Raw genomic sequence first — 72,089 nt, 5'->3', positions numbered from 1 at the left:
AGAAAGAACATCAGTCCATGTGTTGTCCCTACTATTTTGGCACCAAATAAAGGAGGAACATAGAGATTATACACAGATTCTAGAACCATAAACAAGATAACAATCCAATATAGGTTTCCCATACTAAGGATTGAGGAATTAATAGATTGCCTAGGAGGGGCTAAGTACTACACCAAGATAGACCTCAAGAGTGGTTATGATTAGAAAAAAATAAAAGATGGAGATGAATGGAAGACAAATTTTAAAACCACTAAAGGACTCTATGAATGGCTAGTTATGCATTTTGGCCTCTCCAATGCTCCAAGTACATTCATGAGGCTCATGAATGAGGTGTTGAAAGAATTCAAAAGTAAGTTTGTGGTAGTCTACTTAGATGATATATTAGTTTTTAGCATGAGTAAAGAGGAACACTTAGAGAATATCAAAATGATAATGTCTAAGTTGAAAGAAGAACACTTAACCATCAATCTAGACAAGTGTGATTTCATGAAGTAGGAACTAGTCTATTTAGGCTTTGTTCTATCTCAACGAGATCTTAAAATGGACAAAGACAAAGTTATAGTGATATTGAGTTGGCCAACTCCCAAAAATTCCAGTGAAGTGAGGAGTTTCCATGGCCTAGCTTAATACTATAGAAAGTTCATCAGGAACTTCAGTGGGATATGTGCTCCCATGATGGATACTATCAAAGGTGGAATAAAGAACAAGTTTGTGTGGACAAAACCCAAAAACAAGGGATCTAAGACATTGAAGAAAGAGGTAGCTACTAAGCCTATCCTAAAGTTACCTATTTTTAATGAACCTTTTGTTGTAGAATGTGATGCTAGTAATATACTAGTGGGAGGAGTCTTAAGTCAAAGCAATAGACCAGTGGTTTTCTTTACTGAAAAGTTAAATACAGAAAAATAAAAGTATTCTTCCTATGGTTTGGAACTCTATGCACTTATTCAATCCCTCAAAAGGTGGAGGCATTATATCTTGCCCAAAGAGTTTGTAGTGTTCACTGATAACCAAGCTTTGAGTTTTCTCAACTCCCAAGACAAACTAAGTCATAGACATGTCAAGTGGGTGGAGTATTTAGAGTCTTATACCTTCACCATAAAGCACAAGAAGGGGAAACTCAATAAAGTAGCTGATGCTTTGAGGAGAAGGTTGCTCATTGTCCAAGAAATCCAAGTATGGAGCACAGGGTTGGATAATTTCAAAGAACTCTACCAAACTAATGAAGATTTTTTAGTAGCATACAAGGTGTGTCAAGAGAACCTAAATCACTTTCATGGTGATTTTGTAGACTTACATTACATAATGGATTACTCTTCAAAGGTGGGTAGCTATGTGTGCCAAAAGGTTCCATGATTGAGAACCTCATTCAAGAAAAATATAATGGAAGTTTAAGTTGCCATTTTAGCTTGAATAAGACCTTGGGAATGGTTCAAAGGTACTACTATTGGCCTAAAATGAAAAGAGATGTTAGAGCTTATGTTGAGAAATGCATCATATGTCCAAGAGCGAAGGGGACTTTGACAAATGCAGGAATTTATCAGCCTCTCCCAATACCAAGCAGACCATGGGAATGTGTAAGATGGATTTTATGGATGGTTTACCTAGAAAAAAGAGTGGTTTTGATAGAATCTATGTGGTAGTGGATAGATTTAGCAAAATGAGTCATTTTATTCCATGTAAGGTCACTCATGATGCAAGTCACATTGCTTACTTGTTTTTCAAAGAAGTTGTCAAGATTCATGGTTTGCCAACTAGCATTGTCTCTGATAGGGATAGCAAATTTATGGGACATTTTTTAAGGTCATTATGGCAAAGACTAGGTACCAATCTATCTTTTAGTTTAGCCTACCATCCTCAAACTGATGGCTAGACTAAAGTGGTCAACAAGACACTTGGAAACTTGTTAAGATGCTTAACCAAGGCTCGTATGGTTTGACATGGGATTTAATCCTCCACCAAGTAGAGTTTTCTTATTATGATAACATTAATAAAACTATGGGGAAGATTCCCTTTGAGATTGTATATGGGATACATCCTAGGGGTGTATGTGAATTGAGAAACCTAGATGGTCAAGTACCTAATAGTGGTTATGCTGAAGATTTTAGTCAATCCATGAATGAAGTAAATGAGCAAGTAAAACAATCACTCATTGATAATACCAAGAAGATCAAGGACAAAGCTGACCTCAAAAAGAGACAAGTACAGTTTGGTGTAGGGGACTTGGTCATGGTTCACCTAAACAAAGCAAGAATGGAAAATGAAACCTCAACAAAGATGCAAATGAGAAGAATTGGACAATGTCCTATACTAGCCAAGTATGGGTAGAATTCTTATAAGGTTGGGCTTCAAGATGATCTAGCTATTTCTCCCATTTCTAATGTAGTAGACTTAGATATAAAGGGCCTCGTACTAGGGTGGATCAACATGTGGAGTAATCTCAAAAGGATGCTCAAGTGGAAACTTTACCCCCAAGCCCAAGGTTCAAGTAGAGAGGATATTAGACTCTCAACTTCATACCAAGACCAAACATGGCACATACAAAGAATGCCCTCTCAAATGGCAAGGAAAACAAGACTTAGAGGCTACATGGATCCCTGAGAATTAGTTCAAGCTTCAGGATATAGATCTCCACCTTTTGTCTCTAGAAAGGACTTAGCTTCTTTGGTGGGAAGTATGGTGCAGGGGCACCTTAAAACATATAGCCCTTACAATTTTCAATTTTTTTGTGTTATGCTCCAAGAGAGCCTTTGTAAATAGAATAAGGGTCTAAGGACCTAGGTGTATTAACTAGGGTATGGGAAGATATTAAATTCCCTTAGAAGAGTCATTAAATGACCATAGAATCAAGGAATTCCTTACCATAGAGAAATAAATAACTTAAAGTATAGGCCTCTAGCCTAAGGAATGGTTCCTAGCATGGAAATTCTAAGGGATGGCCAAACTAGCAAGTAAGAAGTGTTAAAAATTGCAAGGAAGAAAAATTGTAAAAGTTTTTATGCAAGAAATATTGCAATTTTGAAAAAAAATGCTGATTTTCATTTCCAAACATGAAGGAGGAAAATGAAAGCCCTCATATGAAGGAGAAAGACCTAGGAGGACATATAAATACTTTCCAAACCCTAAAGTTGGCAAAAGTTACATGTTATTGTATGTATAACATGTTGTAGCATATTTTTTGATTTCGAAAAGGCTAAAATAGAGTGTGGAAGGCTTTTGAATTTTATTTTGTGTGATGTACTAGTTGGAATTGTAGTTAATTTTTACTAGAACTTTTTTTTTTTCAATAAGTTTTATTTGATTGTGTTTTGTTTCATTGTTTGTAAAATCTTTTCTTTCTAGCTAGTTTGTTGTCCTATTCTAGATAGTTTGCATTGGGAATGATATAACTCAATATCCCATAGTAGGAACCATATGGCCTCTTGGGGATAGTGAATGTACATAATTTAATACATCTTGTAAAAGGAAAGGGACCTCAAAATCCTAGCAAGCATTTTCAAGCTCTTTCCCTAGGCAAGCTAGAGCATGTTCAACTAGGTAATAAAGAGGTTATAGAGCTTATTGTTTGTAGGTTTGTGGAGATTTCTTGAAAAGTGAATAGTGAGGCTGAAAGGGAGTGAGAGGAGGTCCTTTGGGTGGAAGTAAAAGGTACCACCAATCCATTAAGACAACTAACAAAGCCAAACAACACATTGCCCTTGAAAACCCTCAAAAACCCTCAAATTCAACAAAGGTATTGTACAATAGTTCTGGGGTCTAAAAACTAGAAAATTTGAAAGTACTCATGAAATTAATAAAGGTTTGTGAAGAAATTTTGGAAGGCTTAGTGGAAGAAATTGAAGAAAATCCCTATTTTGCAGGAACAAGAGGGCTAATTGGGGCTCTTTTTTGTAGCCTTGTTTTGAAGGGAAAGTGTGAAATTGGTAAGAGGTCCAACCTTAGTGAGTTGTTTTGGAATGAAAAAAGAGTGTATTTCAAGGATTTTTATCTCCTCTATGACCCTGTATGTTGGATGTGTAGAATGTTCAAAAAGACCTAGTTTAGTTGGAAGACCTTGAGTACTCTCCATCTAGTATGAGAGCTTGGTATATGGCCAGAAGTGAAGTTTGATCAAGATAGTGGAGTGGGGTTTATGATTGTGGGATGTTTTCTTAAAAGGGATCCTATTAGTCCATTTGGTGTTCTAACAAGATGCCTTAAGTCTTAGAGGTAGACAAGAAGCATGAACTTGTGATTGGTTCATCCCTACTCTCCCTATCATCAACCTTATACAACCTTTACTTATGAGCATGATAAAAAATCACCTCCTATAGAATATTTACATGATATGTACACTACATGATATAATTTGATAACCAAACAAGGTTATAAAGGTTATTAAGTATCCAGTTCATATACCCTCTAAACCATATTTTCATGGTGTTGGTTGTTTCAAATCTCAAGTTAAGGTAGGTGATGTTAATCATCATCCTTCTCTTCATAAAATCATTCCTAAACCTACTTTGGATAACTCTAATATTCATTGAGAAGTGGCTAAACATGTTTATATTGAATTAATGAATTCCAAAAAAATTCTTTAAACCTATACCAAAAGATTCCTTATCCACATATAAATGTCCTTTTCATGAACGAGCTACTTTAGGAATTATATCTCACTCTCATGTAGTTTTATAATTCCTTCATAATTTAGATATAGGGGATTCCCCTTGTTCTGATATATTATATATTTTTTCTCCTCTTATGTCTAGATTGGGGGGCAAGAGGTGTATTTTCATCTAGTCTCCTTAGATCTATTAGGTCTTTTATTTGGCTTATTCGCTATTCTTTCTTCCTATTTTCTATCATGTTGTGTTTAAGATATCTTTTCTAAGACTTCTTTTTTGTAAAGATGTCCCTTGTTTGCCTCCCTAGGGGACAATGTTCTTTATTCTTTCTCTTTTTCCGTGGAATTACTCTCCTTAGCTTAGTGGTACTTATTTATATTGCAATATTATTTCTTCATATTGATAGATATTTTGACTATGGATAATATTTTCATATAAGATGTTGTTGTCCTAGGTCATCACCTCTTCTCTATGTTCTAAATTATGTTCTTTATAAAGTCTTACCCTTTTTTGGCGTTAAATTTATTTTCCTCATTCCGAAGATTCATCTTCCTCTTATTTATAGGGGCTTGGTGATTGAATTTTTTTCCTATTTGATTTATCTTTGAAAGATGATGTTTTATCTAAAAGCATTCCTCTATGGTGGGGGTCTTTTTTATAAAATCTCTTTTTTTTAGGATACTTTTTCAAAAGTGACATATCCTTTTCATGATTATCTATCCTCTTGGATTCAGGGGTCAATATTCCTGATTAGGAATATGCCATACATTATTCTTAAACAAGACATCTTATTGCCTTGTGAAGTAGGTATCATCTTCCTCTTCCTTATCATGTCTCATAGACAGCCACGATAAGGAGGGGGGCATATATAGGGTCTCCCTTGTACTATAGATTTTTATTTATATGCTAAATCTTGGAGGGTAACACACATAAGTTTCTAAATCTTGAAGAGACGCACATTTTATATGGTAGGTCTCGGAGAGTAATGTACACATAAGCTGCTAAATCTTGAAGAGACACACATTTTTCAATTTGTATAGGCTAAATCCTCTAATGGTAGCACACATAAGTTGCTAAATCGTAAAGAGATACACATTACTAAGTCCTCTAAAGGTGATGCACATAAGTTGATAAGTCCTAAAGAGACTCGCATTTTTCAATTTTTATATGCTAAATCCTTTGAAGGTAATGCACATAAGTTGCTAAATCTTGAAGAGATACACATTTTTCAAATTTTCAATATGATAAATCTTCTTAAGGTAACACACATAAGTTGCTAAATCGCTAGGAGTCACACATTTCATATTTATAGTGATACAAGAAGGTATATCTATGGATATTCTAGAAGCCATCAGTAAAAACATTATAATCGCAAGCAAATTTTTTGGGTGAACTATCAGGTTTGTCTACCTGTTGGGCTCTTCCTCTCCTTTGGTGATTCATGGTAAGGTGGGTATCTTACTGGGTGAGGTAATCACTTCTTTTCTTTCTTTTCTCTTTCATGCTATTAGGACTAGATCATAAAGCTATGTTATTTATAGTGTTTCTCTTGTCTTTCTTATGTAATCACTTATGTTTTTATGATAGTTTGCAAATATGATATTAGTATGAGAAATATTTGTTAGCAAAGTTTTTTCTACTAGTTGATTTGGGTTTTTTTGTACTAACCCTTTTTCTTTTATGTTTTTTAATTTTCTTTCACACCCTTATGTGTGTATGTTGAGTTAGAATGCTTAGCCTAGGGGCTTGTGTCCTTAGTTAACTATTATTTGATCTTGTTATGAATCCACTTGGATCTCTTCTTTCTCTTCTTTACCAAGAGCTTGCATTGATTTCATACTCTTGCCAAAGTGGGGGCTAAATGTATTGTCTTAAAATGGAAGCACTTCCATGTTAAGAGTGTTTAGCCATCAAAGTGGCTTGGGGTCATGTCAACTACCTTGAATGGGTTTTTGCATGGATTTGGTAGTTTTCCCCTTATTTTTATCCTCCTCCTCCTCCTCCTCTTCCTCTCTCTCTCTCTCTCTCTCTCTCTCTCTCTCTCTCTCTCTCTCTCTCTCTCTCTCTCTCTCTCTCTCTCTCTCTCTCTACAACCTATTTTTGACAAATTTCTCTATGAAACTGAGGACTTTAAATTTTTGGGTCAAGGAAAATCATCTAGTTCAAGGTCAACCTTGACCCTAACCTAGGTCAAGCCTAACCTTGACCTTAACCTAGGATAGGGTCGACCTTGTCCCTGATGCCAAGTCCATTTTTCAATATTTGGGAGTTTTAGGACATTGAATTTCAGAAACTTTTGTTTTCCTACTTCCCAATCAGTTGTTTCAGGTTTTGAAATGGTTGACTCTTAAATTACATTTAATCTTGGTCCATTTCTAAGGGTTAGGGTTAATTGGGATTTAATGCTCCCATGTCAACCTTCTCTAGGAGTTTGTGTCCTAAATCTCTATATAAGGAAGCCTTCTTCCCTAATTTGGACATTTACAATCTATCCATAACCCATAAGAATATCCACAATATATGAGAGAAGTTATTATAATCTTTTTATAAAGATTATATATGATCCATTATCAAGCATCCATTTTCAAGTGAGAAAGCCTTCTATTATTCAATCATTGAAGTTTTCCATTGAAGATCAAGGAATGAAGCATTCAAGCCTTTGAAGGGATTTGGTTCAAGCATTAAAGATTCATCATTCAAAACCCTAGATCTATCCATTATGGTGATGTGATTTTCCTTCAAGATCCTTTTTCCATCTTTAAGATTTCTTCATTCTTCTATCAAGGTGGATTCCAAGCATACAATCATGGAGGTTTTTATTTATATATACTAATGTTATGTTCAAGCTTTCATATCAATATACTTGTTTACATTTCAAATACAATTGAATATCTATTGGCTATAATAGCTTCATTATTAGATTTATTTCTACTACTTGCTAGCATTCCTTATATCAATTCCATTATTAAGGTTGATTCCAAACCGATGTTTGACCAAGGCAAACATATCATCCAAACAAAAAAACCATTTTTCTTGCAGATACAAGTTTGGAAGAGAAAATTAAAGAGAAAATTTGGATACCCTTTTTGTTGAACTTATGGGATCCATAAACAAAATTTTTTTTAGAGCACTATAGGTCAAGGTCAACTTTCGGGGTACAATTGTGCCTCAAGGTAAGATTGTGCCCCACTATTAGGGTCAAGGTTGATATCCCGTCAAAAGGACAATTTTTTTTTGGGTTTTCTCCACGTCAACATTTCTCATCTGGAATAGGTTGCAAAGATCCTTGCAACTATATAGAAACACCAGAAAGCAATATTTTCTAGAATTATTCTACTTCAAGGTTAGTATTTTATCTTTATCTATTTCATGATTTAAGCACATACTTCTCAAATAGGAAGACTATGAGACCTCATTTCTACTTATTTTTCATTACATGATCCATTTGTGCATTGATAACTTTCTTGTGCTTAATCAATTTGGATCATTTCTATTGGAAATTATTATTGAGGGTAGGACCTATTTTCACCCTATTCAAGAGATATTTGGAAAGGACTAAACTATATAAACCAAGAGATCTGGATTCAGCTGAATACTACATGAAAAAAATGAAGAAAACAAGCACTCAACTAAAGCATGAATGCGCACTTTTATGAATGAATGACATACATTTCTTACTCTATCAAACAGAACTCATATTTTCATCCTCTTTTGTTTCAATTAATCTTGAATATGCAGATTGACTATTTTGTTTTAAAAAAGTAAGGAATACTATACATTCTACCACTACTTTATTTCTAATAAGAAAGTTGTAATAGTTTCTAGGGAAAGAAATTATAATTTTGATAGTTTAGGAAGCTAGTTTAGGAATTATGTGTGGATTTCATAGTTGTAAGAAAATGGTTAATTTCAAACTTATCATAGAAGCTTCGATAATGAGAGAAATCATTTTGGACCTTATTCAAGTATTAATCTATAAAAAAATTCACTGATAAAAGAATTCACTGTATTCACACATAATCCATCTCATATCTTAGATCTCATTAATTTGTAATGGTGAAATGAAATCTATTTAAGAATAACATCCATGAATACATAAATTCATAACACAATGATTTTGGTAACCCATAAATAGTTCAAGATGAAGGTAAAACTGGGGTGGTGATGAAACTCACAAATATTTACTACTACAACAATAAATGTTTCTTGTTAGGGCTACAATTCGATCATATTTGATGATCTGCCCTATGAGGGGTTTGATCTATTAAAAGATTTTAAGACTGTTAGGTCTTACCTTGATTAAAGAATTTTGAACTTACAATAAAGTAAGAACCCCAATAGGAGATTTAAAATAAGGTATGTTAGAACCACTTTGTTAAGATATTTTCCCTTAATCTATCAAAACTATTTGAGTACTTGATCCTTCAATTTTCTCTGAAATTTGTTTACGAATATCCTCTCTTTAATATCTCAATCTAATCTCCTTATTTGGTATCCCTATTTTGTCCTTTAGTGCTAGGTTTCTTTGTTTGACCTCTTTTCAAACATAGCCTTCCTTGTTATTTTCTTAGCCTATTCACTACTTTACTTCTTCTTCTTGCTCCCACACTCACTCGCTATATTGATTTATAGTTTGAACCATTATTAAATAGAGAATTGTAGAAAGTTCTAGATCATAATCAATAATCCATATTTAATCCTTTTTCAATTTTGTCATTCTAAAGTTTTGATTGGTTAATCTACTTTTTTTGGGATTAATGCCAACTTATAAAACATGTAATATTTTTCTTAACTATCTCTACAATCTTTAAATGTTATGTAGAAGTTGGCTAAAATGATTTACAAAAGTATTTGTGCAATTACAAACTCATATGTCAAAATTAGTTCACTTGACACTTGAATGTTCTAATTCTCGGTCATAAATAACTTTAATGGTGTCACTTGACATCTATATACTCAACATATACTAATTCACTAGGCATTAACTAACTTTCCAAATGATCGGTCATTACTATGTTACTTAGATTTTATGATGACCCATCCTCATCTAGGGTGCTTGGCAACCTCTAACTTTCTTGGCATATGATAAAATATAAACAAGTCCTTTGTATCTATGCCTTCTTTAGGTTCTTAGCCACAGTGATGACTATCCAACACTACCTTGGAAATGAATAAGTGTTGGACACTTATAGGTAACTTGGGCTTAGAGATCAAAAAAGTCTTTTACTATATGTAGAAAGTTAAAACATAGGTCTTGCATTTTATCTATTCAATTCTCTCAAGATTCTTTGTTCATCTTGTTCTAACTCAAGTTCAAAATTCAATTTCATTATCTCTTCTTCCTCATCTCTAACATCTTCAAGATGCACATTGATGAGCATCAATTAATGCTTTTTTTTTAATTCTTATTTTCAACAACCAAAAAGACATCTTTTGAAGTTAATGCGTGTAAATAATAGGAATTATATGCATTTGTACTTAGGTTATTGATTTTTAGAGTTAATTTCGAACTAATGGATTAATGTTTATATTCAATTGATAAATGTATATTTATCCTTCGTCAATTTGAATTGGATATGTGAATCTATGAAATTATTATACATTTTATCATGTCAAAGATTCTCGCAGATTTTTAGGTAGAGATATTTGGAAAGGATTGAACTATATACACCAATAGTTCCAATCAACTAAAAATTGCATGAAAAAATTGAAGAAAACAACCAATCAACTAGAGTATGAATGTATACTTTTATGAATGACTAGCATAGATTTGATGGACTTATTCTACCAAATAGAACTCATAGTTCTATACTCTTTTATTTCTATCAATCTTGAACATGTAGATTGACTATTTTGTTTTTTTGAAATAAGGAATACTATATTTTCCACTACTACTCCATTTTGAATATACAAGTTGTAATAGTGTCTGGGGAATTAGTTGAAGGTTTGATAGTTTAGGAAGATAATTTAGGAATTGTGTTAGTATTTCATATTCGTAAGAAAAGGGTTAATTTTAGACTTAGAATAGAAGCTTTGATAACGGGAGAAATCATTTTGGACCTTATTCATGTTTCAGATGCATTGGAAATGTAAATAATTTTATTCAAATGGATCATGACGATAAGGTAGATTGTGTTACCATATTGTAGAGAGTTTATTATCCTTTTTAATAAAAATTATTCCTTTACTTTACTAAGCATAAAATGTGTTAAAACAAAAATACAGTTGGAATGGATAATGTTCTTTGGATAAAGATATGGTAGAGTTGTTAAATATCATAAATTTTTTTTCCAAATATGGTTTAGATATGATTTTGTGCAATTGTAACTAACTTATAAAAATTGAACTACTCGGCACTCAAATACTCTGATGCTCAGTCATGTATAAAACTTCATGATGTTATTTGGCTTTTATAAGTACATTTTCTCAGCACTTGGTAACCTATCAGTATGTTGGGTCTTCATTATCTTGCTTGGGTCTTACTTTTTCTCAGCTCATACTATATTTCCAAGCTTGTATATCTATTCAGTCTCTACTAAATACTTGGCAATCACTATCTTTCTCAGTAAAAGCATTGTATGCTTGACCTTTACTAGATAACTTAGTCTCAATGATAACCTTGTAATCTTTCCTATTAAATGACTAAGTGTTTGGACACTAATAGACAACTTAGGCTTAGAGATCAACAATCTCCCCCTTTGACATTAGGGGCAAAAACACTTCGTCATGAAATTATTTTGTTCAAATTCCCCTCTTGAGGCCAAAATTTAATGAACTATACAATTTGATATGTGATTATATTCTACACATTATTTCATATATCCTTCTTTTATTTCTTAACTCTCCATTTCTCATTATTTCATTCCCCCTTTTATTATTTCTTATCCTTATCCCCCTTGTTTTTGTCACTGATGGAACTGGGATCTATTGGGGTTAAATGATATTTATCAAAGAATTGTTCATCATTTTTCACAATATTAGCATAGTCTGTATTTCATCTTTCTTGTACCTGTTCCAAAATCTAAAATTGAATCTCTAGCTTAGAAGCTAGGTCAATAAATCCTACAATGTGTGAAAAATTTGTCTCTTTCTTCAAAATATCTCTAGCAACATAGATTACGTTATGAATTATTTCTATATCTGGCAATAATTGAAGTTGAATCAATGTCAATGTTTGCTTTATTTCTGTATCTCAAGCAATGAGTTCAGGTAACCTCTTTTGAACGAATGTTAGTTCAATGTATGAGGATGAGCTTGAACTTGCATTATTTCCCAATGTGATAACATTATCTTCAATTCCTACATGCAATAGCTCTAATGATTGTGTAGTATTTTTTGTAAAGAAATCTATATCACACAATTTCAAATATAAAGAATTGATAGTTTTCAAAATTGTTTCCAATTGTGTAATAGATGTAGGAATCTTAGCTAGTCTCTATACAAGGCCATGTGAGAATTTGTGTAATACTTTATGCTCCATTCTTCTTTTAGACCATTGTAACAACTTTTCATTTGTTTTTATATCATTTTTCTAAATTATATCAACTACATACACTAGCTGGTCCAAAATTGTATGTTGATTATTTACATTTGTAACTCCAAATACATTTGTAAAAATATCTTTGACAATATGTAATACATGTCTTCTCTTTTTCTCTCTTCTCATCCATTCTTCTTTTTCCTTATGACTCAACAAGATTTGTAATTCTTGAATTTTCTCTAATGTGAGACTATTCAAGTCATACTTAGGTAATGTATTTACCTTGTCAAGATTCACTAGCTCATCAGTTTCATCCTCTACATTAGTCACATCTTGAGATCTTGAGGGTGTATTGCTTGCCAGTGATAAGTGCAATTGTTTCCCCTTTTCACTAGATCTCATCTTTCACTACTGCAATGGTGTAGAAATCACCTATTACAATGTTGTTACTTGTGTAGGCTTTATATCCTTTCCACTTGGCAATTGAATAAGAACTTGCGTAGCCTCTTTCTCTTTCTAGTTCATTTCAACTTCTACCAATTTTGTACATAATCTTTATCAAAAATTACATTCTCTTGAAAATTTGGCATACAAGTCATTGGTGTATACATAATTAATGCCTTACCAAGTTGCTTGACACTTGTAGCTTGTGTAACTCATTGATGGTAACATCATTAATCTTCTTGATTTCAAGCTTTGGATATTCAACTATCTATAACAAAATTGGATTATCATAGAGTTTTCTTGAGTCCTTTATTAAACCTTGAATTTCTTCTTTAGTCAATATATTAGGATTAGGTGGAGGGGTATCCATGTCATCTTCAAGTGTTATAGTGTCTTTTTTTCATACCCACTAGTAAGTTTCTATATCTCCTCTAATAACTTGTCCATTTCTTTCATATATTCTTCTTCAAATTCAATAGCATCTTGGCCTTCCCTCATCTCTATTGCTAAAATAAGGAATCCAAATTATTCTTTCAATACTCTAATACTATCTTGCTCAACTTTATGAGCTTTATTTTTCAAAACTTTATATGCCCTATCCCTCAGCATAAAATTCTTGACAAAATATTTAAGGGCTATAGACATGTGTGTCTTCGCTAAATCTAGCATAACTTGTGCCAATGGTGTCTCTCTTATTTTATTTTTAGTGGATAGTTACCATTTCCAGTTAGCATCCACTATTTTGTACAAACCCACTAGAAATCTAATTCCCAATTCTAGGAGTGTACACCCGAACTTGATCATCATGTTAATCAATGTGCCTTCAAGCTTAACTTGATCATCAATATTCAAAGAATCATACTAAATGTCAACGATGTTTTTAGATTCTACTATTTTTTTACATACCTAATCCATAGTCATTGGAGGGAGTCTATTCACTACTTGTAGTTTTCTAGTCTCATCAGACTCGATCTTTTCTTCATCTTTCTCCTCCTCTTGTGTAATGATCAATTTCTTCTTTAGCTTGACTTGTTCTTCTACATGCTTCCTCTTCTTTGATGAACTTCCTATTATTAGCTTAGTAGGAGGTTGTGCTAACCTTTCTAGTCATGAACACCTTTCCCTTTGGCCTCTATGGTGTCACCATTTCTTGTATGTCTTTCTCAAGGACTGCCTTCACCTTAGGTTCAACTATTACAACTTTATTCTATGTAGTAGCCTTTGGCTTCACAACTACAGGCTCTTTGCCTTTTCCTTCCTTGGGTTTTGAGGGTTTTCTAGACCCTTATCCTTCTTCCTTCTTAATAGCCTCAACAAGCTTTATTTTTCTTTAATTTCTTGCCTTGGGTGTGCCAGATTTTGTAGTCATTTGAACAATAAACATTTTCAAACGTGTCAAACTTCTTGGCACTAGCATTTATCTCTTCTATTAAGAGTGTAGTGATTGCTATAGTCACATCATCTACATTTACCTCATAGAGCATTGGCCTTAGCCATGCTACCCTTGGTAACACTGCTTGTGCATACACAAAGTTTGTGTCCACTATGAAACATATTTCATCATAATATTTGTCTACAACTAATTTTGGAATTCTCATTTTTTTCTTCATTTTAACTTTCAATTCTTCGAAATAATTGTCCATTACTACCTCAAAATTCTCTCCCAACCTATCTATTAGGTCACTAATCTACTCCATAAAAGTCCTATTCATATCCCATCCAATCCCTCCAATGGTAGGAAAATAATTATTTACATATAAAAATATGTAAATTAATAACAAACCAAACTTACAAGAGGTGTTCTTTGCTTTTCTCACTGCTTCTAGGCTCTCTTTGAATTGGTGAGATGTAGCTCAGCAAGATTGTAAGAGTGATCTTTCTCTACAATTTGTAGTCCAAGTCTATTGCTACATAAGGTATACAATGAAGTCTCCTCAATTGATAGAACTTGTGTGTAATCACACAAACAAAAAATTCAATTAATGGATTCTCAATGCTATCTATTGACATTTCATTACTATTCCACTTTGTCTTGGTAAGATTTTCAATCTCATTCTTTGTCCTACTTCTTATGCCCTTTGGTTGATCCAAACTAGGGTGCTCAATTACACTTCAAATGATTGCCTTTTTTTAATCTTGATTGGCCCACCTTCCAACAAAACTTTCATGTCATGAACTTGGTTGAATACAATTTTCATTCCATTAGCACATAGCTTGTCATATGCTGGCCTCATTTCAAAATATCCAATTTCTCCAATCTTACATTGGTAGTGTGATTTGATGACTTTAAGAGTCAAGACTATGGGTGGAATAGATGAAAATGCTCCAACATCATCAATAGGGGTTTCAATGTTAATTAAATTTCTAAACTTAGGTGGAGGTCTTTGATCATTCCTAATAATTTGTGCATTGCTATCCTTCACCATTTAACTTCTAGATGTCATCTTGAACTTAGGGTTCTAAACAAAAACTTTCACAAATATCTTCACTGAATTTTTTTCTTGACACTAAGAATGATACTTACATCACTTCACAAATTCACTGATACCTTGCTGACATTCTTTTGTTTGGTTTCTGACATCGTTTTGATCACTATCAAATCTTCTTCTCGACCTCTTTGATAGCTTGGTGTGTAAAAATGAAAGTTAAAATTTGATAAATACCTTCAATATTTCATCTTTAGGTCTATAATTAATGTCTTCATACTTATTTAGTGTATGACACCTAGCTTGATCTATATTTCAGCTTGGTCAAGGTTATGCACTCAGTCATAACCATGTCACTCGGTCGGTATGTAAATTTTTTTGATCACTCTATCTATACTACAAGGCTCGGTCAATATAGACTATATCATTGATGCTTGATGATTTATGATTTTCTATTTCTAATAGTTCTTAATGAATATTATTTTATGAAAATATTACTTTTCATCACTTTTATGCTAGGAAATGATGTAAAATATAAAATTTGATGATACAGTTCCTATATACAAAAGAGGTATGTAGTATCAAATTAAAAAACCTATAAAATCCACAAGCTTAGTGAAGGTATCCTTTCAACTCCTAAATAGAATGGGAAAATGGATGATTGATTATTTGATTTTGATTAGGAAAACCCAACATATGCAACAAAAAACTAAATTGACCATGTAGCTTATCAGTGCCCTATCCATTAGGTATTCCATAAATCATAACATACATCTAGGATATCCATGATCTATCTCATACATCATGATATCATATCTATCCTATCACTTTGTGAATCATACATCAGTATTGAATCTGAACCTCATACTTATCAAACATCCTTCTTATGAAACTCACAACCCTATCAAAATGTGTCAAGCATTTACATGATTCTTTGAATCAAAGACAAATCACATCAAAAAACACAACCCAAAATGAGATGCAACTAGATTTATGTTCATTGTCCATAAACCACAAAAGATTGTAAACAATGGAGAAAGGAGAAAAGAATCAAAATGAAACTAAATAATTTTCTTCTCTTTTTATTAATTTCTTTGAAACAAGTACATTCAATATGTATGAAAGATTAATAAAATACCAAATAGATCATAACTCTACTCTATACTTAATTATTGATGTTCATACAAGAGAGAAAATGCTAAAGAATGGTGGAAACCCAGTTGACAACTTGCTCAAAACTTTGGGAACCAACATTGTACAATGAGAGAAGAAATAAAGATATAGATGATGAAGAAATCCTAATCTCATCTAGAATTGAAATTTTTCCACTTGGATCTCCCTCCAATGTTGGTGCAAAACATCTTTCATTTCTTTAGAACTAAAAACTAGATCAGATCTCATCATTCTTCCCAACAAACTCTGAAAACATCTTCCTGATGAATGAGAAAATATCATTTTTGATAAAACATTAGATATGTTAACAAAATTTTCCAAAATCCACATTTTAAAAATCTAAAGTAAAAAGAATATCACCACTAAGACCATCTCCAAATTTGGTACCTACCCATTTCATCATTTTCCTAGAAACTAAAACTGAACTGCCTATACTAGAATGTAGTTGCAAAAGAAGCACCTCAAAAAAATCCAAATATAAATTTTTCCCATTGAGACCTATGTAGAAAAAAATGGAAAATATAGAAATTGGACTATAAGACCCTTTTATTAATATATGATAAGCCTACACTTGCTTAAGAAAAATGCCTAAGGTAGCCATTTGAAAACTAGGTTTAGGATTAATTCATCTTACATTTAATTTCTTGCAAATATTTAAATTTTAACCCAAGATATAAAATTCTCTTTTATTTAAATGACATGTACCTTTCTTTGAGGAAAAATATTTTTAAAATGATTTTTTAAACTATTTGCATTTCCCTCCTTTTCTTCATCTGGGTCAAACTTGGTTTGACCACTCTATAACACATGTCATCTTCTTATTGGTTCATCCTTGCATAGTCACCTCTAGACATATCTTCCACATAGGTGCTATGTGGTGCCACTTGATTGGCTTGCTGACTATTTTTGTACTTCTGACACATTGCCACATGTCACCACCCGATTGGTCCCTACATTGTCGCATTAGCTAACTAGTGAGCATCTTCATTTTTTGACATTATGAGAACCATCCATTTTTTCCATGTAGTGCAATCTGTTGTGTCCATCTCTGAGATACCATGTCATTGACTCTGTCATGTGTCACACTATCGCATTTTCGCATACATAGTCAATATTTCACCACATCATCATGACAATGCAACAATGTAAAATGTGTCCATTTCTACCAGATCACCCACCTCAATGTATGTACCATTTCACTAGTGCCATGTTAGTGCCCATACCACATGTCATCTCGTCCCATTCTCACATGCTAACTCACCATCTTCCATGTATTTTTATAGAATGCAACATTGCACCACACATCTTGCTTCACCATCTCCTCACCTCAAAATTCATGCCAAGTGTTGAAATGCATGACATGCCATTTTTCCATTTGATTAGTTGATTGGAACATCATTCTTCCATGTCAACATGTTCAATCAAAATTTTTCCTCATTACATCTGAATCTAACCCCTAGGCCAACCACCCATGAGGCTCACCTCTCAAAAGACCATATGTGATGCAGAAGCATCCAGTAATGTAAGGGCAATCCAGTGTCAAAAAAATAAAATACCTAGACATAGTTTCTGTTTCATGTGCTTTCATTTCTAGATACCCATTTGGGTTAAATAAAGGTTCCAACTCGCACAGTTCCACTATTAGTGTTTTGGGTTAGAGTTTTTAAGCACCTTGGAATTTGTGAAAATGCCTTAAAAAGGGGATTAGGTAATTGAGCCATAATTATGGTGAGTTAGAAGGTATAAATTGGAGGGATGATTATAATTATAACTTAGAACACTCCAAAAAAAGAATCAGGTCAAAAGGCTCAAAGGTTAGAAATTTATTGCAATTTTTCAGTTTCTGGAGACCTCCTAAGAATGCTTCAAAGTCAGGTTCGAGGCACTAAAGGACCTCATGTGAGCCCAAAAAATGGGGGATGAGAAAATATCCTCCATAGGCTATAGAGCACTCCAAGAGCTTTCCAAAAATGTAAACAATTTGTCAATTGGAGCTACAATTCAAAAGTTATGCCTCCTGGAAGTTTAGCTACCATTTCTAGATTCTTCTAATTTTGCGTCAACTTCTAACACAACTTCTGGAGCCTTCTATTTTGGAAGTGGATGCCAACTAGCACTTTCTAGAATGTATTCCTAATCGTTATTCCTTTGGGGTCTATTTAAGAACATTTCTGGCATTGTAAAAGGTAGTTCGGAGTGGAGTTTGAGAGAAGGTACTGGAAGAAGAAATTATCTCCAAATTTATACTATTGTAAGCCCATAGGGCATGTTTTGGGAATCTATTTTCTCTTTACTGAGTGTATTAGCATATTTTCACAGTTAATTAAGTTTCCCTTTCCTATTGTGTCCATTCTGGTCTTGGGTTGTGACCCCATCAATATGTCATTAATAAACTTACATTTTGTGCATTATGATATATAAGGAGGTAATAGACACCATATAGGAGAAATGTGAGATAAAATCTGTAAGCATTTCTTTCCAAACTCTTACATGCATGACAAAAGGTAGCATTATCTATGATTCAATTTTTTTAGCAATCACACCCTTTGGTCTTGGTAATTAAGATACCTTGGTGTTTTCTTAGTGTAGGGGAAAATCATGCATCCTCAAGTGAAAGCATTGAGACATCACTTCATATATGCACATTACACGTGATTAATGGAAACCCATGATCTATGCCACTCCCTCTCAAATAGCTGATGAGCTTAGTTGAAACACAAACTGGTGACAATACATGGTTGCTTTATCCTTTGATTTTATTTACCTTTATTAATTTTTGATCTGCACATTAGTGGTGAATGATTTTATTTCCAACTGGTGGTTAGGTTTCAAAAAATAAGTATCAATGTCAACAATAATATTAGTATCCCTCCCATGACATCTTTGGTATGTTGTGATAGGAAAATAAAAAGGCTTTGGATTCGGGAATGGAACTCTACCTTCAAGGAATGCCCTTCCCAATTGGGCTAAGGGAAACATTTAAACTATTCACTTTCATAGTGGTGTTAATTGGGATGCTAACTTGAACATTGTTTCCTCTGTATGAAAGAAAATTTTGCATCAACTATAGGTTGGTAGTACCCTTGCTCCCTAAAATAGTAGTGAAGATGTTGCTAGGCAAGATCATAAGTATCAAAATAGGGATCCAAGGCATGATGCTATTGAAAAAGTCCAAATGATGAAATACAAATGTCATGCTATAGATGAGGGTACTACATCTAGAACCTAGACATGGATATGTAGCTCTGATTTAGAGCACCCCAATCAACACTGGGAGTAGCCAAATAGCAAGAGAAATAACCCGTCACTCATTTTTTTAGTTGGTATGACAAAAGTTTCAAACATTAATGTTTAGGTAAAATATGAATTTGGACAACATACTATTCCCCTAGAGATCTTGGTGTAAAACACCATTACTTCTAAGTTATACTCCAAATTGTTGAAACAAAACATTTGAACCAAAAGAGAGATAAAAAATTTATTAGAGTTGATAATACAAGATGAAAATTCAAACTCAAGTGAAATATCAACATCACATTTTATGATATAAACATCAACAACACTATTTTCAAATGTCACTACATCTTATATATTGAAAGTATTATGATAAGCTATGTCGGGTATGGGGTGGTTCAGCTAAAAAACTTCAAACTTAAGCACCTTACCCCTTTAATATTGAGTAAATATTTTTTTGATATTGAATCATTATAATGATAAAAGTCATCATAAAACATCTTCAAATTCATCCTACCCTATCAGTCTAGTGAAGTTAATAGTCGGGCCCCAGAGTGGGTCCAGCTAAATAATTTTGAAACTGAAACACCTGACCCTTCAATCTAAGAAATTAATCACCTAAAATTGATTAGATTTGAATATTACCACTATTGCATCATTAGAAACTCATTTTACCTCTTTTTGCAAACTATAATTCTCTTTTAGGAAGCCTATGAAACTAGCTTTAAATACTGACCAAAACACCTGACATATCCCTAGAAATTGATGTACTTTCTCTCTTTTTGAAATTCTTTCATCCTAAAAAGTATCATTTCATAATTATAGCTCAGTCAAAAATGATTAACACTCAAATTTGTACTCTTCAAACTGCTTGCAAACAAAAAAGATAGAAAATAATAAAATGCAGTTGGATTTGACTTTGAAAATATGTCATATGATCACCTAAGAGCCTAAAAATTGGGCCATTAGTTTACTATCATGTGGAGAGTATGAATTGTTGATTCAGTCTAATGAAAAGTAACTACAAAAATTTGGCGAGCGTGCGAAGTTGGCTTATCAAAATTGCAGAACTAGGAACACTTGTAGAACAGTGATTTTCACAAATGGAATGGACTTGGGAAAGTGTGCACATGGATTCATCAAGATTTGAAAATTTGGCTTACTTGAACTATGTTTAGAGTTTAAAATAGTGGTACAATCCATTTTTCCTTACCTATCATGGATTCAAATTTATGACATCCTGAATAGGGCAACTAATCAATTTGCACTTTTAGACACCAATGAAACTTCATAAATTGCATTGGGAATCACATTTGAAAACTAGTCAAATGGACTTTTCATAGGCTCAAATATAGAACATAGACTATGTCTAACCCCTAGAATGTAAATCAAAAATAATTTCTTCAATAGGGTCAACTAGGTTAAAGTTATAACTAGTTAAATAGGGTTTCTTGGAATTTTGAGCAATATGCATCAACATGATAATAATAAATGATCAACTTTGAGGAATTTAAAACCTAGTCAAAATATATCAAAACAACTTGAAATATGAAACATAGGTTCTTTGATATGCATACTAACCACTTTCAAACTGGTAAGTCATGAAACTTAACCAATCAGAAGATATTCAAATGCAAACTAGGCTTCCTGTCGCTATTTGACATTAGGCAAAATTGCAGATTTGAACAATGCTCAAGATGAAGCTTTATAAAATGACCTAGAATGACAACTAATATCATGGGAAGTATGTGTATATTTAGTGAAAGGTTTTAAAAACTTTAAACACATCATGGGCTTTAAAATGACGATCGGGTGCATATGAATGAAAAGCATTTATTAGGGCTTAATTAGACTCAATTTTAAGAATGGTACTAAAAATTAGTGCTTCAATTTTAAGTCCCAACAATGTCTCTATCTAGAGATGCATGTCACTTGTAGGCATGCAAAGGATTCAGAGCTCTAGAAGAAGTAGACCACTCTATAACTTTCTCTCAAACAACTTTATTAGAATAAAAGAAACTACTCCTAAATTGTACAAACAATGGCCCCAAGCCAACAATCTTCAAAAAAAAAATTTCCTCTATTATACAACTAATTCTCATTTTGATTTTTATGAGGTAAGATGAGAATAGTTCTTCCATCAATATCACCAATCAGATTAACATCTTCAATCATCTCATTTCGTAAAACCAATTCTACATCTTCACTTTCATAATGCATGTAAAAACTAGAATCATGGTCTACAATTGGCTCATTATGAAAGTACGAATCAGCATGCTCTTGGATTTTAGAATCAGATTTAAATTCATTTGCATTAAATAACTTATGCATGCTATCCAATAGAAACACAAAGGACTCGTACTCTTCCTGATTCAAGAAGTCACATATGTCATGAATTTGAAACTCACCTTTTGTAACTAGATATGAAGGGTATACAAAATCTGATTTCTCCTTATTTACAATCTTGTTCAATGCTAGTTAGATTTCACATGTTCTAAAACTTCTTCAAATTCTTTAAACAATGGATTAGTTACAAGTTACAAAATATACCACAAAAGTGTTCACATACAACATTTTGATTACTATTATTGTCTCTTTCCAAAAACTCATTAGAATGAACTTCGAATCTATCAAACTCATCATCACTAGACTCATAAGCACAAAAGGGAAACTCACACTAAAATCATAACTTCTAGTCTTTTCCTTTTCATTATATGAATAGTAAAATTTATTGTAACATCATCAACAATTTAAATCTTCCCTTAGTAGTATTCCCCACATCAGATAAGTCATCATGTGTATTAACATTTGAACTACTTTTATATAAACCTTCAAAACTTGACACATAGTATTCTAATTTTGTATTTTCTTCAACATAAAACTTTGGGGAAAGGACTTCATCTTGGGAAAAATCCTGACAAGGGAAAACTTAAGCATCCTTAATAACATTTGTATACCTTTCATAATCACAAGCCAATAGTTTTGAAATTTCATTATTGTTTAGCAAGACTTCATCATAATCTAGATGGTCTAAAATATTTATAATAGGAGTAGCATAAGTAGAACAATATGAAAAATTAGAATCCTTATTACAACATATTTCCTCTACTCTACAAAATACCTCATTACTAGATACATCACCATAATCATTTTCATCACAAGAAGAGTTATCACTACTATTGCTAGAGTTTTCTTCACTCTCATACATACTGTCACATGATTCATTTTTAGTTATATATACATATTTCTCATGCCGACTACTGATGGGACTCAAAATTGCATCCCTGATTTTAGTACCATTGTAAGATTTTGAGTCATTTTGAGCCCCTATGAGTGGATTATATGCATGTGTACCCAACTATCCTTTTGAGGCTTAAGAGGTGTTTTATGTTTTTGACACCTTTTATTCATTATATCCATGTATCCCATGAAGATAAATTTCCATTATGAGTCAATTTGTGAAGTTTCATTTTGAGCAATTGAATATCTTGCACATAGTTATGTTTCATTATCTACTTTGGTATTATTTATTATGCATATTAGGGAGCCTATTTTTTAATTTTCAAGTTGTTTTGAAATGTTTTTACTAGGTTTTGAATCCCTCAAAGTCAATTGTTTACTATTGTCATGTTGATGTAAATTGTTTAGAATTCTAGGAGGCCCTATTTGACCAGTAGTAACTTTGACCTAGTTGACCGAAATGAGAAAATTCCTTTTGCATTACATTCTAGAGGTCATATAATTATCATTTTTCATATTTGAGCCTACGATGAATTTGTTTGACTTATTTTCAAATGTGATTTCAAATGCAATTTCTAAAGTTTTACTGGTGTCAAAAAATGTAGATTGATTGATACCTCTATTTAGGATGTCATAACTTTGAATCCGTGATAGATGAGACCAAACAGATTGTATCACTATGTTCTACTCTAAAAATACCTTAAGTGTGCCAGCTTTTAGATCTTGAAGAGTCCATCTGGACACTTTCTCAAGTCCATTCTATTCGAAAAAATCATTTTTCTGCTACTATTCCCAGTTCTACAAATCCAAGTATCCCACTTCGCATGCTTACCAAATGCACTCATTTAATTATCATGAGCCCTAATCATAGATTTATACTCCCCTCATGATAGAGAACCAATGCCCCAATTTTTGTGCCAGCAAGTGTTAGTTTTACCTATTTTTGAAGCCAAAACCAAGTACAATTTATTATTTTCTAACATGTTTGTTTGCAGGAAGTTTCACGAAGGTAACTTTGATGGTTAATATCTTTTGACTCAGATGTTTTCATGAGATCAAATTAGACAGGGTACAAGAATGTGGAACAAAGAATCAATATATCTGATTTCAGAGCTCAGTCATGTATTTTGGTCAGTTTTTAAAGCTAGCCTATAGGCCTCTTTGTCAAAAAATCACCATTTGCAAGAATAAGGTGAAATTAGTTTTAAATTTTGATTCAGTAGTTAGATTTGATCTCAATTAGTACCAGATGATTAATTGATTAGTCTTAAAGGGTCAGGTACTTTAGTTTGAAATATTTTTAGCCAAGCCTAGAGTGTTTTTTATAGATTGACAAGGCATTGTGGATTGAAATTTTGATGAAGTGTTATAATTGTTTTTATAATTTTAATTACTTAGTTTATCACATATTTATATCTAAGATTAAAGGGACATGTGGACTCTACATAAAGTAAATAGTAAAGAAATGTTTTAAGCATTAATGCTCGCACTATTCTGAGCTCCATCTCATTTTAATGTCCATTCTTTTGAGACGTATTTCTAGCTGAGGTTTGAGTAAAGCCTTTATAAGATGATATTTTGATTCCTCTGATAATGGGATGGAACCCTAGTATGTAAACTATTACCATCATGTTTTTTTTTCAAAATGGATTTACCTTGAGTGTTTGAAGAAAGGTGTGGAGAGGTGGAATGCTTTATATTGTTGTTTTATTTTGCAAATATTGGCATTTCAAAGGAACAATTGGAGCTTTTAGTTTTGTATACATCTACCAAAGAGGGATGAATCACTATAATACACAAATTTTATATTGTTTTATTTGTAAAAATTTTGTATAGATAGCGTGCATGAGGAGATTGTGCAATAGCTAGCAGAGGACCTCAAAGGTGCATCACAAAGGGGAGGGAGATGATACTAGTTTTGAAATGTAAGAAATTAAACATATAGGGATAGAAGACTAGCAACAAGGGGGATGAAAAAGCCTTGTAATTTTTTTTGGTCATAGAGAGGAAGTCCCATGTTCAAATATCAAATTCTTCAACAAGGCCTTTTGTGTGATTTGTGGCATATTTTCTATATTTTAAGAGAATGAACATAAGAAATAGCTTCCTCTTGTGTAATCTGGTCACATGTCATGTTAAAACTAGCAACTTTGGAGGTGGTTTATGCATTCTTTTAAGTGATTGGATTAAAATGAGATGAGGGACGAATGGGCCAGCACTAGTAGGAGATGATTTTCGACTATTTGGTGGTGGAGCCACCACTTGTCAAGGAATACAGGGTAATGAGGTAAGATGAGAAGCCAAGCACCTCTCCTTAATCCAAACATCAATCTCATCCATAGAGAATCTTGATGAGGACTGCAAATGGTGGAAGCTTTCAAAACATAATATCCCACATTCACTGGGTAACAAGGTATTTTTCAATGTTTAAGTATCTCTCCACACCATATCTAATTATTTTTAAGACATTTGGCTTTTGAAGCCACAAACCCTTACATGAGGGCCCACTTGTTTGGTTGGAGGGAAAACATAATGAAATTTTGAATGAATGTGCTAATGTGGACAATGAACCAAAAGTGAACAAGTGGGAGCCAATTAGACAAATCACAAGGTACCATGTGGCACAAAAATTAAGGAGTGATGACATGGTGATACATGATAGGATCCAATGGTTCATGCTTCCCTGCAAAATGAAGATATAAGGTCATTAACAAAAGTGGGTAAGTGTCATTCTACCATGTGATAGTCAGTGGTGACATGGAAAATTCTAGGAGTAGTTCACCAGATTGTGACCTGTGGCAAATTTGATAGCTAGTGTATCCCAAAAAGATGAAGATGCATGGAAGATAAGGAATGTAGGGAAGCATGGAGGTGGATGACCTATTGAAAATCAATATAGACAAATCAGGGAGCACTATGTAGTGATGATGTGAAAGGACGCCAAGTAGACAAGTGATGTGGTGGTCACCATACATTAGGAGATCCAATGGGAAGCTTCCACATGGCAGTGTGTTAGGTGACAAGTGGTGGACTAGTGGACCAATTAGAGGGTGCCATGTGTCACCCATGTGGTAGGTGATAGTGTAGAAATTGATGAAACATAGGCTAACATGTGTCAAGCTATATCAAAGCAGTTTGACCCGAATGAGAATTTGAGGGAAAAATTAGGTTTAGAAAAAATAATATTTTATTATTGTTTTTAATTTTGAATGTGAAAAAGGCCATTTAAATAAAAAAAAATTATATCATATAGTTTCAAATTTGATTTAAAATTAAATATTTGCAAAATTGAAAGGAATGTTATACCAGTTTCCGATCCTAATCTTTGAATAGACATCCTAGATAATTTAGTTAAGACAACATAGGGCTATCATATACTGATGGAAAGGTCTCACAATGGGTTTTCTAGATTTGAATTCTGTGTTTTCATTGGATTCATCTATTTGAGTTTTTTAGGGTTTTTTACTAGGTGCCTATTTTTTAACCTCATTCAAGTATAGTAGTCCAAATTTGATTTTTGGCAAAGCTAAGGAACTAGGTGTGTGCTAAAGGTAGTAAGGATGCTATTAGTGATGGTTTTTCCACTTTCACATCATTTTAATAGAAGATTTTATCAATATTTCAAAAACATCCTAAGGATAAAGTTTCTCATCAGTTAGAAGACATATTTTTAGTTTGTTGAGGCACAATGATGGGATTCCTTTCATATTTCAGTTATAGAGAGAAGATAGATTCTTTGTAGTAGAAGGGAATGGAGATTAAATTATACATGTGTCACTTCTAGATCAAATCCAATCTCTTATTCCTTTCATTTATCTTTCTCTTTTTCTCTCATTGTAAGGGTTGGTTATAGTTCTTGGACATTTTTCACTACTGTGATACCATAAGGATGGTTCCAGTTAGGTTAGAATTTTTTTCATGACTATGATTCCACCATTCTTCAACATTTCTCTCATGTAATGAATAAGAAGTAATGAGAATACAAATAGTTCTAGTCTATTTAGCAATTTTATATTTCAATTTCATGCATCTCATTGTATCTGTTTCAAGGAAATGAATAAAAGTGCAGCAACAAGTTAATCTTTAGTCTGAATCTTTTCTCCTATTCATGTTGTTTGTGCTCTTTTGTGTTTTGTGAACAAAGAGCATAAAAATTAGTTGCAATCTATTCTAAGTTGTATGTTTTGATAATTTTTTCTTATGATTCAAGGAATCATGTAAATGCTTAATCTATCATCACAGGGTTGCAGATTTCATGAAGGGATATGTTGAGTAATGAGATTCAGAAAGATGCAGATGTCTAATTCATAAGGTGAATTGATAGATTAGGAAGTCCTGATACATGAAATGTCTCAATGATTTCTAGGGATGTATGCTAGGGATTTGTGGAATTTCCCAATTTAGATAAGGAATTGATCAGCTACATGATCAAAGTGTTATGTTGTTAATATCATAGTTTTGCTGAAACCAATCTTTATAGTCAAAATCCTTTTCCCTTTTTGTTGAAGAGCTAAAAAATGTTACCCTCACTTAGATTATCTAGTTCATATATCATGATTCTAGCTATTTCATGTTTATGTATCTACATAAGTGTTATAAGATTAAGGGTATTCTTTTCTTCGTTAGATTCATGTGTATGCTTTAACACTAGTACCATATGAATGAATCTGAGGTACACCCGCCTAGATTTTTCAAAGCTTGAAGTAGAAGAAGGATATAGCCTTATAGTTGGCCCTAGTGTTTGAAAAGGTATATTGTAGATGGGAAATAGCTACCCCTTTATGTATTATGTTCTCATTGGGCATTTTGAAACATGAAGTTTTTGAAACACTAACAACTATAATCATCTAATTCACTAAACCTTGAATCCTTTTCTTCACAATAAAAAGACAAATTATCATTATCTATGGATTCATTACATTCACCATGGCTTTAAGAACATTCACTATTGCTATTAGAAGATTCAACATGGATTCTATTGTTATACAAATTGATATATTCTTCAATATGAAATAGCTTTTGTAATCTTAATTGCATTGGCCAATCAACTAAATCAAGCACAAAGACTTCTAGGAAAACAATGGGCAATGAAGATTCCTTAGGTCTTAAAAAAATGCAGCTCCATGAGTGTTGATTTAAACTTCATATAAACTTGAACATCATTTAGAACTTGAATGCTTCCTACTGAATTTCTCGTGAAGTTGATAATCTAATTACAAAGTTCCTTTATTAATTTTACAATAGCTTCAACCACACTTTCATGACTTGGTAAACAACCATTTTGAGATCTGAAATTTGACTCCATTTTGAAACTAAACTTCTACGTCTTTCCTTAGAGATGATATCATTGAATAGAGGTACCTATTTTTTTCATGTAACTTTCATGAAAGGAGAACTCATGAAAGTAAAATACCTTTTAGTGTTAATGTTGCAACCAGATTTATTTATTTGGCACAAGTGCAAACATGAAGTTTTTGACACCATTCATAAAAATCATGTAGAGCCACCACCTTCTTGAAGATGATAAAGAAATTACTACTATGATTTTATTTCTAACATTTCATTTCCATAAAATAGTAGATGCATACAACTCTTAAACTTGTAAATCATGAACTTATAGCTTCTCTTTTTCAAGAACTACTATCAAAAGCTTGAGATTTGCTCACAAAATGTTGAAAGTCTTCAAACATTCAATATGAAATCAACTAGGAACTAGTACAAATATCTTTTAGAGTGGCCATTCACACTGAAATATATTAAAAAATAATTTGTAACTTGACGAACCTAAACTAGACTTTTAATTTGTAGAACTTGCAAACCTGCAAACCACATTTGAAGATTTACATAGTCAAAAAATAGGACAAACACATTTGATCTTTTTTTACTCTAAAATTTACAACACTTCAAAATATTACCTAGATGAAGTGATTGATGATAAACTTACATTGGTTGTAACACACAATTTTTGTTCAACTCTTGAAGTACTGCTATCCTGAATAAGATAACTAGAGGAAGACATGAATCTTTAGCAAAGAAATGGAAAACATGTCACAACCTTGCTAAAATAGAAAAAAAATTCATGTCTTTCTTCTAACTATATTGGATCTCTTTTTAGATTCTCAAATTTTTTCTATTAGAGAGGAATATTTAATACTTCCCCAACAAAGTCACCATTTTGTTGGCTCTTAATTTAACAATGATTTTAACTGCTAGGTAGACAAGATAGGATTGAACTAAGGGAAGCTATCTCCTATGATGAACATAATTTTTCAAGAACCTGGGCCAATTATAAGGTTAAACTCCTTCTTCTACTTCAGGCTATGCAAAACCCAGGGCGATAGACCTTTAGATTTGTTCATATGGTATTAGTATATGAATATATACAAAGAAGATTAAACCCTTATTTCTCCTATACCCATGCAATAACAAAGGTATGTAGTAGAAAATTACAAAACCTATGAAGTCCACAAGTTGAGTGATAGTATCTATTTAACTCTTACATAGAAGGGAAAATGGATGATTGATTATTTGATTTTGAATAAGTAAAACCAAACATATTCAACAATGAACTATATTGATCATGTAGTTGATCAATGCTCTATCCATTGGGTATTCCATAAATCACAATCTATATCATACATCAGTGTTCAATTTGAACCTCATACTTATCAGACATCCTTCTCATGCAACTCACAACCTTGTGCACATGTGTCAAGAATTTACATGATTCTTTGAGTCAAGGACAAATCACATCAAAACACACAACCCGAAATGAGTTGCAACTAGATCTATGTTCTTTCTCGACAAACCAAAAATGATTGTAAACAATAGAGAAAGGAGACAAAAATCAAAATAAAACTAAGTAATTTGATGCTCTTTATATTCATTCCTTTGAAATAATTATATTTAAGATACACGAAAGACTCATAAATCACAAAATAGATCACAATTCTACTCTATACTTCATTGTTGTTGTTCATATAAGAGAGAAAATGTTGAAGAATGGTGGAAACCTAGTTGAGAACTTGCTCAAAACTTTAAGAACCAACTCTATATAATGAGAGAAGAAAGAAAGATATAGATGAGGAAGGAATCCTAGATCTGATTTGGAATCAACACTTCCCCACTAGAATATTCCTCTAATGTTGTTTCAAAACATCTTTGATCTCTCTAGAACTAAAAACTATATTAGATCTCATCATTTTACCCAAAAAACTCTAAAAATATTTCCCTAAATGATGAAAAAATCCCCTTTGTGATGAAATATCATATCCATAACAAAAATTTTCCAAAATCCATATTACAATAATTTGGAGGAAAAAAAATCTCTGCTAAGACCCTCTCTAGATTTGGCACCTACGCATTTCATCGTTTTCCCAAAAACTAAAATTGAACTCCCTATAGAAGAATGTAGTTGCATAAGAAACACCTTGGAAAACCCATAGTTTAACTTTTACTCACTGATACTTGTTAGAAAAAATTGGAAAATATAGAAACTAGACTCCAAGAGCTTTCCACCGATATATGATAAGCCTATACTTGCATAAAAAATATGCAAGGCAACTGTTTGAAAACTAGGTTCAGGACTGATTCATCTTCCATTTAATTTCTTGCAAATACTTAAATTTTAACCCAAGACTAAAAATTTATAATAAAAATATATTTTTTTTAAATGACTTGTATGTTCATTTGAGGAAAAATATTTTTAAAATGAGTTTTTAAACTATTTGCATTTTTTGTCCTTTTCTCTATTCGAGTGAAACTTGGTTTGACCAGCCTATGACACATTTTGTCTTCTCATTAGTTTGTCCCTACATAGTCACCTACCCTATTGACACCTTATGGACAACTCCTCCACCTAGGCACCTAGTGGTGCCATCTAATTTTTTGGCTAATTATTTCCTTTACTCCAACATGTAGCGACATGTCAACACCTGATTGGTCACTGTATTGTCGCATTAACTAACTAGTAAGCATCTTCATTTTGAGACATTACAAGAACCATTGATTTTTACCATGTGGTATGATCTAGCTGTTCCATCTATGAGCCACCATGTCATCACCTCTGCCATGTGTCGTACTATCACATTGGCACATACATAGGAAACATTTTGCCATGTCATCATGACAATGCAACAACATGACAAGTTTCCATTTCTAACAATTCACCCACCTCAAAGTGTGTGCCACATCACCAATGCCACCTTAGTACCCTACCACATGTCACCCTATCACATTCTCATATAATGACTCACCATCTGACACATTTTGTAAGAATGTGATGTTGCACCATGTATTTTTCTTTGCCATCTCATTACCTTGGAATTTATGCCTATTACAAAAATGCATGACACATGTTATTTTTCCATTTGACCAACTAGATGCCACACATCATTCCTCCATGTTAGCATGTTCAATCAAAATTTTCCTCTTGACATCCTAATCTACCCCCTGGGCCCACCATGCATGAGGCTCACCTCTTAAAAGACCACATGTCTTTAAGACACTTTCATTTTATGCATTCTTATATATAAGGAGTTAATGGACACCACACAATTAGAAATGTGAGATCAAATCTATAAGCATTTCATTCAAGACTCTTACACACATGACAAAAGGTGACATTATCTATGATTTGATTTTTTTTAGCAATCATACCCTTTGGTCTTGGAAATTTCAATACCTTGGAATTTTCTTAGTGAAGGGGAAAATCATGCATCCTTAAGTGAAATCATTGAAACATCACTCCATATATGTGCATTACCTCATATGGGGAAACAATCCAATTCTTCATTTTAGTTCATTGGTGAGCAAACTGGGAGGGACACATGAATAATGGAACCCATGATCTATGCTCCCCTTTTTTTAAAAATAAAAGATTTCATTTTCCACTCCCTTGTAGATAGCTAATGGGCCTAGTTAAAACATGGACTCATGAAAATACATGGTTTCTTTCTCCTTTGGTTTCATTTACCTTTATTCATTTCTGATCTGCACATTAGTGGTAAATGATTTTATTTCTAGCTAGTGGTTAGGTTTCAAAAAAAAGTACCAATGTCAGCAGTAATATCAGTATCCCTCCCATGAAATCTTTAGCATGTTGTGATAGGGAAATAAAAGACTCTAGATCCAGAAATGGAACTCCATCAACAAGGAATGCCCTTACCAATTAGGCTAAGGACAACATTTCAACTATTGGATTTCACAGTGGTATTAATTAGGATGCTAACTTGAATACTATTTCCTCTACATGAAAGAAAATGTTTGTCAACTATAGGTTGGTACTATCATTTCTTCCTAAGATAGTAGAAAAATTCCTATTGGTCAAGATGATAAGTATTGGAATAGGGCGTGATGCTACTAAAAAAAGTCTATTTGATGAAATAGAACTATCAGGGTTCCACCTTTACTTCAACTATAGATGAGGGGATTGTGTCTGGAATCTGGATAGGGCCATGTAACTCTAATTTGGACCATCACAATAAACATTGAGAGTAGCTAAAACAAAGGGGAAATAACCCATCATTAATTTTTCGAGTTGGTATTGCGAAAACTTCAAGTATTGATGCTCTTGCTCTAGCTAAAATATAGATTTAGACAATGTACCATTCCCCTAAAGTTCTTGATGTCAAACACTGTTACTTCTAAATTATACTCCAAATGGTCAAAACAAAACATTTGAACCAAAAGAGAGATAAAAAATTTATTGTAGTTGATAATTGTAACTATAAATTCAAACTTAGGTGAAATATCAACATCATATTTTATGATTAAAAAATCAACATCACTATTTTCAAATGTCACTGCCTGATATACGATAGTATTCTGATAAGTCATGTTGGGTATCAGGTGGTCCATTTAAAAAAAATTAAACTCGAGCACCTTACTCATTTACTATTGAGTAAAGATGTGTTTGATATTGAATTATTATAATGAAAAAACTCATCATAAAACATCTTCAAATTCATCCTGCCCTATCAATCTAGTGAAGTTAGTCGGGCCCCAAAAGGGATCTAACTAAATATTTTTCAAACCAAAACACCTAACCATTTGATCTAATAAATTAATCACCTAGCACTGATTAGATTCAAAAATGATCATTGTTGCATCATTTAAAAACTCATTTTACCTCTTTTTGCAAACTATAATTCTCTATTAGCAAGCCTCTGAGACTGGCTTTAAAAATTGACCAAAACACTTAACATATCCCTGGAAATTGACATACTTGCACTCCTATCAACACTCTTTTAGTCTAAAAAAATCACTTAATGATGATCACTCAGTCAAAATTTATTAATAGTCAAAGTTACAACTAGTTAACGTTACAACTGGTCAAACAGGGCTACTTTGAAGTCTGAGCAATATGATCAACATGACAACAATAAATGACTGACTTTGAGGGATTCAAAACCTAGTGAGGAAATATTGAAACAACTTGAAATTTGAAACATAGGTTCTATGATGTACATAATAGAAACTCACAAAGTGGCGAGTCACAAAACTTAAATGGGTGTAAGATATTCAATTGCAAACTAGGCTTCATGTCGTTATTTGACACTTGGGGAAAAATGTAGATTTAAACAATGGTCAAGATGACACTTTACATAATGGCTCGAAATGACAACTTATCATCATGGGGTGCATGCATATACTAAATGAAAGGTGTTAAAAACTTAAAACATGTCATGGTCTTTGAAATGACAGTCGCATACATATGTATGAAAAGTTCTTATAGGGGCTTAATTAGACCAAATCATCTGATTCTCAATGATCTTTCCCATCTTATACACTTCCATCTCCATGATCTAATCCTCTCAAGATGTTAGGATACTTGACAAAAGAATTAGGCTCTGATAATAATTGTTGGAATGAGTATGTGGGAAACAAGATATTGAGAGGGGGGAGGGGTGAATTGGGATCTTAAACTTTTGATTTCAAAACCAATTTCATTAATTCATACACAATTCATCACATAGATTTATCAATAAAATTGTAATGCTGAAACATAAATGAAATACATCACATTCATAAAAGTTCAACACATAACACAATAATTTGGCAATTCAGAAACACTTCAAGATGAAGGTAAAACTGAAGTGTGGATGAAGCCCTTAAATCTTCACTATTGCAACAATAAATTCAACCTATTAAGGTTACAATGTTTGATTATAAGATATGATCTACCCTATGAAATATCTTCCCTATTAAAAGATTAAGAGACTACTATGTCTCACCTTGTTAAATGATTTTACACTCACAATGAAGTAATGATTCGGTTAGGTGGTTTGCATAGATCTATTAAGAGATTTACCTTGTCTCATTTACAAAATAACTAATTCAGTACCCAACCCTTAGTTTTGTGTGCAAGTTGATCTTGGGTCTCCTCTTTGCTATATCTATGATGTGATCTCCTAATCTTAACAGTCCTTCACTACTCTATTTTCTCTCTGCTTGATCTATCTCCAAAATTTCATTTTTACTTCTTCACATGTACATTCACATCTCAACTCCTCAATATCAACAACAACTAATTCTAGGGTTAGAGTCCACCTTAAATAGACATTCTATGAAGTTTCTAGATCTAGATCAATGATATATACTTCATCATATTTTGTCATTTATTTCCCCTTTTTTGATTGGTTGAATTATATGCCTACGGATCAATGCCTTATGTAATGACACGTAATTAACTTCTTATCTAGATAGACAAATATTAAATATCATGAAAAACTTGGTCAAAAATCCTTTAAATATGAGGTTTTTCTATTACAAACTAAAATATCAAAACTAAGCTACTTGACACTCAAATGCTCTGACGCTAGGCCATGTAAAAACCTTCATGTTGTTACTTAACTTTTATATGTCCTTTTTCTCATCACTTGGTAACCTATCAATATGCTCAATCTTCATTATATTTCTCACCTCTTACTTCTACTCAGCTTGTATTATATTTCTTAGCTCATATATCTATTTGGTATCTATTGAATACTCGACAATCACTATCTTTCTTGGTATAAGCATTGTATGCTCAACCTTTACTAGATGACTCGGTCGCAGTGATGACCTTGTAATATTTCTAAGTAAATGACTAAGTGTTTGGACACTAATAGAAAAATTAGGTATAGAGATCAAAAAGTAGTAGGTACAACAAACATACGAATATAATCATGTAGGATAACACCATATATGTTAACTAGGGAAACCCTTGATTAGTGGTAAAACACAAGTGAGAATAATGCCCACAAGATGATTTACTTTAATAAAAAGTTCCTTTTGATAGGATAGACCCTTTTAAGAGCCAAGAAAATAAAATAACCACACATGAGTACTTTTAAGGAGACTTTAAGTCCCTATCAGGAGATTTTAGCCTTTCTAGGAGAGGTGCCAATCCTGTTAGGAGTTGAAGGGAGGACAACTGAAACCACTATCAAAATAGCTTCTAAAACAGTCCTCACTAGACATTCCTTCAGATAAGTATATCCAAGATTTTTTATCTGACTAAAAAAAATTTCCTTTTCCAATATAGTTTCTTTGAAGCTCACAACACATCAATCCTCATCAATCTCTACTCTGATAAAAAATGATTCACATTCAAGTTCACTCATACAATAACTATTTGCACTATATCTCAAATATAATTTCACTAATGATTATGACCAAGAAAAGAATTGTTTAGTATGGTTTGAGGAGTAAAGATCAAATTATTCAATATGTTGACATTAATAAGAAACGTTGTTGTGAATGCAACTTATAAGCTTTGAATCATGTCTCCAACAATAATAATACACTCCCCCATAGGGATATCATCAACATTCATGCTACCAGTAAGTGGAAATTTTTTTTAGATAAAATTTGGTGAACTTGAACATGGACAAGATGTTTGAGGGTCATCCACACATAATGCTTTGAGATGTGTAAAAAATATAAATTCTACTGCACTAAATCTACTTTCTAAACAACTAGAGTTTTTAAATAACTAATAGGATTAGGCGGGAAAAAACTTGTGTAGACAAAAAAATAGTTCATGATTTTGTAGAAAATATTTCATATTTATTTTTGTCTGTAGCACAAAAGATATAGTTATATTTAGTGTTTTTCAAAACCCTTTGGTATGACAATAGTTAAAAGTGACATCTAGAAGTTTTGTATTATTTTTCTAATTTTCTTATGAGATTTTTTAATTAATTATTGAAGTGGCTACTATTAACCTCATAATGGTTTTTGACACTTGAGTGCCAACACACTTAAACATATTCCACATTGGATGTCGAGTACATCATGCACGCCGAGTGATCTTCATGTGCCAAGTAGTTTTCAGATGCTGAGTAAAGATTAGTTATCAAGTGAAGTATAAGTGTTGAGCAATTACAAGGTGCCGAGTGTTAACAAGTGTCAAGTGTTAACAAGTGCTAAGTGTTAACAAGTGCCTTGTAACTTAAAGTGCTGAGCTACTTAAGGTGTCGAGCTATCCAGGAAATAGCATGTGCCGAGTATTTGCAATACTTCAGGAGCTGATTAACTCAGTATATCAGCATAAGAGTTTTTAATTGCACAAACTATGATGCAAACAGGTTTTTAGAACCGACATAAGGTAAATCTCAAAGGATTTAATGATGAGATCGAATCTTTTATTTTTCATATGCAATTTGCATGCAGCCAATAAGAAAAATGCTAAAAGCATGCAACCAATCAGCAAAAGATAAGTATTGAGCAGAAAATGAAGATTGAATGTGGATCATAGATCCATACCTAACCCTAAATTTTCATATGTCTTTATAAGGAAGATGAAACTTCATTGAAAAATGTATGAGATAAGAGGTGTGAGAAGACATATAAGGGTTCGCAAGGAACTATATTTTCAAAAAGTGAGGATTATCAGATCACAAAAGGATCCAGATCAGAGAAAGTAGAACAAGTGCCTGCAATTACCAATCAAGGATTGTAATCAGTCACATTTATTGTACCTAATACTCTCTAGCAATTTTATTAGAATGAAAATCCTATGGTGATAGGTTAGCTTAACAACTATTTCAATAAATCCTTTAACTAGGTGATTAAATCCTTTAACAAGGTGACACTTCATGTTAAGTGTTTGAAATCCTCTAACCAGGTCACTATTGACATGGTGTAAAGCCTTTAATAGGGTAGGCCTTGAACAGGGCAAACCATCAGAAGTGGTTGAACAATATTGCTGCAGTAATTTTTTTGGGTATCATCCCCACCCCAGTTTTACCTTCTAATTCCTAGAGGGTTTTTGGGTTACCAGATTCCTTTGTTATGAGTTATTGATGCATGTGTTTTATTACATGTTAATTTGATGTATTTACATGCATGCAATTTACTTTCAGTTAAAAGTTTTATTGGCTAAAGTATGATACTTATGATTCACCCCCCCCTCTCATAAGTACTCTTTCCATATTTGAATATTCCAACAATTGGTATCAGAGCACAATCCAAGTTCTCTTAAGGAAAATCCTAACAGCTTGGAGGAAAAGATCTAAAGATGGAAGCTTTCAAACTTGGAAAGATCATTGAAAATCAGGTGATAGATGTGGAACTTGCTTTGCATAGCTTGGAGGAATTCAGAAACAAGTTGAGAAACTCATTGAAAAAGAGGAAGGATCTAGCCATAGCTGAAAATGATATACACTACAAGGAGATTGATACCACCAACATATTTTCCAGTGGAGACACTAAAGAGTTTGATGTAGCAATAGAAGAACTGATGGAGAAAAATAAAATTCAAGAAGATGAGATAAGATCTCTCAAGATGGAACATGAATCACAGGAAGTAATGATATGTGAAATTATTGAACACAAGAAAAGAGGAGTTGAAGACAAAGTGATGTTGGAAAATGACAAAAGAAATCTTGTAAATAGACTTGAAGAAAAATGTACTGAACTGACAAGGATCTCAAAAATGCAGATGGATACACTTGCTCAAATGATGAACCTTCATCATGAACTCAATGTAAAAGATATTGAGATCTCTACTTTGAAGATGCAGAACGAACAGATGTAGAATGAATTGAACAGAGAAAAATAGGTAGCAGAGAATCTCAATAAATCAAGTGAAGCAATCAAGTATTTTGAACAGTTGCTAAAATCACCAAAATCTTCTCATGATACATCAGGACTAGGATACAATAGCACTGAATTTGGGGAATCATCAAAGAGTGTTGAACAAAGAAGTGACAAAGGTAAGAATTCAAAACCCACTTGTCATTTTTGTAATAAGAAGGGACATACAGCTAATGTGTGTAGGAGTAGAAGATTCAATCAATCAAACATACCCAAAAGTTTCTGTCACAAGTGCAACATGCAAGGACATATGACACAAAATTGCAGATCCAATGTCACAAGGTCTTAGAAATTTGATGGACATTGTTATAATTGCAAAAAATATGGACATAGGGTATTTGAATGTAGATCAAAACCTATGTGGACATCAAATCAACTAGCAAAAATAGAAGGGAATGGAAGTCATTATCATTGGGATTACAACACCAGGTACAGTTGTCACTATTGTCAAGAATATGGACATATACCATAGAACTGTATAAGAACACATTTCAAAGGGAACTACAAAAGATGGTTGAATCAAACTACATATTTCAGTTGTTTGAAAACTAGTCATATCAGTAGAAACTGTCCTACAAGATCAAAGGCACCCAAGACTGAAGATAACAAAGGAAAACAAAAGATTGACATTGAAAAGATAAGGAGGCAAATGAATAAGACTTGGATAAAAAAAGATGAGTGCAACATATCAAGTGGAGGGATCACTTCACCCAATGGGTCAAGTGATCACACTTCATCAAACTAAGCATGAGAAGTACACAGGACTGATATACAAAGCTATATCACACATCAGTCCCAAGACAAAGAAGCCAAACAAGGTATAGATCTACATGAAACAAGATGTCAAGACAAAAACTAAATGTTGATGCCAAGCTGCCTTTGGATGCCAAACTAAAATAGATGTCGAGCTCCCAATAGCGACCAAGCTGATAACTGATGCCGAGTTGGATAATTCCAATGGAAGCCGAGTTAGGTCAAAATTTCTTTAGAAGCTGAGTTGGCAGTTGAACATTCAATGCGATGAAATTAGGGTATATTATCGTGATTTTAATCAATTTTTTGCATCGCGATCAAGAAGCAAAGGAGAAGAAAGAGAGCTGAGCGACGTCATAGCAAGAATCCAGTATTTCAAGCAGATTGCAACTTCATACAACACATTTTTCATCGATCTAAAGGTATTTTCATTTGTGCCGAGCTACGTAGTTTCATACCCATTTTTTGTATAAACCCTAGTTTACAAAAATGGCATCAAGTTAAAAGAGAGTCAAGGAAAAAGAGTCATTTGAAGTCCACTTAGTTTCAAATGAAGTTAAGCAACTAGATTTTTGCCCTATTCCTGAAGTTGCCTACAAAATGACCTAGCTGGAGCTCTTTCCCACATTCCCCCAAAAGTTGTAATGGTTCAAGATGTAAGGAAATGTTACAATTGCAAGATAGGAGCCCTAAGAGACATGGAAATTAGACAAGATTATGATAAACTATGTGTAGATGGAGTACTGAAAGAAGAATTTAAAATCGTTGAAAGAAAGGGTTTGACCCGAGTTTTAAGTTTTCCCACCATATTCAAAACTGAATGGGTCAGACTTGTATTGAGCAGAATCCATGGTGGAAACTTATGGTTAGAAGATATGCCCATCAAATTGACAAAGGAAATTATACATAGAGTAACAGGGTACCCAACCCTAGATTGGTACAAGACCCTAAGAAGTGAATCAAAGGAGGTCATTGAAAAGAATATGGGTGCTCAATGGAACAAGAGATGAATGACCTCTAGTTGAATTTGTTGTTAGAGTCATTGCTCACAAATTTTATCAATCCAGTAAACTCAACAATGTACCATGCATTGTAGTAGATGTAGGTTAGAAATTGGTGAAGAAGGATAATACTTATGATCTTGCAGAACTGTAATTGCAGCAGATAAATGAAAACCTAGCTGCCATAAGAAGAACAAAGAGCACACAATGCAAATTTGGAGCAATACTAGTTTGCATATTCTTTTATGTACAGAATGAATTTCCTTCTTTTGGTAAAGTAGCATGGAGGAATGATAGAACCATCATTGCACAAATTAATGAATATATAGAGCAAATGGGAGAAAATTTTGATACTTTGATGACAAGCTATTTTGAGGATTTCAAGAAATCCATGAAGCAAAGGTCAAGGATACCAGCTTCCTTAGTAGAAAAGCATACTAATGACATATGTTTCTTAGTTGACATTGATTTCACTTACATTCAAGCAGTAATACCAAGGGTAAGATGGCTAAGGCCATTTGGTTACAAAATCAATATTGATGAGGCATCAACAGCAATAACTGCATTATTGGCAGAGGAAGCAGACAAAAATGCACCACATTTTGGCACTTATGATGTGGTAAGATCAAAAATAAATATGAAATTAAAAACTGCTTCCACACTGAAGAAGAAAGACCAATTTAATCAAGAAGATCAATAAGAAGTTTGGCAAGGAAATTGAGGTTGAGGCAGAAGAAGAAGAAGATAATAGTGAGGATGAAGATGAGCAAGAACAAGGGCCAATGGAGCTAACTCAAGGTCTTGGAGAAGATAAGGAGGAAGGTGTAGAGGAAGAAGAAGCCAAGGAAGCACCAACTGAAGCTGAGCCAAAAAAGAGAAAGGCAACGAAACAGCCTTTAGCCAAGCCCAAAACGAAGAAAGCTGCCACTCCATCACCTCAAAAGCCAACAACACGAGCATCAACAAGAGTCTCTACTCAAAAGGCTAAAGAGGAAGTTACCAAGAAGAAACAAGTCAAGGAATCATAGGAGGAGCTAAGGAAAAGAAGAAGGTCTATGGCTCAACCTGACACTGATGAAGAAGAGCAAACAGAAAAGGTAAGCAGTTCATCAGTTGATACCTTATGTAAAAATATTGCAAATGGTGACTTGAATAATTTAAATAAAGTTGATTCTAGTCAATTTTTAAAAGAAGAACAAAATAAGATAGAAGAAATAGTGTATGGAATGATGGCACAATTCAAGTACACACCACTTGAACTGGATGGTCAATTGCCAAAGGAGCTATCAAAAATTGTAGAAGATAGATGGCATTTTTCTTTGAAAATGGAGAAGGAGATGAGGAAATCAACCCTAGCCAGTGTATTGTTGGATTTTACTAGAGAACAAGTAAGCAAAGAAGTCAAAAGGCATAATAACAGGTTTACACCCAAATACAGGGCATTCTTTATACTTCAAAACATAATGGAAGAGATTGTTCAAAGAACAATGAAATCGTGGAAGAATTTGTACAAAAAGATTGAAGATTTTCTTGAGGAAGAATACAAGGAAGAAGTAGCTATACCAATAGAAGAAAGGAGAAAGAGGAAAGAAGAAGAAGAAAAGAAAAGAGAAGAAGAGAAGAGAGAAGAAGAAAAGAAAGATGGAGAGGAGGAAAAGACACAAAAATAGGATACAATGGCAATAGCTGAGCAAGAGGAGCAACTGGATCAGAGTGTGCAAGACACACAATTGCCACCCCCTAGCCCTCCACAAGAATCCATCTCACCTACAAATACTATAACAATTACTGATGTTCCTGATACTTCTGGTCAGAATATCAATCCATTAACTGCAGAAGATCTGAAAAGAATTCTTGACCAATCAACACAACAAGCAATATTATGTACAGATTCAGTATTGGTCAGTATAGATGAGTTACAGAAACTAGTAGAAAATACAGTTAAAGATAAGGCGAATACACAATAACTACCTTCTATCACAACTACTAGTAGTCAATTTGAAATACCAACAAGTATAATTGATGCTGCAAAAAAAAAACAAAGTGCATTTGTAGAATGAGGAAAAGAACAAACAGGACAGACTATTACATCTAATCCTACAGCACAAACACAAGGTGCACTTCCACAAATAACAATAATTCATCATGGTAGATAGGAGGAGGAGGAAACAGTAAAAACCCCTAAAGAACAGGAGGCAATACAAACACTAATAAATTTTCCTACCTCGGGGACTCCTTCACACAAGCCATCAAAAATTTTTGTACCATCATCTAGTACTACCAAAGTTACAAGGGTACTTCACTATGGAGACCCTAAATTAGATGAAGAGATAGTCATACCAAGCTATGACTCAAAATCTATAACCATTGATCAAATCAATGAAGTGTAGGATGTACTGAATAAAAGGAAAAGACAAGAAATACTCAGGAAGGAGTATAAACATAAGCAAACACTTTATGAGATCAAGGACATCTTTATGGATGCCTTCAGTTTGCAATCACCGAATGAGTCAAAGCATATCATAGAGCAACTAATGGATATTGTTGACCAGGTGACAAATGAAAACCTTGAAACCAATGCAAAACTTATGGAATGGTCAGAAAGAAAATTTCAAGGGAAAGTGAATGAGAGAATATCAAGTCAAATCACACTTTCACAAGTAGAATTGTTAAAGCTTATTGATAAGGTGAAGAAGGTACTTGAAAATATATTCTCACTATACAAAAAGTTGTGTGATTTTTCATACTTCACAAAAGAAACAAGCCAAAAGATACTGAGCTTGGAAAGAAACTTAAACATTTCAAGCATGCATCTACCAAGTGATCCAGCTCAAAGTGTGAAGCATTTTGCTCAATCACTTCACACAAACAAAGAAATAGTTGTATTAACAACATATGAGGCTAATATCAAGGCCAAATTGATATAGCTCTAGTCCTCCATTACCCCACATTTAGAGATACTCCATAAAGAGAAAGTATATGTTGAAAATGTACTCAAGAAATATCCAAATCTTTCTACATTAGATGGACTTATTCATCTTGCTGTCGAGACTTCCATCCAACATAAGTCACTAGAAATTGCTTTGAACAACTGGGATGTAGTTCTCAGAATGATTATGGAGGTAAATAGCACATTTTTGGCTAAATATGGTCTTAACCCTTAAACATTCTTTGACATAAGTGTCAAAAAAGGGGGAGATATATATTAAAAGGGGGAGATACAGATTAATAAGGGGAGAACAGATACAAAGGAAGAAATTGATATACAGATAAGACTCAATCAACTTAGGGGGAGTCACAAAATTTTTGAGGTATATATTGTAAGATTGTAAGTTACAAATTTTGATTAAAATTTTCAATATGTACAAACCAATAAGATTAGTAAATGTACTTATAAGGTCAGTTAAGTGTTTTTGTCACTCATGTCAAAGGGGGAGATTTTTAACCTCATAATGGTTTTTGACACTTGAGTGCCAACACACTTAAACATATTCCACATTGGATGCCGAGTACATCATGCATGCTGAGTGATCTTCATGTGCCGAGTAGTTTTTAGATGCCAAGTAAAGATCAGTTACCGAGTGAAGTATAAGTGTCAAGCAATACAAGGTGTCGAGTGTTAACAAGTGCTGAGTGTTAACAAGTGCCGAGTGTTAACAAGTGCCGAGTAACTTAAAGTGCTGAGCTACTTAAGGTGCCGAGAATACAATTTTGTTAAGGTGCCGAGCTATCTAGGAAACAACATGTGCCGAGTATTTGCAATACTTCAGGAGCCGAGTAACTTAGTATATCAGCATAAGAGTTTGTAATTACAAAAACTATGATGCAAACAATTTTTTACAGCCGACATAAGGTAAATCTCGAAGGATTTAATGATGAGATCGAATCTTTTATTTTTCCTATACAATTTGCATGCAGCTAATAAGAAAAATGCTAAAGGCATGCAACCAATCAGCAAAAGATAAGTATTGAGCAGAAAATGAAGATTGAATGTGGATCGTAGATCCATACCTAACCCTAAATTTTCATATGTCTTTATAAGGAAGATGAAACTTCATTGAAAAATGTATGAGATAAGAGGTGTGAAAAGACATATAAGGGTTCGCAAGGAATTATATTTTCAAAAAGTGAGGATTATCAGATCACAAAAGGATCCAGATCAGAGAAAGCAAAACAAGTGCATGCAATCAGCAATCAAGGATTGTAATTAGTCAAGTTTATTGTACCTAATACTCTCTAGCAATTGTATTAGAATGAAAATCCTATGGTGATAGGTTAGCTTAACAGCTATTTCGATAAATCCTTTAACTAGGTGATTAAATCCTTTAACAGGGTGACACTTCATGTTAAGTGTTTGAAATCCTCTAACCAAGTCACTATTGACATAGTGTAATATCTTTAATAGGGCAGGCCTTTAACAGGGCAAACCATCAGAAGTGGTTGAACAATATTGCTGCAGTAACTTTTGTGGGTATCATCCCCACCCCAGTTTTACCTTCTTATTCCTGGAGGGTTTCTAGGTTACCGAATTCCTGTGTTATGAGTTATTGATTCATGTTTTTTGTTACATGTTTATTTGATGTATTTACATGCATGCAATTTACTTTCAGTTAAAAGTTTTATTGGCTAAAGTATGATACTTATGATTCACCCCCCCTCTCATAAGTACTCTTTCCATATTTGAATATTCCAACAGCTACATCCCAAAATTTTGGTACCTATTCATGTGCAATTCATAACTTGCATCAATATAATAAAAAATTAGAACTTCAAAAAAAAAAGTGTATAGAATGAAGTGTATAACAGTAATATGTAATTTATTGCATTTTTTAAAGTATACTAAAATTCATTGAAAAAACGTAGACATATATATGTGTGAGGACTCTAAAGACAATGGTAAAACTATTTCATTTTAATAAATAATGGAGTTTAATGTCAAAATGATTTAAGGGGGAAGATGAAATGAAAATTACGTTTGTGCAAATCAAAGAGCTTGATTGTGTTAATGTGAATCAAGTTTTATTCTTTAATATTATTAATACAGGAAGATGTATTATAACTATGAGATAGATCTAATAATTTTAAGTGTTTTATTTATTAATACAAGAAGATGTATTATAACCATGAGATAGATCTAATAATTTTAAGTGTTTTATTTATTCTCAATGAGTTTTTCTTGGAAGCTAGACATTGAATCCAAATAACAATATTACAATTTTGCTTAATTCTTTCTACTTATCAATTAATAAGATTAAGTGAGAGCATAAGGGACTTACTAGAAATGTTTCATTAGGTATGTAACATTTTTTGAATATCTTGAAAATAGAGTTGCAATAAATGTGGACTAAAATATGGAGGAAACTTGATGTAGAATTCTCCATTGGAATAGTTTATAAGGGACAACTCAACTCAATAATCCTCAACAATGTGTTGAATCATATTAATAAGGGAAATTTTGAACAATTTAACATTCTAAAATTTTATATACTTGATTGTTCTCTTGACCATAGCTTGATAGAAGGCCAAAAATCCTCAAATCATTAGTAATCCCCTTGCTCTCTAGGTGATCTCCACTAGTTATTTGTCTTCATAACCTCAAATCACATTCAATAGCACATGACACCTTGAAATATCAATAATGGTTTTAATACTTCAAATAAAATAAAAAAATCTAGCTACTAAAATTGATCTCCTGATGCAGGAGCATCCAAAGGTATAAGGGCAATCCTGTGTCACCCAAAAGAAATGTACTTAGACCTAGTTTCTGTTTCATGTATTCTCATTTCTGGATACCCATTTGGGTCAAATAAAGGTTCCAACTCTCATAGTTCCACTATTAGTGTTCTAGGTTAGAGTTTTTAATCACCTTGGGATACATGTAAATGACAAAAAAATAGGAGTATGTCATTGAGCCATCATATTGGTGAACTAGAAGGTGTAAATTGGTCAGATGATTTTAATTATAATTTAGAGCATTCCAGAAAAAGAATCAGGTCAAAAGGCCCCACGGTTTGAAAGTTATTATAGATTTTGAGTTTTTGGAGACCTCCTAACAAAACTTCAAAGTCAAGTTAGGGGCATTAAATTACCTTAAACAGGGCCAAAAAATGGGGGACAAGCAAAGCTTGTCCATAGAGCTATAGAGTGCTTCGAGAGCTTTCCAAAAATGTAAATGGTTCGTCAATCGAAGCTACGGTTCAAAAGTTATGCCTCCCAAAAGTTTGGTTATCGTTTCTAGATTCTTCTAATTTTGTGCCGACTTCTAAATGCGACTTCTAGAGCCTTCTATTTGGTCAATGGATGCTAACTAGCACTTTCTCGAATGTATTCCTAATCCTTAACCCTTCAGGGTCTATTTAAGAACATTTCTAGCATTTTAACAGGTAGTTTAGAGTGGAGTTTGAGAGCAGGTACTGGGAGAAGAAATTATCTCTAGTTTTATGCTATTGTAAGCCCATAGGGCCTGTTTTGGAGTCTATTTCTCTGTATTAAGTGCACTAGCATATTTTTACAGTTAATAAAATTTTCCCTTTCTTTTTGTGTCCATTCTGTGCTTGGGTCATGTCCCCATCATCTCCCAATACTATATATACTATACTTGCTTCTTTAGGTGCCCTGTTTCCTAGTACCCATTCCAAGAAACTTGTCTGACACAAATCCAAAAGTCTCCAAAGGACTTAAAAAAAATGATAATTCCATTTAACCTTTATGGAGTTATATCTAACCCAAAATTTCAAACTCTTGACTCTCAATACAATTGTCATAATATTGGAAAATTGCATAGGCTTAGTGGGTCAAATAACCCTGGTTTATAAAGAAGCTACTAAGTATGCACAAGATTTTGCAAAAATTAAACTTTTACAACTTAGAGGATCTTGAAAAGATTCTAAACTCAATCTTTTGTCTCTCCATTAAATATACTCAAAAAGTTATAGATGTTCGTAACTTTGTGCATGTTGCAACTATTCAGGAATATCCTCCTAGGGCATCAATTAACTATCAACTCCCTACAAAAATAAAAAAATGGATAGTAGAATATAAAAACACATTTTATTAACTTGATTTTTCTGAAAGGATATGAAATAACTAATGGGGATTTTTTTTTTTTTTAAATAATTCTTTTTGAAAGCCTAGCCAATGATGTATAACTAGACCGGTTCAAAATAAAATCCACTTCTCTTACATCTCCTATCACTTGGGGACCTGAAATTTGTTTCCTTCAAAATATTAAAAGTATCACTACTTATCTTGATAGGTTTTGTACTCTAAAAAATCTATATATGCATGTGTGCATTGTTGTAATAGAAAAGTTTCCTTCAAAACTATACATTATTTGTTATTCAATCTCCGAATTATATCATCCCTAAGATACACTAATTTATAGCAACTCAAAAATTTCCATTGAGGCCTTAAAAACAATATAATTGAATTGAATTTTATTCTTGGCTTATCGATTTTTGGTTGTTGGACTGCCATTATCAACATTTAGGTATGCGTTGGATCATGGTGTGCCAAAAAGTTGTGATTTGAAAAATATGTACTTTTGAAATGCCTCAAAGCATTTCAAAATCTATTCCAATTTTTTTCCCACCCATCTTGATACTAAATAAAAATAATTTGAACCTTTATAAGGCCCACTATATCTTTCGATACCAACCCTATATGGTCAACTTTAAAAATGTCCTGAAAATGTGTTTTTGGCATGTTCTTGTGTATTTTTTACTTCAAACATGTAGCTAACAACTTTTCTTTCAGTAAAACTTGATGAAATAAAAATAATTTCTTAAGAATATTCTTAGCTCTCCATAAATGTAAGGTTTGTCAAATTATGAGTTCAGTATTGTAATTATTACTTATTTTCTAATGGAGTTACATAGAAAGTGTTGATTGACATGCTACTTGAAAAATAACTATAACTTTCAAAATGTACAACATTTTTGAAATCCAAAAGATGCATCACATTCTATATTTCTTCTACTATAAGGGGAAAAAAATTAAATTAAATTTTGCAAAGTTTTGAATTAGTTAAGGTGGTCAAACACAAGAGTTATTTTATTCCAAAAATACTAAAGTAGAAAATTAATAATTATTTATTTATTTAGAATAAAACTACCCAAAATATATGTGTCAGATCTAGGCATGGGTCTATTTCTTATATCTAGAATATTATCATTTGATTTTGGTTAAGGTGGTTAGACATATGTGTACTTCTTATTTTTGTCCTAAAATTTTTTTACTATTCAATTAGAATTCAAAAATTTGACCAATCAAATTTTTTATTTTTTTAGATAATGCCTAGTATTTTAGAAACTAAATTCAATTTCCTAGAGATTATTTTCTCTCAACTTTTTGACATAAATCTTATAACAAGTAAAAAATTGCACGTCAAGTTGACATAAGCCTAATTTGCTGATTTTTAGTTGCCACTTAAGAGCATAGTTTAGTTGACATGGTCATGCACATACCCAAAGCAACAAACTAGCACAAACTAGCACTTTATAGTTTTCTATTTCTACATTTTTCATTAGTTTACTTCATTTTCAAATTTGAAATAATAATACCAATTTCATGTCATTGAAGTTGAATAGCTATACTTTTGTTAGCATTTTCCTTTATAAAATGGTGACATGGGTTTGTACTTTTACCCTACTATGTTCTCACCTTTAATCATTCTCATTTCATCAAATTTTCCTCTTAGGCTCATTGATTTGGCTCTTAAGACATTGTCATCTCCTCCATATATGATCTTCAGTTTGTCCCACATTTTTTTGCACCATCACAACCTTTTATGCCATCAAACTTTGCATAGCTTAGGGCTAAAGAAATCTCCAACATTTTCTAATTGTGCTCTTTCTTGTCTTTTAGTTTTTGAGCATTCAAAGGAATGGTTGTTATCTTCACATATACATTTTCCATAAAGTTTATTATACCATCACCAATATTGGATATGTGTAGCTTCATTAACATTTTCCATGTAGGAAAGTTGTCATTATTCATCTTTGGTACCTCCCTTTTGTGATCCATGATCTTTAGCTTTAAGTACCTTCAAACTTCTCTTAATATGAACTAGTTTCTCTAATACCATTTGTTAGAATGTTTAGAATAATTGAGAGTGTGGGGAAGGGGTGAATCATTTATTCAAGGTCCATACCTACCAATTGAAAAATCAAACATATAAAACTTTTTTGTCTTGGTTATCCTACTATAACTCGGTATCTACTATAATCTCAATAACCAAATTAACTAGCAGTTCACTATTCTAATATAATAGACTTTTTGAATGTAAATGTACAAATATAAAAAACCATAAAAAATTAACAAAAATTTTGATAGTAGGATTTAACATGGAAACCCAATTTGTGAAAAACACCAGCAACATGTCACTACTTTTTCACTCTTCTAAAGTGAGTCCTATTAGGAGCCAAACCTATTAAATTTGACCTAGTGAGAGGATTTAATCAACTTATTAGGATTGTCCTTGTCAGAGGACTTTAGAAAATTCCTTTAGAATGTCACCTTGTTAAAGGATTTATACAAACTATTAAGTCCTTAAATAATTGTTAGGTCAACCTTTGATTAAAAGGATTTTTAATACAAATTAGTTACAATGATAAGAAATAAAATAATAGGGTTTGGAATTGTATAATTACAACTACCTTTCTAGTTTCAAATCTTTGTTCAATTCATGTGTTGATTCCCTGATAATCCTTCCTTGTTGCCTTTTTCCTTGATTTTCTCAACAGCCCTTGAAACACTCACTCTTCTCTTTAAAAAAAACTCAAGCATTCTTCTTAGATTTTCTTATCAACCTCAAAAACTTTGTTCAATCTCACTAGAAACTTGCACAACTTCTTTCCTTTGTTCTCTTCTTTGAATATCTCATACATTCTCTCTCTAAAGTTTGTATCTATACTTCCTTAAATATGTAATTCTGATTATTTTTCATTTTGCACAATAATTGTAGATCTTAGGGTTTTTGATTTGATTCATTGAGTTCATTGTATATGTTCATCTTCCTTACTTTCCTTACTTTCTAGAAACTTTTCCTTGAATTTCTTAATTAGGCATCTTTTCTACTCCTTTCCTTGAATTATATAATCCAATGTGTCAATCCTAAACTTCAAGACACTTTTCATATCCCAAGAAATTAACTAATTCACCTAGGAATCAAGATTTCTCACAAACAAATGAAGTGTTGTTCTTCAAACAATACTAAGTTCTAACACTTGTTCATGCCTAATTTTTTCAATTGCTACTATTCTAATAAGAATCAATACTATCACTCGATCAATACTAATGCTCAAAAAACAATTAATTATCCTGGCACTAACTGTGGCTTGGTTGACATGAGCATCACTTGGCACAGATTTCAAAACTTCCTTAATCTTTTACTTTGTTGGTCAGTCAAGCATTACATTAGTGATCTTTTACTACCTTTATCATCCTTGTAGTCTCAATCATCTCTTTTTCCTTTTTACTTTCTTTCATTTTTCTCATCCTTGTATTCTCTATCACAACATCTTGTAGCAATATGGCCAACCTTGTTGCATGAAAAACAAATTATAAGTAATTTACCTTTGTACTGGACTCTTCCTCTTTGAAATATTTTTCAAATAAGTGCTTCAAGATCATCAAGCTAATCATTAGAGGTGTCACTATTACTCGTTACATGTTTGATTTTATTTTTCTATTAACTAATTCTCACTTAAAAGTAAATTCGATGGTAGCAGGTGTATAGTTATCAAAACTAGACATCTCAAAAGTAAAGGTCAACCAATTACACCTTCCAAAGTCAATTTGTTACTTGGAGTGCATGTCACCTCTTGTATTTTAGAAACCCTAATGGCATATATAGGACACAGATTTCTCCATCCCTTCAGTATCATTATTTCATCTTCAATCTTTCCATTTGCATATCAAATAACATTGACAACTTCCTTGACTCTAGTTTAAAACCATTCTAGGTAAAAGCACAACCTTGTGTCAGCTTTCAGGTTGACTTATCAAAATGAAAAAAATTTGAGTATTTTTATCAAAAAATTAATGGTGTTAAAATATATAATCTAGATATATTCATTCTAGCTAAGTTATATATGTTCTAATATTTTCCAAGTTGGAAATTTCTACTAAATGCATATTTTATACTAGCTTGTGTTCAATTACTAAAGAAATAAAATTATTTCATAAAATTGACATTTCAATAACTCTTAATTTTTTAATGATGCTTTTTAATACCATATAAACACAACTTTATAGAGGTGAAAGTGAAGAATATTCTCATATAGAGTTAATAGTGTTTTACTTACATATAATATATTAAAATTAAAAAATACCACAAGTATGTATTTTAACACTCGAGAAGATGTTGATTTTTAGAAAGAAAAAAATGGAAAATATTATCAAAACAAATTTAAAAGAATATGACGTTCTAGAGGGGAGGGCCCTCTTCCAAAATGTATAGCTTTTATTGTCATTAGAATATATTTGTTTTTAAAAATCTGGAGGGAAATGAAAACTATCAATTTCAAGCAAGTTAAAATTTGAATTTTTATAAAAGAAAAAATATAGGCCAAAAGATTTTTTATTTATTTTTGATTAATCTATCTATATATGTCATCTATAACATAATATAATATCAAAGAGAAAAGAGTTTATTTCCATATTGTTTTGTGGTGGGAACTAGACCCCTTAGTTTTAGCAATTTTTGAGCAACTAAAAAATTATCCTTAAAAATTAGGAAAATATATCAATTCTTATTCCAAATAATTATTAAAAGTAATAATCGTAAACTTTGTCCATTTTTACACATTTCACTGGTTTACTTCATTTTCAAATTCTAAATAATAATATAAATTTTATGTCATTGAGGTTGAATAGTTATACTTTTGTTAGTCGCTTCCTTTATAAAGTGGTGACACAGGTTTGTGCTTTTATGCTACTATGTTCTCACCTTTTGTCATTCTCATTTCATAAAATTTTCCTCTTAGGCTCTCTAATTTGGCTCTTAAGACATTGCCATCTCCTCCATATATGGTCTTGAGTTTGTCCCACATTTTCTTTACACTATCACAACCTTATATGTCATCAAACTTTGTATAGCTTAAAGCTAACGAAATCTCCAACATTGTCTGCTTGTGCTCTTTCTTTTCTTGTAGTTGTTGAGAAGTTAGAGGAATATTTGTTATCTTAACATATCCATTGTCCAAAAATTTTATTGGAGCATCACCGATACTAGCTATGTATAGTCTCATGAACATTTTCCATGTAGGAAAATTCTCATTGTTTAGCTTTAGTATCTCCCTTTTGTGAGTCATGATGTTTTTCTTTAAGTACCTTAAAAATTCTCTTAATAAGAACTAGTTTCTCTGATACCAATTTTTAGAATGACTAGAATAACTGAGGAGAGGGGTGGGTTGGGGGGGCAATGAATCAGTTATTCAAGGTCCATACATATCAATTGAATAATCAAATATATAATAGTATTTTTGTGCTTCTTATCCTACTGTAACTTGGTCTCTACTATAATTTGAATAAAAATATTAACTAGTAGTTCAATATCCTAATATAATAGTATTTTTTAATTTAAACATGTAAATATAAAACACCATAAAAAATTCAACACATGTTTGACAGTACGATTTAATGTGGAAACCCAATTTGGGAAAAGCAACTAGCAGCATGTCACCACTTTTTCCCTCTTATGAAGTGAGCCCTGTTAGGTGCCAACCTTTTTAAAGGTTACAATACATACTAATAAATGTGACTTGGTTAGAGGATTTAATTAACCTATTAGGAGTTGCATTGTCAGAGGACTTTATAACATTCCATTAGAAAGTCACCTTGTTAAAGGGTTTACACAAACTATTTAGTCCTTAAATAACTTTTAGGTTAACCTTTGATTAAAAGGATCTTAATACAAATTTTTTGCAATGAGTAGAAAGAAAATAGTAGGGTTTTGATCTATATAATTACAATTACCTTTGTAATTCCAAGTCTTTTTTTAGTTCGTGTGTTGATTCCTTGATAAGCCTTCCTTGACACCTTTGTCCTTGATTTTCTTATCAACCTTAGAAGCTTTATTCCTTCTCAATAGAAACTTCTACAACTTCTCTTCATTTTTCTCTTCTTCAAATATCTCATCCATGCTCTCTCTAAAGTTTTTCTCTGTACATCTTTGAATAGGTAATTCTAATTCTTTTTTGTTTCTCACAATCACTATAGATCTTAGGGTTCACCATTTGATTCATCAAGTTCATTGTACATGTTCATCTTCCTTATTTTCTAGAAACTTATCCTTGAATTCATTATTTAGTCATCATATCTAATCCCCTCCTTGAATTAGATGATTCAATATGTCAATCCTTAACTTCAACACACAAACCATATCCCAAGAAATCAAATAAGTAAGCTAGAAATCATGATTTCTTGTAAATAATTAAAATGTTATTCTTAAAACAACACTAAGTTATGACACTTGTTCATCACTAATTTTCTCAATTTCTACTAATCTTATCTACATCAATACTATCACTCGATTGATAATGATTCTCAATCAACACTTAATTTTCTCGGCACTAAAAGTGGCTCAGTTGACACTAGCATCATTGAGCTTAGATTTCAAAAATTCCTTAATCTTTTATTTTGTTTCTCGGTCAAGCATTACATAACTGATCTATATTGGCTTGCACTATCAAGATTTGAATATTACTATGGAGACTTCATATTTCTCTTCTTGACACTCTTTCCTTTCGAGTTAGGGTTGTTTGAGCTCAATAGTTCTTGATGTACACCTTTAGTTTGTAAATATATGCTTAGTATTTGTGTCTCCTTGGTCTGTATATGCCACAAACTTGATGTCTTCTCCTTAGCATAAGTCACTTTTGATTTAGGTGCATTATCCTTTTCCTTTTCAACATCTGTATTGAGATTAGTGATGGAACTTAGTTGTACAACCTCATTGATGGAGACATAACCAAAGACCAGAATGAACACATAGGAAAAGGGAAAATATTATTATCAATGAAAAATTCCCTATGGGCTTACAACAATATGATTCTAGAGAAAGAAATCCTCCACACAATACCTTCTCTCTAACTCCAGTAAGTGTTGCCTTTACAATGCTTGAAATGTTATTAAATAAGCCCCAAATGGTTTAGGGTTAGGAATACATTCTAGAATATGCTAGTTGGCATCCACCACCAAAATGAAAGGATCCAAAAATCATGTAGGAAGTCAATGTAATATTAGAGGAATCCAAAAATGGTAGTCAAACTTCTAGGAGGCATAACTTTTGAACCATAGCTCTGATTGTCAAACTGTTTACATTTCCAGAAAGCTCTCAAAGCGGTCTACAACCCTATTGACCAGCTTCATTCATCCTTGATTTTTAATTCCTATACACGTCCATTTAGTTCCCATATCTTACTTTGAAGCACTCTTAGGAGGTCTCCAGGAATCAAAAAATTGTAATACCTTTCTAACCATGAAGCCTTTCGACCTGATTCTTTTTCTAGAGTGTTCTAAATTAGAAATATAAGCATCCCTCTAATTTACACCCTCTAACTCACCATAATTATGACTCAATTACATAGTCCTATTTTTTGACATTTACATGTAGCCCAAGGTGCTTGAAAAAACTCTAACCCAAAACACTAATAATGGAACTATGAGAGTTAGAACCTTTATTTGACCCAAATGGGTATCTAGAAATGAAAATGCATTAAATAGAAACTATTTCTAAGCATACTTTTTGGGAGATACAGGATTTCCCTTACACCACTAGATGCTTCTACATCAGATGCCCAGGGTAGATTGAAAAGTGATCCTGTCACTTTATGGTAGAGGAAAACCCAAATAGGCAACCCCCACTACTAATATCCAAGTTGAGTCCTCTATTGGTTGTCCTTTCCACTTCACTAGGTACTCCTCATATTGCCTATTTCTAGTACTCCTACCCACATAACTATCCAAAATCTCTTCTATCTCCTCCTTCTTAGAACTAGGAATTGGACATGATTCCAGCATCAAATCCTCATTTGTGCCATCATCATGATATTTTGATAAGTCTGTAATGTTGAAGATAGGAGAAATATGAATCCCATCTAGCAACTCCACCTCATATGCATTTCTTGAGTCATGTTTCTTCAAAATTTTATAGGGGCCAAATTTTTTCATCTTCAGCTTGTTGTAAGTATCCATTAGAAACCATTCATTTTGTAAATGTACCATAACCATATCCCCTACTTGAGACTCCTTATGTTTCCTCCTTTGATCAGCCCTAGCTTTATACTATTGATTCATCTTGGTAATGTGTGCATGGACCTTCTAATGTAGGCTCTTGATATGTTCAACAAATTCTTCTACCTCGACACTTGTCCTCTCCCCTTGCTCCATCTTCCTCAATTTTGGTGCAATCCTTGGGCTACTTCTATACACATTTTGGAATGGTGATCTACTAGTACTCCTATTTACAGAGTTATTGTAAGCAAATTCTACTTGTGGTAGAATCAAATCCCACCCCTTGGGCTTATCTCCCACTAAACAGCTCAACAAATTGCCCAAACTTATATTTACCACTTCAGTCTATCCATCAGACTGCAGATGATGTGTGGAACTAAACTTCAATTTTGTCCTCAACTTCTCCCATAAAGTCCTCTAGAAATACCCCATAAATTTAGTATCTCTATTAGAAACAATACTTTTTGGGAGACCATGTAGTCTTACCACCTCTTTGAAAAATAAATTTGCAATATGTATAACATCATGAGTCTTGTGGCATGGGATGAAATGTGCCATCTTGGATAACCTATCAACCACCACAAATACGAAGTCATTACCCCTTTGTGTCCTTGAAAATGTAAGAACAAAATCCATACTTATGTCCTCCTAATGCTTTGATGGAATAGGAAATGGCTAATAAAGTCTAGTATTGTGACTAAATCAACTCTGCACAAATTTCTTCACATCATGTGACAATTGAGGCCAAAAATAATGTTTTCTAAGAATTGCAATGGTCTTATCTCGACCAAAGTGTCCTACCATTCCCTCACTATATTTCTCTTTGATCAGGTTTTCCCTCATGGAACTCCTTGGAATGCATAATTGACTACCCTTGAACAACATATCATCTTGAATCAAACAATCTAGCCACCCGGTTCTGTCTATAGTAATAGGTTCTCTACAAACCTTCCATTCTTTAGCAAAATTAGGATCCTCAGGGTACAAGTGCTTGAGTTCATCAAACCCAACCACTTCAACCTGCATTACTGTAAGCAACAATTGTCTCCTACTCAATGCATCTACAACCCTATTAGACTTTCCACTTCTATGTTTCAACACAGATGTATAGCTCTAAAAGAACTCTACCCACTTCATATGTCTTTGGTTCAATTTACCTTGGCTATTTAGGAATTGTAATGCTTTGTGATCAGTATACAAGACAAATTCTTTTGGCAATAAATAGTGCCTCCATTTCTTTAAGGCCTGAACTATTGCATAGAACTCCTGGTCATAAACAAAATACTTCTTCTTTCCATCATTCAATTTTTCACTAAAATATGCAATAGGCTTACCTTCTTGCCTCAATACACCCCCAATGGAGCTACCACTAGCATCACAATCTACCTAGAACACTTTACTAAAATCTAAAAGTGCCAACATAGGTTGCTCTATCACCTTCTTCTTCAACAATTCAAAACTTCGTGCATCTGTTGTAGTCCATTTGAACTCTTTTCAATCTCCCCTTATTGTTTCAATTAGTGGTGCACATATGCCACTAAAATTCTTAATGAACTTTCTATAAAAGCTAACCAGACCACGAAATGATCTTACCTTAGTAGCAGACCTTGGAGTAGGCCATTCCAAGATGGCTTTTATCTTTTCTAGATCCATTTTGAGACCCTTAGATGATACAACAAACCCCAAGTAGACTAACTCCTTTTTTTACAAAGCTACACTTCTTCAAATTAATCAACATTTTCTCTTCCCTCAAACTTTCAAGGACACTATGAATGTTAAATAAATTCTCATCCAAAGTCTTGCTGAAAATTAAAATATCATCCAAATAGACAATAACAAATTTTCTCAAGAATTTCTTTAGAACTTCATTCATAAGCCAGATGAAGGTTCTTGGTGCATTGGTCAATCCAAAAGGCATGACTAACCACTCATATAGACCCTCCTTGGTCTCTAATATAGTCTTCCACTCATCTCCTTCTTGGATCGGTATCGAGCAATAGCCACTCTTGAGATCTATCTTTTTGAAGTATTGAGCTCCACTCAAGCAATCCATAAGATCATACATTCTTGGCAAAGGAAATTGATACTTGATGGTTATCTTGTTTATAGCTCGAGAGTTGGTGCACATTCTCCACTCTCCATCCTTCTTTGGTGCCAATACTATAGGTACTACACATGGACTTAGGCTCTCCTAAATCAAACCCTTCCTCAATAGCTCATGAACCTGTCTATTTATCTACTCAATTTTAGTAGGAGTCATCCTATGAGTAGCCTTGTTAGGAAAACTAGCTCCAGGGATTAAATCTATTTGATGATTGATCTACCTTACTGTAGCATCCCTTCTAGAACATTATCAGAGATGACATCTCTATACTCACTTAAGAGGCTTGAAACTCTAGGTGGAATTTCACTACTGCCTTCCTTATCTCTTCTAGGAATCAAAGCATAACACATACACTAATGTTTCATATCATCCAAAAAAATTCTTCCATCAACAAGACATATCCTAGCACTAATGCATACCTTTTCACCTTCCTTTATCATGGGCTTTAGTTTGTGGCAAACTCCATCTTTGGTCAAAGAGTATGTATTTGTATGACCATCATGTACAACATATCTATCAAATTACCATAGTCTTCCCAATAATAAATGGTAGACATCCATTGGAATAATGTCACAGAGAACTCCATCATGGCAACTCCCAATCTTGAACTTCACCAAACACTATTCATTGACCAGGAGCTTATGATCATCCTTCACCCAAGCAATTTGATAGGGTTGGGGGTGTTTCTCCCTTTTGAGCTTTAACTTAGAGACCATCTCTTCAAACACCAAGTTGTTAGTGCTGCCACCATCAATAATCACATCACAACACTTATCCTTGCACTTGCACCTGGTATGAAACAAACTCCTCCTTTGTCCAGGTTCAGTCTCACCACTTAGTAAGACCCTTTCATTTATGAGAACCTCTCCTCTTTTTGCATCTTTAGAATGTGATGACTATGCATCTTTGTCCACATGAGCAACCCTTTCTTGGCCATCAACCCTCCTATCTTTCCTTCCTTGTCATTGAGGGCATTCAAAGGCATGATGACCTTCTTCATTGCAATGAAAATAGGTACCATGAAAGCATCCTCTTCCCAATCCTTTTCCATGTCCTCTACCTCTTCCTCTTTGATCTCAAAAGTTTTGATCACGAGAGTGGTTGAAACCCTCATTTCTTCAGTTTCTACTAGTACCCACATCTTCATTTTTCTTTTGGGTCTCATTTTCGCCTCTAGATGACCTACTACCACCCCTTCCTCCTTGGCCATGCCCTTTTTTCCTTCCTTCAAACCTTTTATTTAGCTTCTCTTCAACTTGTAGGGAAAATTGGTATGCCTCTTCAATGCTAGTCATTCTAACCAAACTTAACTCCTCCTGAATGCTAGGTTGTAACCCACTAAGGTAATGGGCAACCTTCTCCTTATTAGCTTCTACATGCCCTACCCTAATAAGAAGTTGATAAAATTCCACTGTATATTCCTGGATAGATTTTTTTGATTGTTTTAACCCTTGCATTTTCTTGAACAAATCAAGCTCGTAATTAACAGGAATGAATTACTTCTTTATTTTTTCCACCATGTGATCCCACCTTGTGATTTTTTCCTTTCATTTTCTCTTCCTTTCCAACTAAATCTCTTGCTACCAGATTTTGGCATGGCCTTTCATTTTGGACTCCGCAAATATAACCCTCTCAGGGTCTTTGATATCCTCATACTCAAAATACTCCTCTAGTTCATTGATCCAATTGATCAACTCATCTGCATTTAGGGTTCCTGAAAACATACCCACATCAATTTTAGGTATTTTTCCAAGCTTAGAAATGGCCCTAAAAAGCCTCTCCTCTACCTAATTTAGGACTTCCCCTTCACCTTCCCCTTTCTATCCAATTTATTCTTCTTCATTTTCTTCCTCACTTTTGTTGCCTATGGCAACATTTAGTCCTCTACAGATCTCCTCTTGCAATAATTGAACCTGCCACTGGAGGGCTGTAACCTCCTTAAGATTAATAGCTTTGACCCTTCCACCACGCTCTCTTTGTGGAGGCATCTTTTTGACTCAAACCCACAACCACATAGTCCTAGTATAAATTGCCTCATAGTCGACGCTTTGTCTACACACTCAGGAAAACCTTCTCTGATACCACTTGATAGAGACACAACCAAAGACTAGAATGAACACACAAGAAAAGGGAAAATATTATTATCAATGAAAAATGCCCTGTGGGCTTACAACAATATGATTCTGGAGAAAGAAATCCTCCATGCAATACCTTCTCTCTAACTCCACTAAGTGTTGCCTTTACAATGCCAATGGTTTAGGATTAGGAATATATTCTAGAATATGCTAGTTGGTGTCCACCACCAAAATGGAAGGTTCCAAAAATCACATAGGAAGTCAGTGTAAAATTAGAAGAATCCAGAAATGGTAGTTGAACTTTCAAGAGGCATAACTTTTGAACTGTAGCTCCAATTGATGAATCGTTTACATTTTTGGAAAGCTCTCGAAGTGATCTACAACCCTATGGACCAACTCCACTCATCCCAAATTTTTTATCCCTATATAGGGCCATTTAGTGCCCCATATATTAATTTGAAGCACTCTAAGGAGGTCTCCGAGAACTAAAAAATTGTAATAACTTTCTAACCGTGAAGCCTTTTGACTTGATTTTTTTTTTGGAGTGTTCTAAATTACAAATATAACCATCCCTCCAATTTAAACCCTCTAAATCACCATAATTATGGATCAATTACATAGTCCTATTTTTTTTTACATTTACACATATCCCAAGGTGCTTTAGAAAACTCTAACCCAGAACACTAATAGTGGAACTATGAGAGTTGGAACCTTTATTTAACCCAAATGGGTATCCAGAAATGAAAACACATTAAATAGAAACTATCTCTAAGAATATTTTTTGGGTGATAAATGATTTCCCTTACACCACTAGATGCTCCTGCATCACTCATCTATTCTCTCAATCTGAGGTCTTGAGGAACTTGGTCTCTCACTTATAGTAGAATGATCCAATCTATCATTTAGGCTCTTTTCATTCTTCTCCTCCTATGAATTAACAATTATATTTCCCTTAGTTGCATCATTTTCCTTTTCAAGCACTTGGGCATTTTTCTCTCCATTGTCGATCACATTCTAATGCTTGCCATGACCATCATTTCCTCCAACTTGTTCTTCACCTTGATTTTCCGTAACAAGAAGAATAGGACAAGTAGAATGTATGAATTATACATGTTGTGTAGACTCTTGTGAATCAATTTTGGGATAGTATTTGACTCAATGCATGATCATAGGATTAGGGTCAATTAATTTCTCATGAGCTCGCATTTGTACTGACTCGAGTTGTACATCACCTTCACTTTACTTCTTTGGCTCAACTGTGGCATTCTCCTTGCTCAACACATTTATGTTTGGAGTCATTTTTGTTTAATCATCTACGGCCATTTTTTATGTCTTCCCTTCACTCAATTGTATGCTATTATGAATTGTGTCAAAAACATTTTTTGTCATCATAATTTTTTTTTCATTTTCTTATTTTACATGTTCCTGTTGATCCTTTTCTTCCTCATCTTTATGTTCATCATCAAGAATTAGTCCACATTATTTTTCTTTTCCAAAAAACATTTTCTACTTTATTTTTTTAAATTGGAAAAATTATCCACTTAGGAACAAATCTAGCATTGTAGCATTTCATAGCTTTGAGAATTTCTATCTTTTTGGCATAACTTGGAAAAGTGTGACCTGCGTTATTTTCCTCTTAGTCATTAATGAAGATTTCCATTTCTCATCTACTCTACGATATAGCTCATTATGAATGATATTTCCTAGCTCTAATAGTGTATATTAAAATTTTTTCATCATATATCATTTCTTCTTCTACTTTATTCTTATTCTCTTTTCTCCATTTATCAAACTTTATAAGATCCAAATAATCTTGAACTCCCCCTAATGTTTTCACATACCTCATCAATTGTCTAAGGTTTCTTGTGCACAATCACCCTAATTTTGCTTGTGTCATCTAATTCTATTCTTTCTTTATCAACTTCATCTTTTTAAATTACAAGCCTTCTCCTCAACTTCTTCAAAGATTTTCTCGACTCTAATTTATTAGTGGCAGTCTTCCTCTTTGTTGAACTCATGTCTTAAGAAGATTTTTTTATTACTACCACTCATTTCTTTTGTGGCTTGAAAAATTTATTAGAAGATTTCCTTGTTCTCTTCCCGATGACTTAAATATTAGAATTAGGCTTTGTTTTCTTCTTCTTCTTTTTGCTAGTCTCTGGCTCAGTCACAACTATCTCTTTCTCTTTTTTCTTGGCTTCCTCTTCTTCATTTCCTACTTCTTCCCCAAATCATTTTCCTTCTTCTTCACTTGATAGATCTTCACCTTTACCTTATGTAATTTGTCATGACACCTCTTTCTCGACACCTTCTCCTAGAAATCTATCCAAATTCTTTATCATTCCCTTTCTTTTTCTTTGAAACTTATTAATTTTAGTCTCTATCATAATATTTACTTTAGAATTTTGATATGTATTGAATGCCTCGACATACTTGGTGATGTAGGAGCATCCTGGGTGTGAGGGAAATCTTGCATCACCCAAAAATATTTTTATTTTCAACCTTTTCTATTTTAATCAGGACTAGTAGACAAGGGGTTACTATTTTTATGAGCTTACTATTTTTAGTGAGTTTGTCATATGAGCTTGAAATGTTATGAATTTCCACATGAAGGTTCATTTTAGAATTAGTATGAGAGAAGCCATTACAAATTTTTGGTGGAAAATTATGGAGAAAAATATTTGAACTCATTTTTGAAGGCCCTATAGGCCCTGTATGGGGTCCAAAAACTCAACAATTGGGCTCTAAGCATGTAGATCAGGAGCAAAGGTTTATGAAAATTGGTTATAATAGCCAATAGGAGAAATGGTTTGAGAGTTATGGCCTTCTATAGTTGGGTTACCCAAAATTTATAAAATAAGTGTTAAAGGTGTATTTTTTTGACTCTATATGTATTGTTAGGGTCTATTATCCCTAGGTATTAAGTTTGAATTTCTAGAACCTTCTCGGGCGACATAAAATTGCCTATTTAAAAAATGTATAAACATTGTCTAGGAAAACTCTAGGTGATAGTTCATAGCTTTGTCTTACAATTTACTATAATGAAGGCACCCATGTGGATCAACATATTGTTATTGTGAATTCTATAATTTTGCATTTGTGGCAATAATAAGGAGCCCCTATTTTGTTATTGTAATTGTTATTATTTCTTTGTTTCTATTATGTTTTGATGGTATTAAAGGGAGAATTGTTCATCAAGTGGTATCAGACCTACAGTTCTTGAGTGTGTGGAAAGATCACCAACTATGAGGTAGTTTACACTAGGACCATGGTTTGGGATGAGCATGTAGATAGATCACCGATTGTGAGGTAGTTTGCACTAAGGTTTTAATGAATGTGTGTAAATGCATCCATGAAGAGAGCATGGTGGAAGAGTTTTAGGTGTTACAACTGAGGGTTTTAGAGACCTCTAAAGAAAAATACAAGCATTGGAAGAACAAATATGCAGAGAAATAAATATTTTTGTAAGAGATGAAAGCGAGGATGAGGACAAAGAAGAAGAAAATGAGAAAGTAGAGGTAGTTCTAAACCTAGAGGAAGAGAGGCTTTTTAAGTCCATATCCAAGATTGGAAAAAGACCTAAGTTTGAGATTCCAACATTTTTGGGAAATCTTAACCTAGAGGAGCTGATCAATTGGATCAATGAATTGGAGGAATACTTTGAGTATGAAGATATTGAGGATTCTGATAGGGTCAAGTTTGCGAAGGCAAAACTAAAGGGACATGCAAAGATCTAGTGGAAAGAAATTCAGTTGGAGAAAAATAGAAGGGAAAAGGAAAAAATCACCAGATGGGATTAGATGATAGTTAAACTAAAGAGACAATTCATCCATGTGGATTATGACCTTCATCAATTGAAGAAAATGCAAGGGTTGAAGCAAGCAGGAAAATCTATTCAAGAGTATACCAAAGAGTTCTACCAAGTTCTCATTTGAACTAGCCATGCAAAAGATGATAAAGTGAAAGTGACCTATTATCTTAATGTGTTATGGCCAAGTATTTAGGATGAGCTAAGTTTGCATTTCAATCTACTGAACACAACTAATGAAAGACAATATAAAATATAGAAAACTCTATATTGATATGTTTTCATTTTTTTAACTTAAAAATTAAATTGTATGATAAATTGAATTGCATAATAAATAATTTTCATTCATTAAATAAATAAAAATTGTCATATAAAGTTCACATAATATTAAGTTTTGGCTGTAAATATCACAGAATAAAAAATTACTAAAATGTGATAAATAGTTACAAATAAACAATGATTTACATTAAGAACCATGGCCAAAATATATGTTTCAACCAAGATTATCATCATGAAAAAAAGAATTTGATGAGGTGTGTATCAAAAAATTACTCTCACAAGATACAACTCTAACATGCTTATCATTTTAAGCTACCATTGGAAATCAATTGTGATGGCATTTTTCCAACATAGTATATTGAGCCACACACATTATGATTTTCTCCACCACTACCACTTCCTAACTAAACTAGTGAAGGATTAAATCATTAAAATGATCAATCTCAAGCCTAGAAAAACTCAAAAAAAAAAAACATTAATTTCTTCTTATCCTTCACTAATAAGAAAGCCTTGCATAAGTGAAACCTGTCACAAAGCATTCTTCCAATTCTCAAGCATTCTACTATTAAATTTCCTAGTCTTCTTATGCTGTTTAAAATCTCTTGCATACTCCTTATTCTTCTTCTCCATTTAGATATCAGAGTGTTGAATCTACCAAAAGATAGGGATAATTGGAGCCCTAGTTTGAATGATCAAAAGTAACCCGTCCAAACACCACCTAGACTGAACATAGTTGGGAGATAAGATCACAACATGAACTAAACCACTTCATATTACACAAATTAGAGAATGGGGAATGTATTCTCCCACTTTTACAGACATTTTACCAAGAATCACTTCGAATCCTCTATCCTCAACACTATGAAACACTAATCTTACAATAGATTTATTTGTATCTTTTCCTTGGTGATTAATGAAAACCTAATATGGTGGAGCTGGAAGAAGATAATGGAGCAACATATTATGATCAGATAGTGGGGGTGAAGAATGCAAAGAAACGATATTGCCCATTTGTAGAAAGACTACTTAAGAAACAAAGAAATGTTTACTAGACCCCCTATAAATACAATATTCATTCTTGATAAACATTAGCAATTTTTAACTCACATCATATAAATAGAACAATCATTGTTGCATAAATGTTACGGTTTAATATATATTTTTCCATAGTTCTATGAAAAGAAAATGCACAAACATCTAGTTTTCCTTTCATGAATTTCCACAAAAAAATAGACATTGCACAAATAGAACTTAATAAAAATCATTGCTTAAATATTACTTTCTTTCTTATCAAAAAGCCGGTAGCTCAATGAGAAATAGACCTATGGAGTTCAATGAAATAGACATGTGGAGCTTGATGACATATGGACACATGAACATTTTTTAATATCTAATTTCAATGACAAATAATTGCATAGGCTATTTTTTTAACAATCTACATCATTGTGAAGCAAGAAACAAAATTATATTTCTCAATCAATAGCTAAAGCTGAGTATGTGGCAGTTGCAGTAAACTGTTCAAACATTATGTAGATCAAACAATTGCTAAAAGGAATGAAAGAAGAAATTACTGATCCAAAGGGTTATCTATTGTGATAACACTAAGACCAAGCACATTTCTATCAAGTATCACTACTTGATGGAATTAGTTCAAGACAAATAAGTGAAGTTAGAATATGTGCACACCAAAGAACAAATTGCTTACATATTCACTAAAGCTTTACCCAAAGATGCTCATGAATATCTTAGAGGTAAATTAGGGGTGATTCCCCTAAACAAAGAAACTTGAGGAGATAAGTTTTATTACATCAAATATGTTAATAATAATAACTTACACATTGATGCAAAAAAATTCTACTTTGGGAGATGCATAAGGTAGATAGTCAAGTGCAGCATAATAGATCAAACATAGAAAGATGACACAAAATTGAGATAAACATGCAAATATCTACATGATCAAGATGCATAAAGTAATTTAGTGTCTTTGGACTTGTTGTCAAAGATGAAGAGAATTACTAATGAAGGAATGGGAATTACCAATGGAGGAATAATCATAGATAGAGAGATTATTACAAAAGAGGAGAGAATTACATAGAAGAGAAAGTTAAACCTTAGTAGGAGAGAATAATGAAAGAAAGATATACTATCTAGTGATTTTTCTACAATTATAGATATGAGAATAAGAGAGAAACTAAGGATATTGATCATTTGGATTTCATGGTAACAAAGAGGGAGAATATATTTTTATAAAGATATGTATTATAAGATATATTAATATATTGAGGTATTTTCATAAATTCTAAAGAGGGAGATTGTTTGAAACTACAATTGGAACAATTGTTGTTTTGTCATTGATGTCAAATCTACTAATGAGACATGTTTCTATCTGATCTAAATGTAAAATCTATTTTGATTTATGAAAAAGATTTGATAGATTTATCATAATAAAAGTACTTAGAGGAAAGGTTGAGCTATGAAAAGAAGGTTACAATGGACATTTGAAATGTTATATTTTGACAAACCAAAGTAATTATTTATAACATTTATGTAAAGCTTAACCGAGCAATGAAGTTAAAGATCAAGGAATGTTGAGTGATCCTCATGTTAACCGAGCCACAATAAGGGCCAAGAGTATTTTAGTGCTAACTAAACATTAATATTAATTGAGAAAGCTATTTTATGCCAAGCCAATAAGTTCTATAAAAACCAAATGATTTAGTGATGACTGGATGTCATAAATTAGTGATTTCCAATTGAGTATTTTCAACGTGTTTGAGGAATCATGATTTGCTCAACCAACTCAGTTGATTTCTTTAGATATGAAAACTGTGTTGAAGATAAGATTGATGATTTCGATCATTTAATTCAAGGTGAGGATGAGGTGTAATACCAAAGATCAAATTCAATGGATTGAATTTTCTAGAAAAGAAGGAAGATGAATAGATAAAATGAACCCAATGAACGAGATCACAAACCCTAAGATCTATGATGATCATGGAAAATGGAAAAGATAGAATTACCTATTTAAGGAGGTATAGTGCCAAAATTTAGAGATATGAACTTAGAGAAAGGTGGAATAGAGGCACACAAGGGTGAATTCACAAGTGTGTGAGAAAGGAAAGCAAGATGAAGGAAATGCTTTCACAAATGTTGCTAATAGTTGATAAGTGAATCTAAGCATAAGACTTAAGTTTTTGGAAGGATAAGATAGACTTCTTGAAGGATTTCTAAGCAAGTTATGAGATAGATTTGAGAAGGGGACTTATCTATGAATCAACATATGAACCAAATAGTGATTTGAACCTACAAAAGTGATTTGTAAACATGCTGATGAAAACCCTATTCTTTTTTTTTTAATCATTGTAAATAGTTTATATTGAAATCTTTTTAATAAAAGGTTGACCTAACAATCATTTGAAGGACTTAACAGTCTATGTAAATCCTTTAACAAGGTGAAATTATAATAAAATTTTGTAAAGTCCCCTAACAAGGTGATTAAATCCTCTAACCAGGTCACATTTTACGAAGTGTATTGTAACCATTAATAGGGTTGGTTCTTAACAAAGGTCACTTCAAAATAGCGAAAAAGAGGTGATGTATTTTTACTGGCTTTCACCAAATTTGATTTCCAAATAAATTCTTAGTGTCAAACTTGTGCTAAATGTTTTGTGGTTTTTTACATTTACATGTTTTACATTTAGCTAAGTCTATTATTTTAGGATAGTAAACAACTAGTAATTTTTTTATCAATATTTCTTAGAGACCAAGCTACAACAAGATAAGAATAATAGTGAATGATTAATGTTTGATTGTTTATGTTGTACTTATGGACCTTGATTAACTAATTCATCTCCCCCGCTCTTAGTTATTATATACATTCTAAAAAAATTCCCCTCTTCACTAGGTTATCATTTGTTCTCTTCTCTACAATGTTTATTCTAATTCACCTAGTGTGGGTTATTGCATTACTTTCTATAAGAAATACCAAGGGAAGAAAAATTACTCTATGATCATTGAAGAATCCTAGCTTCTACCACCTCAAAGAAAATAACCCCAAGGTCCCTCTATAAAAGGATATAAAACATAAGAATAATTGGACCAAAATAAGAAAGAACTCTATCTTTTGAAGAGAATCTTATTACTATGAACCTTGCGGAAAAATAAGTTGCCTTTACAAGGAGTATCCAAGTTTAAACTCCCAAATGCAACACCTTAGAAAATGTGGTTATTGATGTCAAAAAGAACATCTTTGATGAGGACATAGACTCGAAAGATGGGAGGAAAGACAATAAATTGGCAGAGAGAAAGTATGACTCTAGCTTAGGAAAGGAAGGTCAATGAGACTAAGAAATAAATAGGGGAAATATATAAAATGTGGAAGGTGATAAAGATGAAAACCAACAAGTTATTGATGATGAATATTTCTATGAAATTGATCGCAAATTCTCCCTAGAAGTCCTTGAAGATAGTGATAGCAAGGATGAGGACTATCAGGCCAAGGAAGTGGAGACATGGAAGAAGAAATAGGGGATACTTGAATGGTAGAAATAGAAGTGGACATGGGGCTAGAAGAGAGATCCCTTTGGAAGGAAGCTGAGGAGAACACTAAGGGAAACATTAATTTTGTGCATAATTTTATAGATTAGTTCAAAGTTAAAATGCAAGGATACATTCAAGACAAGTAGAAACCATTTGTGTCTTTGGAGTACACTATATCATAGTCGATCAACAACCTAGAGTTCAGAGTAACTATGATGGCTCTTTGTCAAATTAAACAAAAAATGATGCAAAGGGATTTTTTTCAAATTATCATACAAAAATGAAAACCTTGAGAAATCTAGGAAGGACAAAGAAGGAAATATTGTGGGTGAAAATAAGGAAGAAGGCCATAGAGATTGGAGTGAACACCTCAAATACCTCACTATTGACTCAAAGGAAATTAAGAATGCCTAATGGTTATTTTTTGTTTCTTCTATTCCTATGATCCGTTGGGTTCAATTACTTTATTTTTACATCTTGTGGACCTTATTTCATTATGTTGTTAAAAACATTGTTGATTTTGTAGATACTACAAATCTCTTCTTTGGTATCATAAATATTGATATCACGAGTAAATTTTTATATTGGATGACTATTATTGTTAATATGATAGATTTAGTAGTTTTAACTCCCATAACAATGGTTTCTTGATAATTTTGTAATAAAATAGAAAAATAGGTTGTTTTTGTTGATGTTGTGCTAGCTTTTTATTTTTTCTGATGGCTCTTATCTATGCTAGCTTCTTAGCATTTATTTGTTTATTCTTGAATTGAGTGCCCTCTCCATTACTTCTTAGTCAAAAACATATTAGTATATATAGAAAATATTTCTATATAAGTATATGTATAAATTAAAAGTTTACTTTTTCTCAATGTGTATGTTGAGCATCTAAATTTGAACTATGGTAGATCACATTTTATAATTTATATCATCATCATCTTCAATTATACCAAATTGATTATACTAAATCATTTTTAGAAATTTCAAATTGTTAAAAGATTACAAGACTATTTTGTCTAACTTGAGTAAATAATTCTCACATCACAATAATGTGAGTACTCTATTAGGATGTTTACAACATGCCTGTTCGAACCAATTTGTTTAGAGATTCACCTAACACACTTGGTAGAATGTCTATCATTTTAAACTAGAAGCACTTTGATGTTAAGAGTGTTTAGCCCTCTAAGTAAGTGGTCTAGGATCATATTAAAAATCTTCATGGTAGAGTAGAGGGTATCTATGTATGTTTATTGAGTTTGTGATTTGCTCATAGTATGTTAGATATTGGTCCATTTTCTTATCCTACAATTGGTGAATCTAACGTGAACATGCTTAAAAAATTTGGGTTTCTTGTTTTTTGTGCTTGTAGGTGCAAGGAAGGAGCTCACTTGGAAGGGTATAATGACTATCTACACTTCCTTATCACATCTAGATTGATTACGAGTCTAGTAACATTGTTATATGCTCTCATTTTATGCATTTTGTTAGCTTGTTGTCCTAGGGTGCACTTTGCTCTATCAGGGTGCACTTGGGACCCCTAGGAGACAATTTAAGGGGCCTAGAAGCCACCATAACCTCCATATGTTATTCCCAATTCACCAACTACACCCTTCTGGGCTCCAACTACACCATGGGCATAGTCTGCACTATCTGGATGCACTTGGTAAGGTAGAGTTTAAAATCTTAGTTTTTGGGTCATGTTTAGGCACCATTTCCCCACAATCTACTATAATTGGCCTCCCAACTATACCTAGAAAGTATGAACTATGCCCTTCTAGGTGCCAACTATACCATGGGCATAGTTAGTAGTGTTTGAGTGTGCTTGGGGGCGTTCTGAGTCATTCTAGCCTTTTGAGGTATAGTCTACTCTATGAGAGTGCAATTGGATCATAGAAAGCACATGCTTCACTTAGAATCTACATCTAAGGTTTTTGTTTCTATCTAGAACCTAGATTAGATGTTTTGGTGTTTCTAATTATCTATTTGTAGCATGCAGAAACCATTGGATGAACACATAATCATTACAAACTACTAATGCTTTTTTGCAAGATGTTGTTGAAGACCCTATGTGCTTGTCTAAACCATATGTGTGAATTTCCTAGATTAAATAACACTTCATTTTTTGTATTAAAATGAACTATTTCTATTCTTCCTAGCATGTCTATTGTGTTTAAAACCCTAGGAGTTACTTGGATGTTTCCTCTCCCCTCGCAATTTGTGGATCTTGGGTATAAAAGAAATCCATATGACTTCTGTAGAGAAGCCTACCTTGGACCAAGATACCCAATATTGGGTATGTTAGGGGATGAATTCAAAGTAGTAATAGGCCAAAGCCAGGTCAATGTTCCAGCCACTATATAAAACTTGATACAATTAATGTTGTGTTGGTAGTATTGCTACATCATAGCTCTCCTCTAGTACCCTTGTGGTGCGTTAAACCTTGGTTCTTAGGGTTGGGAGACCTTTTGAGGAAGTTTATCATTCACTTCTTGAATATAATGCCCTTACTAAAAACCGTGTTTTAGTGGCCAAAAACCTTTCTATCCACTAGCTTAGGGGGTCACCCATTGCTCTAAAGACATCCCATATTCTTGTAGTCCTTAGTAGAGACAATAGTTCCTTGGGAATCCATGCCCCTTGGGAAGCAGATCTTGGTAGCCCTAAGAAGTGAGTGCATGGCTAAACTTATTTCAAGTGGGAACTCAATGGATACAATCCTAAAGCCTAGGTTGTGGTTTGTCTTTTCACTTTGACACTAACTATTCTTGTCTTATTCTATTTGACATGTGTTTAAAACATTAATTAGGATAAAATTGAACTTTCAAATTTACACCTTGGATATTATTCAAACCTTGTCAAAACATTGCAAGCTTTGTCAAAACTTTGTAAACTTTGGTTCAAAACATTCAAGACTTGGGAAACATGGCAACTTATAATCCTAGACATGCTTGGCTTAACTTAGATTTCATCTTTGCATAGCATCCACTTGCATTCACCATATTTTGAGATTCATATTTGTATCCTCTAGGTCTCATATTACATATTATTATTCCTCATTTTACATATCTCATCATTCATAGTGCATTCCTTAGGCTTCACCTTGCATCCCTTAGTCTTTTCTTTTCAACCTTAAAATTTGCATCTTGCATCTCCCATTTACATTTTTGCATTAACTAAACTTCATCTTTCACTCATTAACCATCATTCTAGGTGTCCTAACCATCATTTTACACCTTCACTTTGGTCTTGGGACCATCCTCTACTATTTAGCTCATTGTTACATCAATCTAGAAACCTTAGCACCTAAAATCACCTTAGTTTCAACCTAGTTTACCAACTACACTCTAAAACTACCAACTATGCTCTAACTGGCCCCAACTACACCATGGGCATATTTGGTACTTTTTGAGTGCACTTGGTAGTCTAAGAACCTAGTTTGGACTTCCAAACAACATTTTGAGACTTTAGAAGTGTCCTTACATACCTAGATAGGCACCCATCTCAATATGTCCTTATTTGGATTTTGCACATCCTAGTCATCATTGTCTTCACTTAGGGCTTCATTCCTTAGGCCATAACTTTCATTCTACATCCATATCCAATCATAAAATCAACCCAAGTATCCTATCGTGCAAGGAGAGATAGAAGAACTAGGGCCAAAGGCACATCCAACTATCTAATCCACCCTACAAGAGTTAACATAGTGGAAAAAAAAAACAAGGAAAAACACCAAGGAGGGAGAGAACAAAATGTTTTATTTTCTCATCAAATGATCAACATACATGCCCAAATGTAAGGCATTCTAGGTTACAGCCAATTACAAATACTACTTCTAGACTCATGATCCAACTTCAAGTTCGCATTTCAATCCTCAAGTCTCCTTCCCCTAAAAACTCAACCCTAGACTTCCTTAAATACTTGTGTGACCATAGGTCAGCCTATCACAAAATTAAATCTTACATTAAATGCAGGGACAACCACAAGTTAGCTCACATTAGATATTAACTACGTATATCAAAATTAAATGCAAGCAAGGTCAGCCCAGATTGGAACCAAACACGAATAACTCGACAAATGAAGACTTCACAAAATAATGGCACTCAACAACCACATGAGCTCAACATCCAAATGTCACTCATAATCAATTATGACCTCGACATATTTCAAATGCTAGGTAACCAAAGGATCACTTGGAAACTAAAGGAATTACTTGGCATCCAAAGGAATCACTCGGTAGTAACTAAGAATTTGGCAACCACTAAATGCTTAGCACTAACTGGCAGAATGAAAAAAAGGTAGGATTATAAGGCAACCCAAGATGCTCCTACATTAGACAACAAGCTTGGAAGAAATGATTCTCTTGAATCATTAAGATGTCACAACCTAAGCTGAATAAAAATTATATTGAGAAATCCATGAAGCATCTTCAATAGGTCTATTCTTCCACTTCACTAAATATTCATAGTAATCTTTTCCTCATGTGCTCTTGCCAACTCTTTGATCCAATACCTTTTCAACTTCTTCAATCTGCTTGTTAGGATAATCATCTGATACAACAACTTCATCATCTGACTCATGATACTTATATAAATTAGCAACATTAAATATAGG

The sequence above is a fragment of the Cupressus sempervirens genome, chromosome 1 (assembly GCF_028749045.1).
Source record: "Cupressus sempervirens isolate cs-2001-9-10 chromosome 1, ASM2874904v1, whole genome shotgun sequence".
Taxonomy (NCBI): domain Eukaryota; kingdom Viridiplantae; phylum Streptophyta; class Pinopsida; order Cupressales; family Cupressaceae; genus Cupressus; species Cupressus sempervirens.
This window is presented reverse-complemented; position numbering follows the sequence as displayed.